This window comes from Mirounga leonina, unplaced genomic scaffold (genome assembly GCF_011800145.1).
Source record: "Mirounga leonina isolate KUSES-001 unplaced genomic scaffold, KU_Mleo_1.0 Mir_166, whole genome shotgun sequence".
NCBI classification, from domain to species: Eukaryota; Metazoa; Chordata; class Mammalia; order Carnivora; family Phocidae; genus Mirounga; species Mirounga leonina.
In genome coordinates, this window is record NW_023270418.1 from 26,606,666 (window position 1) to 26,677,352 (window position 70,687).

At 41.4% G+C, this 70,687-nt stretch overlaps 2 protein-coding genes across 4 annotated transcripts; both read left to right on the forward strand.

Moving 5' to 3' along the window:
• The first annotated feature begins 2,946 nt into the window (after positions 1-2,946).
• Positions 2,947-45,817, forward strand: ZFP91 (ZFP91 zinc finger protein, atypical E3 ubiquitin ligase). 3 transcript variants are annotated; one of them, XM_035012912.1, is made up of 12 exons: positions 2,947-3,425; positions 8,353-8,381; positions 34,343-34,555; positions 34,703-34,739; positions 35,811-35,915; positions 36,439-36,573; positions 37,340-37,390; positions 37,809-37,887; positions 39,005-39,119; positions 41,908-42,007; positions 42,353-42,725; positions 44,831-45,817. In XM_035012912.1, exons 1-12 carry the CDS (start codon positions 3,076-3,078, stop codon positions 44,933-44,935), a joined length of 1,692 nt encoding a protein of 563 aa, XP_034868803.1. In that variant the 5' UTR covers positions 2,947-3,075; the 3' UTR covers positions 44,936-45,817. The 3 variants fall into 3 exon arrangements, with proteins under 3 accessions (XP_034868803.1, XP_034868802.1, XP_034868801.1); XM_035012911.1 differs by lacking the exon at positions 44,831-45,817 and having other exon boundaries at positions 2,948-3,425; positions 35,814-35,915; positions 42,353-44,262; XM_035012910.1 differs by lacking the exon at positions 44,831-45,817 and having other exon boundaries at positions 2,949-3,425; positions 42,353-44,262.
• Positions 45,818-47,668: 1,851 nt separating this feature from the next.
• On the forward strand, positions 47,669-53,550 carry CNTF (ciliary neurotrophic factor). The gene is made up of 2 exons (XM_035012914.1): positions 47,669-48,037; positions 49,261-53,550. The coding sequence occupies exons 1-2, from the start codon at positions 47,924-47,926 to the stop codon at positions 49,744-49,746; spliced, it is 600 nt and encodes a 199-aa protein (XP_034868805.1). The 5' UTR covers positions 47,669-47,923; the 3' UTR covers positions 49,747-53,550.
• The last annotated feature ends 17,137 nt before the right edge of the window (positions 53,551-70,687 follow it).

Sequence of the window (70,687 nt, forward strand, 5' to 3'; positions counted from 1 at the left end):
TTCAAAATTAACTTTAAAAAATTGGGCACCTACTATGCGCCAGGATTCATCTTGAATTCATGGGATGGCAGATTTGCACTTGTGTTTTTCCCCAGTGTGGGTATCCCACTGTGACTGTGCATCAGAAAACCTACTGTATGTGTGTGAAGTGTGTGTGTGTGTGTGTGTGTGTGTGTGTGTGTGAAAGCTGATGACCATGGAAGTGGTTGCCTTCATAAAATTTCCATCAGAGTTCACCAGCACCCAATTCATTTTGCTGTCACTATTTACTTAATGATCCAGAAATTATGCTTACCTCCTTTCCTGAATAGACTGTAAATCCATTAAAAGCAGGGCTGAGTAGCAGTCACATTTGGATTTTCAGGGCTATTGGTTATTTCTGTGGTCCAAAACACAAACAACTATAGTGATTATGAAGAATGAAACTGGAAGACAAGACACAAGGTGTGTTAAGCTGCAGATGCCTCAGGGAAGCACAATTTCTGCCTAGTTATGTTGCCTAATAGCAGTTTCTCTGAAAAGGGACTCTGAGATTAACTTTCACCTTTTCTACCACTGTGATTTTATTCACCTTGAATTAAATAAGACATTTACAAAAGGCCTACTATGAGAAAGCAGTATGTAAAGAACTGTAATTATGGCTCTGTGAAATGTAATATTATCTCCATTTTTACCAGTGGTGAAATAGATTCAAGGAATAGTAACTTGCTAAAGATAACAGAATTATAGGTAGCTTTACTATTTACTATAATCCAGATTTAGTTTCAATCCCTGTGATCTTTCCTCTGCAATACGTGGTCTTTTTTTAGGGTGATGTAAAGGAATCATTCATTCTCCCATTCCATTGTGATGCTAAGCTTTTTTTTTTCTTTAATAAAAAGGAGATTCCCACTCTGCATTACTTTGAGCAGCCATTGGATGTCAGTGCTGTTCCAAAAGTCTGTTCCAAAAGTCCAAATGGGTTTGAAAAAATTCCCATCCACACTAATCCATAGTTTTTACAACTGAAATGCCACTAGTCCTATGAAAGTGCAGAACATTTGATAGCGAATATAAAACATTTGCCTAATCTATGGTGGTAACTGAGCCAAAACACCGAGAGGAAAAATGCACTTCAGCATTTGGCTTGCAAATATTAGACTCTCTCTGTAGGTTAAATGAATGATTAATGTGAAATTTATAACTGGATCCCTAGATCTTGTTTCCATCCGCTTTCTGGGGGGGGGGGAGGGGAGGGGAGGGTGGGGACACACGGGGTTAACCCCAGAAGCTTTATTTTCCAGGGGTAAGAACCGTTCTTTCAAATTTCTCCTTGATTATAGTACATGAAAGGAAGAAAGGAAGGAATGCTGGAGGCCCACTGCTGTCACTGAATGCAACTTGGAAAACAAATGGAAACTCCCATTTGACGCATTAGAGTAATTTAGTTGCACGCGCTAGTGGGCAGAAAAGTAGTTTTTGATAAAGCTGCTATTCTGACTGTGCTTCCTGTGCAGCAGAAACATTCAAAACCACAAAAGCCAAGTGGCTTCGAGGCAGGGAGCACGAAGGAGGCCTTCGGTTTCTGTGAGTAGGTCACAGAATCACACTAACAACCCTTCCCCCTTCCCTGCAGCCCAGGGACCACAGCCAAGTTAAGCAGCCGACGCCAGCTCCTTGGCACCGAAAATATCTAGTAGGATAGCAACTCTACAATTCTTTCCAGACTTTTATTAAGAACCAAATGAGTGGTGAGAATTGTGCTACGCCCCGAACACCCGACGGATCCAGATTCAGTCCCTGACCTCCGGGAGATCACAGGTTACTGAGTCACACACAGGATGACGAGGCGAATACTGCAGGCATGAATGCTAGGAGGTGCGAAGTAACCAAGCCAAACTAAGGGCTACTAACGTGGCCACCCAAAAAATGTTTCGCCAACACCAACTTAAAAAGTCAGGAAAACCACCCCAAGCTATCCCGACCAGCAACTAGCTCGCCATTTCCGCTGAGATCTGTGCGGGCGTCGCGGCCTAACCCGGAAATACTACCTCCCTGAAAGAGCAAACGCTGACCGCAGAAAGAGTAAACTACCTTTCCCGTCGTGCATCAGTCAAAAACCTCCCAGCATCCTCTCTGCCTCTGGTTTCTCATCTTTTTTTCCTAAAGCTTAGGCTATTTAGGACTTCATCTCCCAAGATGCCTTTTGACAAGTTAACCCTGCGCGTGCGCCAAGAGGAGGGCCCTCCTTGCCCTCACGACCCCGCCTCTGTTCTACCGCCGCCATTTTTTCAGAGACTTTCATCCGGCAGTCGACGGGGTTTTTTTTCTTAAAGGAGAAGCGACAACTCAAAAAATTTCCCCCTTCTTCCCGCAAGACCTGGCGGCGCTGGGGACAGAAAGGCCACAGACAGGAAAGTGGGATCGGGGTGGAGGCAGAAGAACGCCAAGGCTACTTCCGCGGCTTAAGGAAGAAGGATAGAAAGAGCCCTGTGGCATTAGCGGCTCCTTAGGGAGGCAGGTGCGCGCGCAGCCAGTCCAGGGTGCGCGCGAGGCGGGGAAAAAGGTGCGTTTTCCTCCCACCAATCTCCTCGCGGGACCTGCTCCTCCCACTGCTCCTAGCGCGCATTGAGCTCGTGGCGCGGGGGGTGGGGGGTGGAGGAAGGTCACTTTAGGATTGTCGCGAGACGCAGCCGTTTAACGGTGAGAACGGGTGCGCGGGGAAGGAAACCTCGCGCGCTCCCTTAGAGCCGTTTCCTGATTGGTTGAAGTAAGGGGTGGGGGAGGGAATCCAGGACGTCGCTGCGTGAGAGACCACGACGGGCAGGGCGAAGAAGCCGTCCCTCCCCTCTGATTGGTCCGCTGAACGTCTGTGGCGGGCGCGCGCGCGCCGCCAGCCGTCGCGGGCCTTGAGTGGCAGGGGGCGGGGGGGGTGCCCTCGGAGCCGGGCAGAGGGGAGGGGGGGAAAGAGGAGCGCAGAGTGAGATTGAGCCGGACGCTCCGGGAGGCGAAGGGGGCGGGGGGAGCAGCGCCGCGGCCGCCGCCGCCTCCGCCTCCGCCGCCTGGGACGAGGGGGTGGGGGACGGACGAGCCCCGATGCCGGGGGAGACGGAAGAGCCGAGACCCCCGGAGCAGCAGGACCAGGAAGGGGGCGAGGCGGCGGCGGCCAAGGCGGCTCCAGAGGAGCCCCAACAACAGCCCCCTGAGGCGGCGGCGGCGGCGGCGCCTGCGGGGACCACTAGCAGCCGCGTGCTGAGGGGAGGTCGGGACCGGGGCCGGGCCGCTGCGGCCGCCGCCGCCGCCGCTGTGTCTCGCCGGAGGAAGGCCGAGTATCCCCGCCGGCGGAGGAGCAGCCCCAGCGCCAGGCCTCCCGACGCCCCAGGGCAGCAGTCCCAGGCCGCGAAGCCCCCGTCTCCAGCTCAGGGCAAGAAGAGTCCGCGACTCCTGTGAGTAACGCAGTCTTTCAGGCGGTGGGAAAGACCCCCCTCTGTCCGCACGCAACCCTCTCGGCTCCCGTAGCGCCCACTCCACGTGACATCCTGCCTGCTCTGCCCCCTGCCGGCTCGCACGCCAGATGTCACGCCGCTCCCCTGCTCGCTGTCTTGTCGCTGCTCTTTGGCCCTCTCCCGTGTCCTCGGTCTGTGGGGCCGCTTCCCCTCTCCCTGCAGTCGTCCTTTGTGGGATGCACCTCTTTTGCTCCTTGGGACCTTACTCTTCCCTGCCGCCGCAGGCTTCGCCCGCACTCTGGCACCTGCACTCCCTTTGTCAGCCTGTCCCTTCCCCTCGTACGGCGGCTCTCCAGTATTACATCACATCCCCATTGGGAAATCCACAGCACAATCTTAGCCTTCAAAAGTGTGTGTCGCCCCCCCCCCCATTAATTAGCCCAAGGGCTAGTTGTACTAGTAGCTTCGTAAAGCTTTTTCCGCTCTGCTAAATGTTCACATCACGTTTCACCTGCTTTAGGAATCTGGTACTTAGTAGGGTAAAACGCAGCTCTGCCAGTTTTAAGTGTAGTCTTTCATACAACAAAATTAGCTGGGTATTTTTTTGGTGTTTCTTTGTTTTTTTAGTTTTTGCTTGTCTGCTTGTGCTTATGTTTTAATGTAGGAACTTCGTTCTTGAAACTTAGGCTGCTCTGAAAGGAATTACTTTATTACCTAGAGATAATGGAGGGACTAGGAACGTACATATTTTAAGTTGTTAGTATTAAAATGTTCCTATGTTGAAAATACCGAAGTGCGTGTGTTTGTAAATTGTAGAAGTTAATCATGTGAGTCATCGAATTCGTTACTGAAAACATCGTTTGTGTCTTTTGACTTTCGAGTGAAAAAAATTGATAAAAGGAGAAGTTGGATTGGGGGAATCGCAGTTTTAAGGGTCCCCTCGCGTAGAGATTATGGCAAGATTTGGCTCTTACCACGTTTAAAACTTGAAACACACCCGTTCACAGTTAGGAATAAGTCTGTGACTTGCTTGCCTTAGAAGCGTCTCAGAAAATTCAGAGGTATATTGCGGTATTAGATGTGCTTCAGATTTTTGAGTGTTACTGAAGTTAATATAATTTAGAGAATTTATTGTGTGACTGCAGGGCTGTGGACAACAAAGATCTGTACTTACAAATCACTTGGCTGCAATTAGGATTCTAATTGCTATAGATGAACTTCACAGTCACAGAAATTTTAAGATTCTCTATTTCATCTCACCAATTTGAAAAGAGCTGTCATTACCCTTACTTGGATTAAATTCCTTGAACAAATTTGTTAAACTGCATATGCCTTAGTTTTATCATCTGTAGGAAATAATGTTAATCCTTATGAGATGAATTAATGAGAAGTATAGCATGTGAAGAACTTAACAAAGCCTGGTACATAGTACATACAATATTTGCTAAAAATTACTGTTTTGAGTGGTAATGGAATGATAGAGGTATAAGTGGTGTGTAGTGATTTTCATGTAAACTCTGCAGAATTGGAATTTTTTAAAATTTATTTCTGTTGCCATACCTGGGAAGGTTAATAACTTAATATATTTTTTAAATGCCCTTCCATCCTCACCTACCCATTTGAGAGTTAAATATACCTAGATTTCCTTACCACGTTTCCCTCCCACTGTTCTACCAGTTCTACTTACAGAAATGATATCTTAAGATAATGACACCTAGTGCAGTAGTTTTTTCCACTTCATGTTTTGTTTTGTTTTTTTCATTAACTCTTGGCAAAAAAGTACTTACGAGTCTTTTTATTTCTACAGTATAAATGTTAAAACAGTTGAACTTGGATGAAGATGACTTAATTAAATCCCTTCAATTTTTTCTCCATGTTGTTCCCTGTGGGGAGAGAAATATAGTCTTAATTCTTAGTGTCCCTCCCTCTCACATCCAATGTCATGAAAGATAGTAGTGTTCCTTTGCCTTTTCTTAGCCTCAGAACTGTCTCTTTATTATGTATTTTAAGTTACACAGTTTTGATCAGATTGTTAAAATAAATTTTCAGGGATAATTTATTTGTTACACATTTTTAATTTACTGCATGCCCTGGAAATCATGATTGAGCGGTAACTGGGCCTGGTACTGTGCTGTCATCAGCACAGTAATAGGTTTTATAAAGGTAAATGAGACCTGGCCCTAGTCTTCAAGGACCTTGCAGTATGAGGGGAAGATGCATTGATTAGTGGAGGTTTGTCAAATGTACACATGGTTTACAGATTTTCAGAGTGATAAACTTTAAAACTAAGTAAGAAATTTAATACTTTAAGACATTTCATGAGATTTTGGGTATCAGTTTATTGAATCCTGGTCAAGTACCTTCTGACCTTCTCTATATTCCTAACAACATGTGACCCTTTTTAAAAAGGAAGTAAGAGATTTATCTCTTAATTACTTGTTCTATTCAGGTTCTTTTACCATATCCCACCATTTCCTCCTATAAATTCTCAGTAATAGCTGTTTCACCTACATTTGTTTCTCTTGAGTGAAGAGACAGCAAAATGTACAGTAGTTTAAAAGGTCAATAAATACAGAGATTTGGATTGATTGAAACCTCTTTCTGCTAGAAGGCAAAGTAGTGCAGTGGAAAAAGCATTGGACTGTATAGTCAAAGTTTCTGGTCTCAGCTTTCTACTACTCAGTAAGTGACCCCAGGCAAGTCACTTAAGCTCTTTAAATCTGTGTCTTTATCTATAACTGGTAATTTATGATTTGTTACAAGCATAAATGTGTATAAATGATAATTAGGTTACAGTTTTTATACACATTTATGTTTAACATTTTCATTTGCATTGAAACATTCAGAAGTTAATGAAAAGAGCAGGAAATCCTTGTGAAAAGAAATAATTTTTTAGTGCAATTTGCTCAAGAGAGAGGCATAAAGTTAAATGCTAAAATCATTTTAAAATAAAACTTAAAGCCAATTATAAGGGAAGAAACCAAATTTGAAGAAAGGTTATATCTCTCAGTACTACTTAAGAATTAGGCTCATCATTTGCTGCATTTTGGTCCATAAACTCCCAGAGTTCAGATTCTTGTATTTTAAATATAGATGTTTATATACATGTCTAATTTTAAATGTATATAGTACCAGTTTTTTTCTGATTCAGAAAGTTAAAACACCCATGCTTTCTATTAATATGGAAACTAATTGTTTAAGACTAGTTTAAATTGCAAAAAGGCTTCTTTTCATTCTACCATGATAATAAGTCCTCTGCATTTCATATCCAATGCATTTCATAAAAAACTTCAATAAATACTTTTTTAAACTTTAATTTAGCTATTGAGTAACCCTATTGGCTAAAACTGCATATTCGTAGAGATACTCCTATAGGTTCAGCTGGGTTCCAAATGAAGGAAACAAATATTGCACTATTTTCTGGGATATGGAACTCATTTTTGCTTAATTTTTTCTTAAGGTAAAATAGTAATAAAGCTTCAGGTGACACGTTCTTGCTATATCCTTTTGTAAGGAAAAGGTGAATGTCCTGGATAGTGAGAATGAAAAGGCAGTAATATTCTGAATTGAAACAGCTTTTGTGGCTCTTTGAAGAAAGTTACAGTTGTAGAAGTTTAAAATTCTGAGTTTTCCTCCCAGGGCAATCAGTATGGTAATAGAAACATCTTCCCATTCCAAAAGGTTTTTGGAGGGAAGTTTATTGTGTAATGTTTCAAAATTTAGGTATTACATCTGTATTTCTCTTTAGACTTGTCTTGTGTTAATTATTAATTGGGACATTGATGGTATAATTTAAAATAAAGTAATACCCAGCTTTTTAAAAAGTGGGATGAGAAAATGACAGCTATTCTTTCTAAAGAGAACAGAATTTGTATTACATTGTTTCTCTGTTTGGATATTCTTTGTGACATAACAGTCCTCACTTACATCAGGTTTACTTTCAAAAAAACAAAAAACAAAAACAAAAAAACTTTGGACTAGCTCAGAGATACCATGTAACATCTTTATAGTAAAGATCCAAGACCGGTGGACTTTTGAAGTTGGGTAATGGCTCCAGCTTAGAGGTTTGTTACACTGTGCTTAACAGTTAGGAATGAAAGAAATGTTACCAAATTAAAAACATGACAACATTTTTTAACAGTTTATAACACATTAGACTCTTCACTGTTGCTAATTTGTAAAGTACAAGTTATATTAATTTCTGAGGTCCAGTCTGTTGCCTTTATAGAAATAGATTTTGACTTGGGTATACCAAATAATAATTTTGGGTTTTCTGTTAGGTTCATTAAATTTTTATTATGAAAATTGTCAAGTATACACAGAGTACAAAAAATAGTACAGTGAAATGCCCAGTATTTACCACTAGATTTAGCAGTTATCAAGATTTTGTCATGCTTATTACCTTTATCTCCCTGTGCCTCTTTATTTTTTTAAATTTATTTTTATTTATTTATTTATTTTTTGCTGAAGTATTTTAGAGGAAATCTCAAACATTATTTCACCCCTAGTTACTGCATTTGGTAAAACAAGGACATTTTCTTATATAACCACTTAATATAACAAAATCAGTAATATTTTCTTTGTATTAATTTTTTTTTTACAGTTAAAAACTTTTTGAATGATACTTTAGTTGTATGCTGTCAGATATGATAGCTGCATGGTATCTATTTAAATTTACATTAATTAAAATTAAAAATTCACTTCCTAAATTACAAACAAGCTATTTCAAGCACTCAGTAGCAACACATGACTATCATATTGGACAGCAGATATAGAATATTTTCATCACTGCGGAAAGTTCTATTGACCACACTACTCTAGAGGCTTTCTGCATCACTCTGAAGATGAACCTGAAAGAGATAAATATCTGTGTTGTAGGAAAGTACGCAAGATTGTTTATTTAATATTTGGTTCTCATTTCTTTCAGATGTGTAGACAAAGTGACAACTGACAAAGGTAAGACTTGGTCATTCTTAATCTGTCATGTATGTTAACACTGATTACTTTATGATCTGATAGGAAATAGAATAAGCTTCAGCCTGATAATTCAAATCATTCCCATTTAAAAGTGACCTTCATTTAGTAAAAAAGAAAATAATTGGCGTAGTTAGAACCTGTTTGGCTAATAGGTTTGGGCTGGTGAAACATTTTGGCATTATCTGGAAACCTAATGATGGGAAATCAGATTATTTAACGTTAATTTATTACAATGTGTTTTTAGCTATTTGCGTTTTTAGTAAAGTAACAAGGAGAGGAATGATACACAATACAGAGTAAAGTGTAGACAAAATCTTGGTACTGGTAGAGGCTCAAATTATAAATGCAGTTTGGAGAATGCGGAAAGAAAAATGTTCTAAGATTTCAGCCTGGTGAATAATTAAATGGGATCATTTGGTTGTTTCTCTTTAAAGAGTGTTACCAAAACAAATATATGTATTAAAGGTGGTCTTCTGCTTATCAGGATTACGAAGGAAAGCTAATGTCCACCTTTTTCTTTTTAAACACTTCTTTAAAAAGATTTCATTCCGGCTTTGCAGATTGGGTTATTAAAATTGCCTCTAATATGCTGGCCCAGTTGCTCATTCATTATTCATATAAAATATATTTGTATAAAAAATGCTGTATTTTCTAGTTATTGGCTACCTTTCTTGATGCTAAATTCTAATATGCAGCACGCTTTTTAAAACTTGAATAGATATACTCCTAAGCATATTTAATTTATTATGTCTGACAGAAATCTACTTAATAACTGAGGGTTGGCCAATTTATTATATATGTGCATGTGTTTATATATAAAAAATTAAGATTTTTCCCATCACAAAGAATGCTTTGAGAATATGTAAAATACATATAATATGTATAAGGCAAGTTTAAAACCTGGATTTTACGCTACTTAGGAGAATGATACTGTGGTTAGGAACCAGTAACTTGAATTGGTGGCTGCATTGTAAATAATTAGTTATCAGTGATCAGTTTTCTTTTTTCTCTGAATTTTAGAATCTGAGGCTAGTATTTCATAGTTTACCAGGCAGAAGTATTTGTTCTAGGCAAATTTTTTGTGTAGAAAACTTTGCATGACTAACTTGTCTAGCAGATTTTCGGTTTTGTTGCTGCTGTTGCTTGAAAAATAGGGTATGTCTGCCAAGGATGGAAGGTCTTGTGCTCCTTATTCAGAGATCATTTTGAAATGTTATGATGTGATGAAAATGTAGAGACAGGTGGCAATCAAGTTACCAGAGCAGTTTTTATTAAAACAAAAGACAAAACCCCCAACCTGCCTTTATAAGCTAAAAAGTATTTCACGTGTCTAAAGAGTATGTATTACTTGGGTTGCCTTGAGGAGAACTTGGAGGATGTGGTGGAAATTTTGAATCCCTGTTGGAGATAAATTAATTGCTCTTTGTGTAGATGTCTTAAACCAGAAAAGTTGGCTTGTTAGGTAGTTGTGCAGCTGTGGCGAGATTACAACTGCATTCTGGGTAACCTCAGTTTCAAAATCAATCCCACTCTAATTCACTCGTTAAATGCTCGATCTAGAGTTAGAGCTCAGGGTTTGAATTCAAGTTCTGCCTTTTATTGCAAATTCAGTACCTGGAATCCAATGAACACGCAGTAAAAGGTAGCTGTTTGTAAAATTTTGAAAAAATACTCTCCAACGCCCATCTTCATCTCTTTTGGTTTATCTATTACGGTAGCTGTTCAACTTTGAGTAGTAAATAGGTACATAAGAACTGATTCTTACATATATTTTAACAGCTAGATCAGGAAATAAAGAAATGAAGGCTGTGATGGTCACTTTTCTCTGTGCTCTGTAATATTTAGAATTCACCTCAATTCTTTTCCTTTTTCTTGTCACTTCTCAGAAAGTTGTTCTGTTACTCAGGAGTTTTCATGTTCAGTCTGCTGAATTTTAACTGAAGTAACTTGTACTTGTTTCAGAGGTTGAGGTTTTTTCAAAACTTTGAACAGGTTTTGATATTTTCTAGAGGTACGACTAGCTCTCTGTTTCATGAATATTGACAAGATGTTTTCAGGATTGTTTTGTTTTCAGGATTGTTCTTATTTACTCCAAACGACTTGAAATATATTTTCCTTCAGTCAAAAATAAGAACCTTTGACATGTTTGAACAAATAATTTTGTACACACACAAAAAGCAACTTGCTGTTGTTTTAAAATTACTAAGTTGCAAAGCGCCATGTTCATTCGTCACACTGAAGTAATAGTGGTCCCTGTTCCTGCTATATTTATTTAATCCTGATGGGTATATAAAAACAAGTGGAAATTTGCAAAGATAGTGTTTATTAATTCACTAAACAAGTAATTGTTGAGCATCCCACTATGTGTCCAGCACCATTCTAGATACTAGATTGTGCTGATAATCAAATCAGTGCAATGAAACACTTGATTAAAATGTGATACAGTGTTTGATGAAGTTAAGATGTCAAGGGAAGACCTCTTTTGAGAAGGTGACATTTGAGCTGAGACCTGAATATGCAAATAGATAGCCAGATGAAGAGCATCCCACACAGAAGAAGCAAAAAGGGGAAAACTTGAAACATGAAAGCTTAGTTTACCACTGCCAGAGGATTATCATCATCACAGCAGAGCTTCCAAGAGTGTTAGCAGAAATTTTGAGGGATGGAGCCTGGCAGGGTCCTTTTTTTTTTTTTTGAGATTTTATTTATTCATTTGACAGAGACACAGCGAGAGAGCGAACACAAGCAGGGGGAGTGGGAAAGGGAGAAGCAGGCTTCCCGCAGAGCAGGGAACCCGATGTGGGGCTCAATCCCAGGACCCTGGGATCATGACCTGAGTCGAAGGCAGCCGCTTAACAACTGAGCCACCCAGGCATCCCTGGCAGGGTCCTTTTTAACTTGGCTTTATGTTTTCGTTCTGTTCTCTGTTTTCAACTAATACTATTACAGTAATGAAGTATAGCCAGTTTGTTTCAGTGTAGTTTATTAGTAATTCTAGTGTTACTTTATCCACTAATTTTCTTTCACTTTCAAAACTCCAACTAAAACTGTGCAAAATAAAGCCTTATTAAAAAAGGGAGACTATAATATCTTAATGTTTACTAAAGTGAGTGTCACGTGTTTCATGGAATAATTAGAGTCAAATGTAGGTGCTGGAGTCATCAGTGTGCTGGTTTATTTGTTGCAGGACCTCTTAAGAGATTTTGATTGTGAGTAATAAGCAATATAAATACTGGGACGCCTGGGTGGCTCAGTCAGTTAAGTGTCTTGTCTACCTTTGGCTCAGGTCATGATCCCAGAGTCCTGGGATCGAGTCCCACATAGGACTCCTTGCTCAGCGGGAAGCCTGCTTCTCCCTCTGCCTCTGCCTGCCACTCCCCCTGCTTGTGCATGCTTGCTCTCTATCTCTGACAAATAAAATCTTTAAAAAAAAAAAAAGGCAATATGAGTACCAAAATACGCAGTAACTACCTAACTTAATTGATTATAAGATAGCCCCCCCCCTTTTAATGGATGGTTCATAAAATTAGAATTTGTGGAAAACATATCTTAGAGCACTGGGTGCTTGAAAATTTGTATTAAACTCTGGGTCTCACCTTTCATTCAAAATCGTTTTACTATTTTTAGTTACTCTTGTTATGGATGGGGTATATTCTATAATTTGTTTAACCCTTACCTGATTAAAGGACACTTGATAATTCTCAGGTTTTTTCTCTAGGATTACAGGTGGTCTTTTTGAAAGTCTTTTCAGATATACAATACATATGCAAAAGTACACTTAGCATAAACGTACAGCTGTGAATATTCACAAGGCAAGCTCAGTTATGTAATCATCACCCAGCTCAAGAAATAGAACCAGATCAACTACCCCCAAGTATAACCACCATTCTGACTTTGAACGGCACAGATCTGTTTTGCCATTTTTTGGATTCTATATAAATTGAATAACAGAGTATGTACTCTTGGGTAAGACTTCTTTGCTCACCCTTATGTGAGGTTTCTCTAGGTTGTGTTTGTTAGAGATTGTTCATTTTCATTGTTGCATAGTATTCCATTGTGAAAGTATGATTTATTCATTTTACTGTTGATTGATATTTGGGTAGCTTTTAGTTACTGGCTTTTATGACTAGTGCTGTGATGCATATATTATTAATATGATTTTATTGAGATATAACTTACATGTCATAAAATACACCCATTTCAAGTCTAATTCTATCCATATAGGTTTTCCTTCTCTGGGCATTTTATAAATGGACTTGTCCATAGAATATGTGTTTTTTGTTTTTGTGTCTGGCTTCTTTCACTTTGCATAATTTTGAGATTAATTCATGTTGTGGCACATGTCAATATTTTCATTCCTTTGTGTGGTATTTCTTTGTATGGAAATACTCCATTTGATTTATCCATTTATCAGTTAATCCACTTTTTAGCTATCATGAATAATGATAGTGTGAATATTCATGGGCAAGCTTTTGTGTGGATGGACGTTTTTATTTCTTTTGGGTATATACGGGTAGGTATCTGCGAGTGAAATTTCTAGATCGTATATGGTAAATGTATGTTAAAGAGACTGGCGAAGAGTTTTCCATAGTGGCTGTGACATTTATGTTCCCTAGTGATAGATGAGGATTTCTGTTTCTCCACAACCTCACCAATGTTTGTTATTGTCATTCCACTATTCTGTCAAGCCAGCTACTTTAGGATGGTGGGGTACATGGTAAGACCAGTGAATTCCATGAACCTGGGTCCATTGCTGCATTTCATTTGCTGAGAAGTGAGTTCCTTGTTCAGAAGACCCGCTGTGTGGAAAACCATGACTGGGATAAGGCATTCTATAAGTCCACAAATGGACTTTTTACAGAAGCACTGTAGGCAGGGAAGGCAAATCCATATCCAAAGTGTTGATTCAACTAAGATCAAAACATTTTCACTTCCATAATGGAAGTGGTCCATTTTTTTTTTTTTAAGATTTTATTTATTTATTTGAGAGAGAATGAGAGACAGAGAGCATGAGAGGGGGGAGGGTCAGAGAGAGAAGCAGACTCCCTGCGGAGCAGGGAGCCTGACGTGGGACTCGATCCCGGGACTCCAGGATCATGACCTGAGCCGAAGGCAGTCGCTTAACCAACTGAGCCACCCAGGCACCCGGAAGTGGTCCATTTTAATGAACCTGCCATTAGGTAGCTGGCTGATGATCCTGGGGAATGGTACCATATCAGGGACTTACTGCTGGTCTCTGCAGCTAGCAGATGGCACTCAGCAGTGCCTACACCGGAGGTTGGCCTTGGTGAGACTTTGGTTTGGTTTCCAGCAATCTCAGCTGTGCAGCTGTAGGAGGTAGGGATTTCTTTCAGGGCAGGCATAGAAACTTTCAGGTCATTTATGTGATGCTTGAGCTAGGCATTTGAATCCCTAAGCACATGCCTATGTTTCTCAACTTCATCCAGTGCAGTTAGAAGCAGTTAGCCAGTTTCATGTTCATTAGCTTAAAATATTCTAAGGTATCAAATACATCTTAACTAGAACCGTGTTTCTTATTTAAGTATTTGATCAGGCGTATGCGTTGGTGATTTTTTACCTATTTCTGTTACCATATCATGCCACAGACTTTCAGTGTTCTCTTTACCACTGAAAATAGAGTTATTAGTACCTTTAAATCTAATCAAAGAAACAATTCCAGAAATCCCAGAACCAATTCAGAAAACTCATCCTTAAGATTCTCTTCTTCTAGGAAGTTTATAGCAATACAGGCCTGTATTATATAAATCTCAAATAAACAACCTAACCTTAAACCTAAAGGAGTTAGAAAAAGAACAAGCAAAACCCAAACCCAGTAGTAGGAAGGAAATAATAAAGAGTAGAGTAGAAATAGACAAAATAGAAACCGAAAAAAATTACAACACATCAATGAAACCAGGAGCTGGTTCTTTGAAAAATCAACAGAATTAGGGGCATCTGGGTGGCTTAGTTGGCTAAGCGTCTGACTCATGATTTCGGCTCAGGTCATGATCTCAGAGTTGTGAGATTGAGCCCTGCATTGGGCTTCCGGCTCTGCACTCAGCGGGATGTCTACTTGAGATTCTTTTTCTCCTTCTGCCCCTTCCCCTGCTCACGCATGCGTGCACACATGCTGTCTCTAAAATAAATAAATAAAAATAATAAAAAATAAAAATAAATCAACAAAATTGGTAAATCTTTAGCCAGACTCATTTAAAAAAAAAGAGCGTGAGGACTCAAAATCAGAAATGAAAGAGGAGAAATAAAAACCACCACAGAAATACAAAGGACTGGGGCACCTGGGTGGCTCTGTTGGTTAAGCGTCTGACTCGAGCTTAGCTCAGGTCTTGATCTCAGTGTTGTGGGTTCAGGCCCCATGTTGAGCTCCACACTGGGCATAGAACCTACTTTAAAAAAATACAGAAGATTTATAAGAGAATATTATGAAAAACTAAATGCCAAAAAATGGGATAACCTATAAGAAATGGATAAATTCCTGGAAACATAGAACCTCCCAAAACTGAATCAAGAAGAAATAGAACATTTGAACAGACTCATTACCAGCAATGAAATTGAATCAGTAATCAAAAAACTCCCAACAAACAAAAGTCCAGGACCAGAGGGCCTCGCAGGTGAATTCTACCAAACATTTAAAGAAGAGTTAATCCCTGTTCTTAAACTATTCCAAAAACTAGAAGAGGAGGGAAAGCTTCCAAACTCATTCTATGAGGCCAGCATTACCTTGATACCAATACCAGATAAAGACACTACAAAAAAAAAGAGAACTACAGGCCAGTATATCTGGTGAACATAGATGCAGAATTCCTCAACAAAATATTAGCAGACTGAATCCATCGATACATTTAAAAAAATCATTCACCACAATCAAGTGGGATTTTTTTTCCTGGGACACAAGGGTGGCTCAGTATTTGCAAAGCAATCAGCATGATACATTACATCAGTAAGAGAAAGGATAAAAACATGATTATTTCAATAGATGCAGGAAAAACATGTGACAAAGTACATTATCTGTTCATGAGAAAAACCCTCAACAAAGAAAGTTTAGAGGGAACAAACCTCAACAGAATAAAAAAAAAAAAGAATGAAATGAATGAAAAACCCACAGCTAACATCATACTCATTTGTGAAAAACTGAGCACTTTTTTCCTAAGATCAGGGACAAGACAAGCATGTCTACTCTTAGCACTTTTATTCAACATAGTACTGGAAATCCTAACCACAGCACTCAGACAAGAAAAAGAAAGAAAAGGCATCCAAATTGGTAAGGAAGAAGTGAAACTCGTACTATTTGCAGATACAGAAAGCCCTAAAGACTCCACCAAAAAGCTGCTAGAACTGATAAATGAATTCAGTAAGGTCCCATGATATAAAATCAATATAGAGAAATCCATTGCATTTCTATACATTAATAATAAAGTAGTAGAGAAATTAAGAAAAGTCTCATTTACAGTTGCACCAAAAATAATAAAATACCAGGAATAAACTTAATCAAGGAGGTAAAAGAAACTCCTCCTCCTTTATTTCATAAAAAATTGAGATGACACAAACAAATGGAAAGATACTTCATGCTCATGGATTGGGAGAACAAATATTGTTAAAATGTCTTATATGACCTAAAGCAATCTACAGATTTAATGCAGTCCCTATCAGAATACCAACAGCATTTTTTACAAAACTAGAACAAATAATCCTAAAATTTATAGGGAACCACAAAAGACCCTGAGTAACCAAAACAGTCTTGAAAAAGAACAAAACTGGAGGTATCACAATCCCTGATTTCAAGCTATACTACAAAGCTGTAATAAAACAGTATGGTACTGACACAAAAATAGACACATATAGAATAGAGAGCCCAGAAGTAAACCCATGATTTTCTGGCCAATTTGTCTTTGATAAAGGAGGCAAGAATATATTAAGTCCGCTTAATAAATGGTGTTGGGAAAATTGGATAGCTACATGCAAAAGAATGAAACTGGACCATTTTATTTTACCATATACAAAAAAAACTTGAATTAAAGACCTAAATTTGAGACCTGAAACCATAAAAATCCTAGAAGAGAGCATAGGCAGTAATTTTTCTGATATTGGCCATACCAACTTTTTTCTGTCTCCTGAGGCAGGGGACACAAAAGCAAAAATAAACTCTTGGGACTTATATCAAAATGCTTCTGTGCAGCAAAGAAAACAATCAGCAAAACAGTCTACTGAATGGGAAAAGATATTTGCAAATGACATACCCAGTAAAGTTTTAGTATACAAAATATATAAAAAACTACAACTCCACACCAAAGAAAAATCCAATTTAAAAAAATGGGCAGAAGACATGAACAGACATTTCTCCAAAGAAGACCTCCAGATGGCTAACAGACACATGAAAAGATGCTCAACATCACTCATCATCAGGAAAATGCAAGTCAAACCACAGTGGGGGGAAAAAAAAAAACGAGATACCACCTCACACCTGTCAGAATGGCTAAAATCAAAAACACAAGAAACAAGTGTTGGTGAGGATGTGGAGAAAAAATACTCCTGCACTGTTGGCAGGAATGCAAACTGGTGCAGCAACTGTGGAAGACAGTATGGAAGTTCCTCAGAAAATTAAAAACAGAACTGTATGATTCAGTAATTCCACTACTGGGTATTTACCCAAAGAATAAGAAAACACTAATTCGAAAAGGTACATGTATCCCTGTGTTTATTGCAGCAATATTTATAATAGCCAAATTATGGAAGCAACTCAAGTGTCCGTCGATAGAAGAGTGGGTAGAGAAGAAGTGGCTATATATACATGTATAATGGGATATTACTCAGCCATGAAAAAAGAGTGAAATTTTGCCATTTGCAACAACATGGATGGATCTAGAGGGTGTAATGCTAAGTGAAATAAATGAGAGAAAGCCATCTATCCTATGATTTCACTCATATATGGAATTTAAGAAATAAACGAACAAAGAAAAAAGAAAATACCCAGATTCTTAAATAGAAAAAACTGATGGTTACCAGAGGTGAGGTGGGTCCAGGGAGGATGGGTGAAATAGGTGAAGGGGATTAAGATACACTTTTTTTTTTTGACACAGAGAGACTCAGTGAGAGGGAACACAAGCGGGGGGGAGGGGGGAGAGGGAGAAGTAGGCTTCCTGCCGAGCAGGGAGCCCAATGTGGGGCTCGATCCCAGGACCCTAGGTCCATGACCTGAGCTGAAGGCAGAGACGCTTAACAACTGAGGCACCCAGGGATTAAGATGCACTTACTGTGATGAGCACTGAGTAATGTGTAGAATTGCTGTATTGTACACCTGAAACTAGTATCACACTGTATGTTAATTATACTGGATTTAAAATTTTAAAAATGTTTATGAAATTTAAAAAAGATTCTCTTCCTCTAGAACCACTTTCAGTACCAGAGTCTGTATTAGTTGGGGCCCTTGAGTGAAGCAGAACCAATAGGACATATACAGAGAGAAGTTTATTTTAAGGAATTAGCTTATGTGATTGTGGTGGCTATCAAAATCCACAGGGCAGATCAGCAGACTGGAAATTCAGATAAGAGGTGGTCTTGCAATCTTGAAACTGAACTCCGTGAAATCTGCCTTTGCGCTTAGGCCTTCGACTGATTGGATAAGGCCCACCCACATTATGGAGGGTAGTTTACTCAAAGTCTACTGATTTAAATGTTAATCTTATCTAAAAAGGGCCTTCACAGCAACATTTAGTCTGGTGTGTGACCAAACAGCTAGGCACCGTAGTGGGGTTGGAGAGGAGAGGGTTTCCCACACAGCAGCCAAGCAATTCTCAGACACCAGCAGGATATCTTAAGAATTCAACTCTATCTGTCACTGTCTATAAGGAAATAGGATCAGATTCCATAGGTTAAGGTCTCAGTCCTACAAGACTGCTCCCCCACGCCCCCATTCAGATGCCAGTAGCAGGTCCAGGTTGTTACCTGTTCTGAACAACTGGCTATAAATCAAAGGTTCCCATGACCCCCACCCCCCCTTGTGTTCAGTTAATTTGCTAGAGCTGCTCACAGAACTCAGAAACATTTTACTTACTGGATCACTTGTTTATTATAAAAGGATATAACTAAGGAAAAGCCAGGTGAAAGAGATGTATAGGGCAAGGTATGGGGGAAAGGGTGAGAAGTTTCTGTAACGGAACCAACATGAGTTAGCTCCTTGGTGAATCACAGATAGAAACTACACCAGTAAAAAGGAAAGGAAACTTTATTTGCAACAAATAAGGTGATCTGGGAGAATAACTTCCGAAGCTGTGACTCCTAGTAAGGGTGAATGGGTTTCTTTTATTTAGGGTTAGGATGAATATTTAGATAGAGAAGCCTTATCATATGTAGAGGCTGATGTAAGGCCATGTATGTGCCTTAAGGAAACATGCCTATACATATATATTTGTAAATGAGGCTTGTGCTCCTTCTTGGGCAGAGATTTTAGTGTTATAATGAGGTGACAGTAGTTGGTCATTCTGGGGGTTACTCCATGATCCATCTGGGCAGGTGCAAGTCAGGGGTTACATTCATACTGGTTTGGGTGGTGTGGGCTGGCTGGAGGTCTTGTCTGGACAGTCACTATTGCTTGAGGGGTGGTTTCGGTTTCCATTTGCCTGAGTTAAGAGATAAGCTAGAAAGAGGAGAAAAAATGTGAGACAAAGGTCAGTGAGTACAAGCAGGTGGGCAGTAAAGGTCAGGTCTTGGGGTCTAGCTGGTGTCATTTCCCTTCCCTCCCCCGTCAGAGCATGCCATTCTCCCCAAATCTCCATGTCTTTACCAACCTGGAAGCTCTTTGAACCCTGTCTTGGGTTTTTATAGAGGCTTCATTGCGGCCATGATTGATTAAATCATTGGCTTTTGGTGTTCCATTCATCCTCCAGGCTCTCGTCTCCCCAGAAGTAGGGGGCAGGAGAATAAAAGTTCAACCTTCTGGCAACCAACTACCTTCCTTAGCTGGGGTCCAAAAGTCATGTTATTAATATGATAAGAAACACCTTTGTCACTCTTAACAGGAAATTCCAAGGGTTTGGGGAGCTGCAAGTTAGGAACTTGTGATGAAGACCTAATAGATTTCTTAAAGATCACAACATCACACTAGCCAAGTTGACACATAAAATTAACACATAAATGACATTAAATTAAATTAAAATTCATGTCTTCAATTTATAGCAGGTTTTATGTTCTTGTTAACTGTTACTTTTGCTTTCTCTGTTTAATTTGATCTTTTATCCCATTTCTTAATCCTTTCTACTTTTGTTCTATTTTCTCAGCATAACACCTTTTCTTCAAGGTTTTAATTTTTGCTATCATATTTTTAATTTCCAAGAACTTTTTTTTTGAGTGTATTACTATTGGTTTTTTTTGAAGATGTATTTATTTTAGAGAGCAAGTGTGAGTTGGGGGAAAGGTAGAGAGGGGAAGAGAAAGAATCTTAAGCAGACTCCCTGCTGATCACGGAGCCCAATGCAGGGCTTGATCTCATGACCCTGAGATCACCACCCAAACCATAATCAAGAGTCGGCTGTTTAGGGGCACCCAGGTGGCTCAGTCGTTAAGCATCTGCCTTCGGCTCAGATCATGGTCCCAGGGTCCTGGGATCGAGCCCCGCATCGGGCTCCCTGCTCGGCGGGAAGCCTGCTGCTCCCTCTCCCACTCCCCCTGCTTGTGCTCCCTCTCTCGCTGTCTCTCTCTCTGTCAAATAAATAAAATCTTTAAAAAAAAAAAGTCAGCTGTTTAACTGACTGAGCCACCCAGGTGCCTATTATTCTTTAACAATATACTTGCCTCCCATCTTAGGATATATTTATATGTGTGTGTGTGTGTGTGTATATATATATATATATTTTTTTTTTTTTCTGTTCCCTGAATTGCCCATTTCTTTCAAGTTGTTTTTCCCATTTGTTTCTTTAGCCTCTCAGAAATTTTTATCAAGTTTTGGGTGTTCCCTAACTTCCTTCTGATTTTTTAGAGTAAAGTACTAAAATGCTGATTGGGAGGGCTGTGTACACAGATTAGACTTCTATCTGCTATAAAGGGATGATGTGGGCCTGGTCTTTCTGTAGGCCATTTCTGTTTCCTCAGAGAAATTCTGCTGTCTCTGGTTACATGAGGTAGGTGGGAGATCAGTGAGGAGGGTCCTCAGCATTTATTATTTTTGCTTCCATTTAATTACCCCTATTCTCTGATAATACTTCACCTCTGCTCTTACCTGAAATTGTTGCTGTCAGAGCCTGTCTAGTTCAGCCTTTCCTAAATAGTAAACCTCTGCTCAAAAGGAGGGATAGTTGCTGGCAGCATGGGATGAAAGAGTCTGGTTGTTCATACTGCTTTTAAAACCTTCCACCTGCTCTTTTCTCTCTTCAGTCTTACTCTTTGTAACCTCTTTCAGAGGTACCTGTGACTTTGATTCCTATTCCTTTCTGAAGTGGCTAAGAGTGTGTATGTGTATGTGTGCTTGCTTGCTACTCGTTTATTTTCCCACCTTCTAGTGTAAGTTTAAACTCCTTTTGGTGTATAAAATCTTTATCACTATCCTGGTTTTGATCTAAAATTTTGTTAAATGAAATTATAGGACTGTTGTCTACTTTAGAGTTCCTTTGACTTTGTGTTTCTTAGTCATTTTTACTTCTGTCATTTTAGTGACATTTTAGAAGGAAACAGAAAAAAAAGTGTATTTCAGTCTGCTGTGTTTAATAGTATTGAAGTCCCTCTGCACATTATTTAAAACTTAAAACCTTGATTAATTCTAATATTCCTCTTATTCCATCTAATCTATGTAACATCCCACCAAATCTATTTTTGTTGTTTTGATTTTTACATCCAAGAATGTGAAGAGTGAAAGAGTGAATCATTATGTTGGGGACGATCTCAGAGATCATCTCTAATCCTTCATTTTATAGATGAGAAAATTGAGACTCTCAGCTATGTCTTTTGCTTTAGGACACATCATCCTGAATTAGTGTCCTAATACAGTTTATTATTTCTTGTTCTTTGGTTGGCTGGATGGTTCTCCTGCTGCTCCTGGGCTCATTGGGCAGCTGCAGGCACATAACAGCTGAAAGGGCTTGATGGAGCAAGATGGCTACGCCGGCATGTGTGGCAGTTGGTGCTGGCTGTGAGCCAGCACCATGGTTTTCCTCCTCATGGCCTCTCATCCTCCACTAGGCTAGTCCAGCTTCTTAATAACATGGCAGTCTCTGGGCAGCTTTCCAAAAGGGCAAGCCTCACTTGCAAAAGTGCCTCTCAAACCTCTGTTTGTGTCACATTTGCATCTTATATTCCATCACCAGAACCCTGTATTCCATTGTTTTGGACCTTTCTGAATCACTAAAAATCTTGGGCTTTGCTGTAAAACCAGAGGATTAGAAAGTAGCTTGGTAGACATGGTGTTAGAAAAAGAGAGGTTCTAGGAGAAGGAGAATTACGTGATTCCAGCATTTCCTAGCATCAGGTTACTTGGTAACTCATGCATCCTTTTTTTTAAAGGTGTTGCCAGAACCACCATGTTTGACCACTGGATTAGTTTTCTGTTGCTGTGTATCAAATTACCACAAGCTGAAAACAACACCCGGTTATCATCTATTAGTTCCTCTGGGTCAGGAGTCTGGACACAGTTTAGCTATGTCTTCCACTTCGGGTCTCACAAGTCTCAAAATTAAAGAGGAGATGACCAGTAGATAGTTGGTTATAAAAGTTTGGGCTTTTAGACCATCCTTGAACTCGGAGTGGATGAGATCAGGCAGGTGTTTTGGTAAGAAGAGAAGCGGGCCTGTAAACACCAACATTTCAGGTTGAGTATGGAGAGCCCAAATGAGACCGAGAAGGATGAAAGGTCCAAGAACAAATGGTAGAAGTGAAGGAAAGGCAAAGCATTTTAGTTTTTCGGAGAGGGTAGCTGGGACAGTAGTGGCAAAGGCTACCGAAAGACTATGCGTGATTAAGAACAAAAAGGTATCATACCGTTAGCTTTAGTTCAAGGGATCTGTGGATTAACCATATTCCATTATAGTTTTCTTTGTAAGTCGTCTTTTCAAATCCTATTTTATTTTATACACTTAAAAATAATAATCCTGGGAAGGAGTATATAAGCTTTACCACATCCCCCAGAGGAGTCCATAACACACAAAGGTAAGAGCTCCTGCTCAACATTGTTGACCTTGGCAAAAGCAGTTTTAAAGGAACAGTAGTATCACAACCAAAGTGCAAGATCTAGAAATGATGAGGTATAATGCTGAGATAGCGAAGTGCATGTAGAGGACAGAAGTGAGTTCAGGGTTTCTTTACTGTAAGAGTATCACCGTTAAAGAGCATAGTTTTCAAAGTCAGACAACCTGGATTTGAACTCTGCTTTGCTCTGAACTTACCATGTGACCTTGGGAAGTTTTCTTAACTTTTCCAGGTCTCTCAGTTTGCCTGTCTGTAAAATTAGGAAAGTATGTAATAAGTACTTAATGGAAGTATTTTGAGAATTCAGTGTAAGGTGATTCATGTGAACTACTTAGAACACTGGCGGTCACATGATAATATTCCTTATTATTGGTCATTAATTAGGTTAGCTCACATGCTAGATTCATTTTTGTGATTTTGCATATGTGCTGTATTTTCATTGTATATTGATTTGTACTTTAATTATTAAAAGGCAACTCTTTCATAGTACATGGTGAGTGCCTCCTTATTAAAGCACCACCATTGTCTCTCACCCACTATACTGAGTACATATTGAAACCCCTAGGAAGGTGGCTATTACGATGGATACTATTTGACAGGCAAAAGTAGATTACAGAGAGAATAATATACAGTAAGAGGAGACTCTAGGGCTGAGCTGTGGCATTTAAATCTAAAGGACAGAGGAGGAGGAGAAGCTACCAAGGAAAACTGAAAAGGGGAAACCAGGGAAGTAGGAAAAAGACCAAGAAAGTGTGATACCGTGAAAGCCAACTGTCAAAAGATAAGTAAGATGGGAACTGAAAAATGTCAGATCTAACTACATTGGGAACCTGAACAACGGCTGTTCTGGTAGAATAGCAGGGGCAGAGGCCACATAGCCATGATGCCCCTTTCTTCCTTACCTCTACATCTCACTATGGTCAGGATCTTCTCGTTTTGTGTAAACCCCCACCACCACCGCCAAACCTGACCTCAAGTCTATCAACCTTTTATCTACTAGACTTTTTAAGGGGCGCCTGGGTGGCTCAGTCGTTAAGCGTCTGCCTTCAGCTCAGGTCATGATCCCGGGGTCCTGGGATCGAGCCCCACATCAGGCACCCTGCTCCGCGGGAAGCCTGCTTCTCCCTCTCCCACTCCCCCTGCTTGTGTTCCCTCTCTCACTGTGTCTCTCGGTCAAATAAATAAATAAAATATTTTTTTAAAAAAAGAATTTTTAAGTAAGGTCCTTAGTGAAATTAGATACACTACAGTTGCATCCCAGTTGATTTCCTTAATTGCAACAACTCAAACTACCGCTCCTTTATTATGAATTCACCATGTGCCAGATTGATCTCCATTCAAGTCCTGTAACTCTTACCCTATAACCTTCAGAGATTCTGTAGTATCTATCTACCTTCAAATTTCTTAGGCTTGGATCCAAAGCCTCTACAGTGTAGATGAATTATATTTCTTCAGCCTTATTACTCATAATTCTCCTTAGGTGGACTCCCAAATTTCTCCCTATAGTATTTCCAAGACTGCATTATCTCTGAGCTTTTCTGTTTTTGCAGCACTGTTGTGCTTTTTCCTTTTCCTAGATTTATCTTCATTGTCAGCATCACACCCATACTTCAGTACAACTGTCTTTACATGCCCAGATACCCTGCTACGCTACATTTTACCATCAAAATATGACAGAGTACTTAGGAGAGAATGGATTCAAAGACCTGAACAAAGCAAAACTGTATTATGGTTAATTTTTTTAAGTAGATTTTATAATAGAAAACTACTTCTGGAACAGAGGAACCAGTGAATAAGCAAATGTTGGGAATAGCTAAAAACATATTTCATGAAAGTTGAAAATGATCATTTTATGCGGACAATGCTAAATCTAGATCATGGCACTATAATTGAATATGATAATGGCAATTCCCAGTTGTAGGTAGGTAGCCCAGACCCCTTCCTCTGAACTTCACACTCACTGATGTTTTACTCAGCAGACATCTCAAATTGAACTTGTCCAGAGTGGAATACATATTTTTGCTACTGTTTCCTCAAAACAAGACACCTGATCTTTCTCTGTGAATACTTTCACCATCTATCCAGTTGTCCAGGTCATAAATCTAGAAACTAAATCCATGACCTCTTTCTATCCCCCTCTATCCTTTTTTTTTTTTTTTTTTAAGATTTTATTTATTTATTTGAGAGAGAGAATGAGAGAGAGAGAGAGAGCATGAGAGGGGGGAGGGTCAGAGGGAGAAGCAGACTCCCTGCCGAGCAGGGAGCCCGATGCGGGACTCGATCCCGGTACTCCAGGATCATGACCTGAGCCGAAGGCAGTCGCTTAACCAACTGAGCCACCCAGGCGCCCTATCCCCCTCTGTCCTTTTATGAAGTCATTCTTTTAGTCCTCTCTAGTCTGTCTCCTAAGTATTTTGTAAATCTCCAGTTCTTTTCATCTCCAGTGCTATTACTCCTTTTCAAGCTATTGTTTGTTGCCTGGTCTATTGCAGTAGACCTAGCTAGGTCTCTTTGAGTCCACTCTCCACCCCCCCACCCCCCAGAGGTGATTCTCTAGCCGGCAACCAGAGTGATCATTAAAACTGCAAATGTCATCACGCCACATTCCGACTTAAATTCTTCATCTGGCTTTCTGTGGCTATTAGGATAAAATCTAAAATCCTTCAAGGATCTTTGATCTTTTTTTTTTCCCCCAAGATTTATTTGAGAGAGAGAAAGAGCACTTGAGTGCAGTGGTGGCAGGGCGGTGGGAGAGCAGAGGGAGAGAGAATCTCAAGCAGACTCTGTGCTGAGCACAGAGCCCCATGCAGGGCTCGACTCGGGGCTCCATCTCATGACCCTGAGATCATGACCTGAGCCAGAATCAAAAGTTGGGCGCTTAGCTGACTATAAGCCACCCAGGCTCCCCAGGAACCTTCTTTATTAGACATTTTCCTGCCTCTTCAGCAACAGTATAAATGATGACAGTTGTCCTGTTCTCTCTGCTCCAGTCATACTGGTCTTCTTACTTTCAGTCCGCATCTCATGATATTTGCACATGCTCTTCTTCCTACTTCCCGTCTATCACCTAGCTAGCACTTACTCATCCTTCAGAGTCCAGCCATATCTATTCAAACTTAAATGTTAAATTTTGAGCTACAGGGACTGTTCAGTTAATGAACGCTAGTTTTCAAAGCGACAGTGTCAAGAATACATCGTTTCACTTTCTCAAACCTGCGTCGAAGCAAAGTCTCAATGTTTTTAAGAGACAGAACTAATTCATCTAATGCCTGTACTTCGAAAATTAATAACTTAGTTTGTGATTCTCATTTTTTGACCTGAAATTTTAAGATCCATAGAAGTTTTATAAATGCTCATTAGTATTTTTTTATCCTTTACTTTCTTTCTCTCAGTGTTCCAGTGGCTGATAGCTGCCCTGGTAAGAAAGAAAAGAAAAGCATAGATATAGTAAGTAGTGAAAAAAATGACTGGAATAAGGAAGAAAAATCCTAAGTATTAACACATATATACACACACAGTCTTGTTGATTTAAAAATGAGTAAACCAGACTGAAATGTACTAATCATTTGGGGCGCCTGGGTAGCTCAGTCGTTAAGCGTCTGCCTTCGGCTCAGGTCATGATACCAGGGTCCTGGGATCGAGACCCGCATCGGGCTCCCCGCTCTGTGGGGGGCCTGCTTCTCCCCTCCCACTCCCCCTGCTTGTGTTCCCTCTCTCGCTGTGTCTCTCTCTGTCAAAAAAAAAAAAAAAAGACTTGTTGAAATGTACTAATCATTTAATTTCTTAATTGAAATTTGAAAATCTCTCAGCTTTGTTCTGGTTTTTAATAATAAAATATGCCTTCTATTTCTCTGTTTTAAAACAAATATGTGCAGTTTTAGATTAAAAATTCACTTTCATGGAATAATTCTTGTGGTCTTTAAGTCAGCATATTGCATAAATGAGACCCTCTCTTGGCACCTTCAACCTTTGGCTGAGTGGAAATAAGCCAAATCTGAATTAAGCCCTTCACTGGCACTTTTCCCATTTCTCTTTTATATGGTTAGGAGTGGTATAATAGAATACAGACTTTGGACTTGAATATACCTGGGTTCAAATCCCAGCTCCACAGCTTAATTTGTGAGGCTGGGGAAGTTAGTTACTTGCTTTCCTCATCTGTACAAACAAGAATAGACAATGTTAGGAGGACTAAATTTGAAAAAAATATATCATCATACTGTCAGGCACTTAATACTTGTCAAGTATTTTTTAGTTTTCCAGGAAAAAAATGTAAATATTTAAATAGAAATGAGAAGATCTTTACTGTGGTTTCTTCCCAGCTTACCAACCAACCATTCCCTGTTTCACCCCAAAGTCAATGTTAGCTTTGTAATCTTGAACAAGGCATTTAATTTCTCTAAGCTTCAGTTAGAAAGCTAGGGCAACCTGAAGGAGAACCAGATCATACTAGAATAGCCCTTCTGCCTTGAAGTGTTTTATCATGATGAAGTGGCTCTCATCTTTTGGAATTTGATGAGTTAGGTTGTTTTGAAAGAATTATCTGTTGCTGTAGGATTGAGATAAATTACTGTTACATTTTCATCTTTTGCTGCCTAAAAGAATTAGGAGTAACTTCCCTGCCATTAGTGACAGTATCTTTTTGTCTTAATTATACTATCAACCATTCTTTCTTTGTCCCTTTTTCCTCTTTGAAGAACGTGATGTATGCTCTGTGCCTACATGTTATGTTGCTCAGACAGTAGTTTGCCTGATGTCTTCCTTCACTTAGGGTATTGTGGGGGTTTTTTCTTCTTTCTTACTGTATATCAAGGAGCCTCTTCAGAGTCAACTGCTATTATAAGAAACAGTTAGAAATTAATCTTTAAAGTGTCACACAAAAGAAACTTGGTTCTTTTCTATCTGGCCATGGTTGTTTATCCTAATGTATGGGTTATCCTTTGGTTGTCAGTTTCTACTGTGGGAACCTGACAATGCCTTTTGTTTTGGGATTTTTTGAGGTTAAATTCACCCAACAAAATTTAACCATATTATTTTCGTATTTTATTTTACTTTTTAGAGCGAGAGAGCAGGGTAGGGGTGGAGGGAATCTCAAGCAGGCTCCATGCCCAGTGTGGAACCTGTCTCCAGGCTCAATCTCACAATCCTGAGATCATGACCTGAGCTGAAATCAAGAGTTGGACACTTAACAAACTTTACCACCCAAGCGCCCCCAAATTAACCATTTTAAAGCCTACAATTTAGTGACATTTAGTACATTTATAATGTTATTGATACAACATCATTTCTATCTAGTTCCAAACATTTTAATTCCCACCAAACAAGACCGCATGCCCATTAAAAATAGTCATCCTCTGGGGCACCTGGGTGGCTCAGTTGGTTAAGCGACTGCCTTCGGCTCAGGTCATGATCCTGGAGTCCCAGGATCGAGTCCCACATCGGGCTCCCTGCTCGGCAGGGAGTCTGCTGCTCCCTCTGACCCTCGCCCCTCTCATGCTCTCTCTCTCATTCTCTCTCTCAAATAAATAAATTAAATTAAAAAAAAAAATAGTCATCCTCTATTAACCCCCCTCCCTAGCCTCTAACAAAGATTAATCTGCTTTTACCTCGTTTATCTTAAAACATTAATTTGAATCTACCTATTCTGAATATTTTGTGTAAGTGGAATCCTACGTATGACTTTCATGTCTCCTGTTGTATAGCCTAGTACTTTCAAGGTTCATCCATGTTGTAGCGTGTTAATACATATTAGTATTTCATTTCTTTTTATGAGTAATATGCTACTGTATGGATATACTTCATTTTGTTTATCCGTTCAGTGTTTGATGGACATTTGGATTGTTTTCACATTTTGGCTTTTGCGAATTGTACTGAAATGAACATTCATGTACAAGGATTTGTTTGGATACCTGTTTTCAATTTTGGGGGACCATACCTAAGAGTGGAATTGCTGGGTTAGATGGTAATTTTATATTTGTTTTTGAGGAACTGCCTGTTTTCCACAATGGCTGCAGCCATCCTTTCGCATTCCCACCAGCAGTGTACAAGAGTTGTAGTTTCTCCACATCTCTCCAACATTTGTTATTCCTGGGTTGGTTGTTTGTTTTTTTTTTAAAGATTTTATTTATTTATTTGACCGAGACACAGCGAGAGAGGGAACACAAGCAGGGGGAGTGGGAGAGGGAGAAGCAGGCTTCCCGCGGAGCAGGGAGCCCGATGCGGGGCTCGATCCCAGGACCTTGGGATCATGACCTGAGCCGAAGGCAGATGCTTAATGACTGAGCCACCCAGGCGCCCTATTTCTGGGTTGTTTTTAAGTTATTATTAGAGCTGTCCTAGTTAGTGTGAAATGGTAATCTCATTATGGTTTTTTGCATCTCATAAATGATTTATATTGAGCATCTTTTTGTGTTTTTTTTTTTGTTTTTTTTTTTTGCCATTCGTGTATCTTCTTTGGAGAAATGTCTTAAAGTTCTTTGCTCATTTTTTAGTTGGTGTTTGTCTTTTTGTTGAACTGGGAGTTCTTTATATATTCTGAATATTAGGCTCTTATTAGCTATATAATGCCTGTAAATAATTTTCTCTCGTTCTGTAGGTTTTTCTTCCAAGAGTTTTTTAGCGTTAGCTCTTATATTTAGGTCTTTGATCTATTTTGAATTAATTTTTACATATGGCATAAAGTAAGAGTTCAACTTCATTCTTTGCATGCGGATATATAGTTGTCCTAGCACTCTTTGTTGAGACTATTCTTTCCCCATTAATGATCTCAGCAAACTTGTTGAAAATCTGTTGACCATAGATGTATGGGTTTATATTGAGACTCTGAATTCAGTTCCTTTGGTCATTCTGTCTGTCCTTATGCCAGTACCACACTGTGGTACTGATTGATTACGGCAGTTTTGTTTTTTGTTTGTGTGAGTGTAGGGGGGTGTTTAAGATTTTATTTATTCAAGAAAGAGCACAAGTAGGGGGAGCAGCAGAGCAGAGGGAGAAGCAGGCTTCCGGGTGAGCAGGGAGCCTGATGTGTGGCTCTAACACAGGACCCTGAGATGATGACCTGAGCTGAAAGCAGTCGCTTAACAGACTGAGCCACCCAGGTGCCCTGTTTCCTGCAGCTTTGTTGTGAATTGTAAATTGTGAGACTGGGAAGAACTAAGTAAGTCTTTTCTCAAGATTGTTTTGGATAATCTAGGTCCCTTACATTTTCATATAAATTTTAGGATCACATTGTCAATTTCTGCAAAAAAGGAAGCTGGGATTTTGATAGGGATTATATTTAATCTGTAGATCAATTTGGGGACTATTGACATTTTACCTATATTTAAGTATTTTATTGTTTTTAATTGAATTGTAAATGGAATTTTTCCCTTTTTCGATTATTCATTGCTGGTACATTTAAAACAGAATATTTTTGTGTGTTGATCTTGTATTTTGCAACTTTGCTAAATTTGTTACCTTTAATAGTTTTGCGGAATCTTCAGAATTTTCTTTAGAAATAGGGTCATTTCATCTGCGAATAGAGGTAGTTTTACCTCTTTCTTTCCAATTTGGGTAGCTTCCACCACCCCCTTGGCTAATTGCTCTGGCTAGAACTTCCAGTACAGCTTTGAAAAGAAATGGAGAAAGGGGGCATCCTTGTCTTGTTCCTGATCTTAGGGAGAGAGCTTTTAGTCTTTTGTCATTGAGTATGTTAGCTCTGGGGTTTTGATAAGTGCCCTCTATCGGGTTGAGGAAGTTTCATTCTGTTCTAGTTTGCTGTGTGTTCTTACCATGAAAGTCTGCTAAATTTTGTTAAATGCTTTTTCTATATCATTTGGGATGATTGTGTGGGGTTTTTCCCTTCATTCTATTAGTGTGGTATATTATAACAATTGATTTTTGTATATTGAACCCCCCTCATAATCCTAGGATACATCCCATTTGATCTTAGTGTTAAAATGCTGCATAATCTTAATATGCTGCTGACTTTGGTTTTCAAGGGAAATTGTTCAGTAGTTTTCTTGTGGTGTCTTTGTCTTTGGCATCAGAGTAATGATGGCCTTACAGAATGAATCGAGAAGTGTTCCCTCTTTTATTTTTTTGGAAGAATTTGAGAAGGGTTAGTGTTAATTCTTTAAATGATAAGTAGAATTCACCAGTGAAACCATCTGCTCCTGTGCTTTTTTTTTCTATTGGGAGGTATTTGATTTTGGAAGTCGTCATTGTATTTATTTTTTTGTTTGTTTCAAATTATTTAAATTCTAGTTAGTTAACATAATAGTGTAATGTTGGTTCAGACATAGAATTCATTGATTCATCACTTACATACAACGCTCAGTGCTCATTACATCATGTGCCCTCCTTACTTAAAACCCATCACCCATTTGGCCCAACCCCATCCACCTCCTTCCATCCACCCTCAGTTTGTTCTCTGTAGTTGAGTCTCTTACGGTTTGCTTCCCTCTTTTTTTTTTTTTTTTTTACCCCTTTCCCATATGTTCATCTGTTTTGTTTCTTAAATTCCACATATGAGTGAAATCGTATGGTATTTGTCCTTCTCGACTAACTTATTTTGCTTAGCATAATATTCTCTAGCTCCATCCATTTCATTGCAAATGGCAAGATTTCATTCTTTTTGATAGCTGAGTAATACTCCATTGTGTGTGTGTGTGTATACACACACACACACACACACACACCCCACATCATCTTTATCCATTCATCAGTGAGTGGACATTTAGGCTCTTTCCATAGTTTGGCTATGGTTGATAATGTTCTTTGGGAGGTTTTTGATTACTGATTCTTTGTCTTCACTTGTGTGTTCAGGTTTCTGTTTCCTCTTGAGTTTTCAGATGTGTCTAGGTGTTTATTTCATGTAGGTTATCTAATTTGTTCACATACAATTGTTAATTGTGTTCTCAATCCTTTTTATTTATGTAAGATCAGTAATAATGTATTCACTTTAATTTCTAATTTTAGTAATTTGAGTCTTTTTTTTTTTTAGTTTAGCTGAAGGTTTTAATTCCTTCCTTCTGCTAGCTTTGGCTTCCTTTTTCCCTTTTTTTCTTTAAGGTGTAGATTATTGACATGTGGGGGTTTTTTTCTATTTTAAGGTAAGCATTTATAGCTATAAATTTATACCCAAGCACTGCTTTTGCTGCAACTTTGTAAGTTATGCTATCTGTGTTTTCCTTTTCACTCATCTTCAAGTGTTTTCTAATTTCCTTTGTGATTTCTGTAACCTATTTGTTTGAAGAGTGTATTTAATTTCCACATATTTGTGAATTTTCTAGTTTTCTTTCTGATACTGATATCTAGTTTCATTCCATTGTGATTAGAGAACATTCTTTATATGATCTGTCTTTTTAAATTTCTTGAGACTTGTTTTGTGGCCTAGCATATGGTCTTCCCTGGAGGAATCTTCTGTGTGCACTTGAGAAGACTGTGTATTCTGGTTTTGTGTGAAGTATTTTTTATATATCTGTTAGGTCTGATTTTTTCATAGGATTGCTCAAGTCCTCTATTTCCTAACTGGACTTCTGACTAGTTACTCTATCCATTACTGAAAGTAAGGTATTGAAGTCTCTCTCTTATTTTAGTACTGGCTGTTTCTCCTTTTAATTCTGTCATTTTTTTTGCTTCGTATATTAGGTGTGTATATGTTTATAATCTTTATATCTTCTCGATTGACCCTTTTATCAATATACAGTGTCCTTTTTTGTCTCATAGCAGTTTTTGAGAATGAATGAGTGGGAAGGAAAACTGAAAGGAAATGCATATCTGATTTAATAATTATGTCAGGTTATTAGGAGTTCCCACTGCTGTTCTGTGCATTTCAAACTAGTTTTATTTCATTACTTAAATGTATTTTCATAAAACTTTCAAAGAGTATAGTTAAAGTTGAAGTAGCCCCCCCATTCACCCCCTTGTTCCACAGTGGAGGAAACTATATTTTTCAGATCTTAAAAAAAATGTTATATATAGTTTTGTGTCTTACTTTTTGCTTAATTTCTGTTTAACAGTATTTTTGCCAACAATTCCATGGCATTCTTTACAGATACCTCTATATAACATTCCATCTCAGTAATATGCCATGGTTTATTTGAACATTTTCTTGTTGAGTGAGAGATAGGTCGTTTCCGTTCTTTAGCTGTTATAAACATGAACCCCCATGTGCCAGTTTATTTTCCTAGGGTAGATACTGAGGAATTACTGGGCATATTTTTGGACCTTCTCTGGAAGTGACCAGTATTTATCAATTTCTTGTATATCATTCCAGAAATATTATTATCCTATAAAAGATACATGTCTTACATGTATAGCATATTTATTTCTATGTCTACATATAAAACAAATGTATACCTATGTAATATTTGGATATTATATGGATATGGGTTTTTTTCCATAATAAAGTGGCATGGAGTTATTTGCATGCAGTTGCCTACTGACTAGATGTATCATAATTCACGTAACCAGGCCTCTCCTGATTTTTAGTTTTCTGCTCTTTCACTACTAAAAACAGTGCTATAATGACTACCTCTATACATAAGTCATTTCATAAGTGTGATTGTAATTGTAGGATAAATTCCTAGTAGTTGAAATTAATGTGAAAAGATAAACATTTATAATTCTGATAGATACTGCCAAATTGTCCTTCATAGAGGTTTTGCCAGTGCCCGTGCTATCATCTGTGTTACTGTCTCTTTCCCCCAGCGTTCCCAATACACACTTGTCAAACATTTGGATCATTGCCAGTATGATAGGGGAACAGTGGTGTCACACTAGTCCTTTTCATTTGAGTTTCTCCCATTATGAGAGGATTGACCTTTTGTTTGTGTGAAAGCCATGTGTTTTCACTGAACTGCTCTTTTTCTGTTGGGCTGTTAGACTTCGCTTATAGTGGAATTTGCCATGCTGAAAATTGTTTTTATGTTTATATAGTGACAGGTCTCAGTATTAAGACCTAAAATTTTGTGTTATTCTTAGAAAGGCCTTTTCCATCCTGAGATTATTAAAAGAATTGTCCATAATCAAAATACTTTTAATATACTAATGTATATATATATACATATATATGTAATAAGTTACTCTAGGGATGAAAGTTATATTAAGCTTTTTATTATTTATTTATTGCTCAGGAGTGAATGGCCCTACCTCACTTCATTTGCCCTTCAAAGCATGAAGAAAATACAGGATAACAGGGACAGATTGTGTACCTTTGCACAGCATCTCATAGGATGATTGAAGCAGAGCTTGTCATGATTGCCCTATAGACCAATTCAGATTCATGGTGTGGTTCTAAGAACTATTGAATAGAGTCAAGGGGAGGCATTTTTAGTATGGGATCCCTCTTTCACAATTTCAGCGTTGTTCGATTGTTAAAACATCTGGACCTGTGATTCTTTCTTGTACTTCTATAAGAAGTTCTGGCCATCTTTCTGGGACCACTCCCAGTTTCTTTTGTCTCGGATGTAAAGGTTAGAATCCCATGAATTGAATTTGGTATATTTTGTATACTTCTTAGCAGTGCATTTTTTAGTAAATAAGACGGTATAAAACTACTGCTTGACAACGTGGAAGTTTTTAGAGTGATGACAGTAAGGGTAAGTTTTCTCTCGTCTTATTTCTGTTACCTCAGTATAAAAATCTGAGGGGCTTTGAAAAGCCTGAACAAAAAATTAATTTACCTTCTTTTTTATTAACTTTTTCTTTACAGTAGTCGGTATACTGAGACGGTTATTGGTTAACCATAAACAATGGTATATGTTTTCATCTAGATCCTAAGGAAGAGAAAGAGGAAGAAGATGATTCTACCCTCCCTCAGGAAGTTTCCATTGCAGCAACTAGGCCTAGCCGGGGCTGGCGCAGCAGTACCAGGACGTCTGTTTCTAGGCATCATGACACAGAGAACACCCGAAGTTCTAGGTCGAAGACTGGTTCCTTGCAGCTCATCTGCAAGTCAGAACCAAATACAGATCAGCTTGATTATGGTACAGTACAAGTGGAGTATGGTTATTTAATAACCAGTTGCCTGCTGATTTTAAATGTAATGTTGAACAGCTTACCCTTCAGGGGTAGGTGTGGTGATACAGGCTTCCTTTATAAAGATAAGGTTTTGTTATGCTTTCTTTATCCAGATGGGGCAGAAGAACATCAGTCTCCAGGTGGCATTAGGTAAGAAACTTCGTATTTCGTATTTACACCTTTGGGGACATAGAGTACACACAAAAGTTGTTTTCTGCTTGAAAGAACGTTGAGCCTTTAAAAAAAAATTAACTTTGGTTTTAGTATTTAGTTTAGATGTCACTTTGTTCTTGATTAGAGCTTTAACCACGTAATCTTTAGTTACCTTAGTTCCGAAAGCAGGTCTTTTTTTTTTTTTAAGATTTTATTTATTTGACAGAGAGAGAGAGCGAGAGCAGGAACACAAGCAGGGGGAGTGGGAGAGGGAGAAGAAGGCCTCCCGCCAAGCAGGGAGCCCGATGCGGGGTTCGATCCTAGGACCCCGGGATCATGACCTGAGCCGAAGGCAGATGCTTAACGACTGAGCCACCCAGGCACCCCCAGAAAGCAGGTCTTGAGTACTTTCTGTATTGGCTTATTCCGTGCTAGCCACTGATGGGAAGTGTGGATGTTTTGACTAGGATTTTTGAAATTTGTATTCCATGGTAAATCATGTGAACTTCTTTCTTTTTCTTTTTTTTTTTTTTTGGCTTTGTTGATCTTTTTGGTAAACCAGATCATTGGATTACTAGACACAGGATTATAAAGTCTCTTGTTTTTGTTTGTGTTTTAAGAGAGGGAGAAGGGGGGCTTAGGGATAGAGGGAGGTGGAGAGAGAATCTTGACGTTGGGCTCCATCTCACGACTCTGAGATCATGACCTGAGCTGAAATCAAGAGACACTTAACCAACTGAACCACTCAGGCACCGCATAAAGTCCGTTGTTTTTTGTTTTGTTTTGTTTTTGTTTTTGTTTTTTAGCTGTTAGTGCCATTGGGCAGTCATCATCTTACCTTTATTTAACCAAGTAATAGCATTCCTAGGATTTATGTATTTTAAGTTACAGTTATCATTGTGAGGATAAAACAGCTAGATTGCAGTCCAATTAGACCATAAGGATGAAAATTCTAGATAACTTACTATGTGAATCTTTGGCAACCTCTAAATAAATTAGCAAATAAAATCCAGTCAGATAAAATCCTTACAACTAGAATTTCTAATCCAGAAATTTGCTTCTTTTTAGTAGTGATGAGGAGGAGGAAGAGGAAGAAGAGATGTTAATCAGTGAAGAGGAAATACCATTCAAAGATGACCCAAGAGACGAGACCTACAAACCCCACTTAGAGAGGCATGTCTCGGATTTTACTATAGACATGTCGATGAAAAATAAGTTAGGAAAGCACTGTTGCATGCTTTTATTTCACCTTGTTGCTGAACTGATGGGTATAGACTTAATTTTAAATGAGTAATTAATCATGCACTTGTTTTGCCAATTTAACATTATCCTATAACTCCTTCACACAGCCTTCTCTTCTAGTTATATAACTTTATTTTGATCATATCCAAATTATTGGATGTCTGCATGTTTTACCTTGATGGTACAAAGTATCATCAATTGCCTGAATATTTAGAATTTTTTACTTTTGTCTTTCTCTTTACAACTGTAGTGCATTCTGATTCCCAGGTATTGTTAGCCTAACGGCTTTTACTGTGCATGTGAGGAACAGTTGACTGGAAATCACATTTCATGAGCTAAGGATCATAATTTTACAATAAATCAATGATAACCGCAGGTTTTACCCTTTTGTCACAGTTCCCTTTGCAAAGATCCTTTGCTGGATACCAGTGTTGAAATGTGTTTGTGTTTTCAGGGAAACCCCAAAACCACGGAGAAAATCAGGGAAGGTGAAAGAAGAGAAGGAGAAGAAAGAAATTAAAGTGGAAGTAGAGGTAGAGGTGAAAGAAGAAGAGAATGAAATTAGGGAGGATGAGGAACCTCCTAGGAAGTGAGTAGGCAGTTACTACTAAAAATGGAACCCTAACAGATTTTGAAGCCATTGGTGGGGAAAAGAGTGGGAGTGTGAGGGGGGCTATTGACAGGTGCATATGGCTGCCTCAAGCAGCTGACAATTTCATTGCAGAGGCTCTCTGAAAAGTTTAAATTTAATCCAAAGCAATACTTAAAGATGTCTAAATGAGTGGGCAAGACAGCAGCTAATGGGATGCAGAGGGAGTAGAGATAGCAAGAAAAAGTACGGCAAATGTGAATCCTCAAAAGAAGGGCAAATGAGGGCAAGTGATTGAAGAGTCTTGACTTTCTGTCCAGCAACCATTACCTGTTGTAGAAATAAGATTTGTTTTAAGTGTTTAGTCTTTTTCGTTCTATTAAAAGGAGAGTATAGTTTATATTCTTAGGGTTTTTAGATAATAGATTATTTTATTCTACTTTTTAAATTGATTAAATTTAAGTGATAGACTTTTTACTGGAACGACTCTTCAAGTAGTAACCTTGAGGTTTATCCAAATTTCCCATAGTAATGTATGGTTTGTGATAGGTATGTATTTAACTTGTAGTGCAGATTTATTTAAGTGAAATTACTTCAGAATGACATCTTTGTTCGGCTTGTCAGATACGTTTTTGACTCTGTATTCTGCATTATCCTTTGTTTCCGCCACATGCTCTTTGGTCTTGAGTATATGTCTTCAGCCATCCTTCACTCTGTAAGCTTCAATCTGGAATATGTGGACAGTTACTCTGTTCTTTAATTATAGGAGAGGAAGAAGGCGAAAAGATGACAAAAGTCCACGATTACCCAAAAGGAGGTAATTTATACTCTTACTATGTTCCTTATTCCTGGTGGTAAGCACTTCACTCACGTAATTACTCATAATTACCCTGCAGGAATGGCTCTGTAAAAATATCTTAAATGCAACTTTATTAATGTCCTTGATGCAGAGTTCCTGTGTTTTTATTTCCATTGTAGGGTCTTTAAGTTTCTAAAAATCTTAACACTTCTTTTGGGAGGTCACTAGTTTATTTTGTGCTGTTTTTTAAAACTCTTACCAAACATTTGATAGTTTCTGGTTATTTCTAACAGAAATTCTATGCAAGCTATATACTAGTAAAGAGATTTTAATTCTTCATGCTATAAAATTGCTGTTCCCTATAGTGCACTCAGTTAAGCCACTGTGCAGCGTGCCTCTTCTCTTTGCTAACTTTTCTCCTACATATTGATAATAGAAAAAAGCCTCCAATCCAGTATGTCCGTTGTGAGATGGAAGGATGTGGAACTGTTCTTGCTCACCCTCGCTATTTGCAGGTTAGTAAATTGTTATGTAAGGCAGCCTTTCAGGTTATGTTCCATTACTGATTTTTCTATTTCATGAGATGCTATAATTCGTGAACTTGTGTAGGCTTTATCATTGACATACAGTGTCAAAAAAAATCTTTCTTTAAAAAGGCATAAAATTACTTAAGTCATTGTGTTAAAAATGTCTAACAACATGAGGTTATTTAAAGGATTTCCTTGGAATCTTCGAATAGTCCAGTGTTTCCCATTGTGGTATAAATACTTCTGATATAAGAGATGATTGTACCAACAAACCAAAGACACAGATGAACAGACTTTATTTTAATGTGTATTTTTTTTAAAAATTAGCAACTCTAACCTGCGATTTCTTGAATAATGTTTCAAGTAAATAAATTAATTTTTAGGGTTTTTGTCTTTAGTAGATTTTTTTTTTAATGAATTAAAGATACAGCTTATATTTAGGTCTGGCAGAAAACATGAAAGTGAAATGTTTATCACTAAAGCTTAAGAAATGCCTGTTTGATTTTTAGTTTAGCAGCAAGGATAACATGAGACTAAGGCCCTACTCTCTGATTCTGTCTCTGTGCTAATAGTGATTGCTTCTGTTCTTCCACTGTATGCCATGTGCTGCGCTAAGCACCATACAACACATGATCTCTGTATCCTCACAGTAATGCTGTGAGACACTTACAGTTGTCTTCATTTTACAAATGAGAACTGTAGCTCACAGTATTTAAGCACATTCCTGAGGTCACACTGCTCGGGAATGATAGACCCAGACTGGAATCCAGGTCTGTCTATTTCCATAGCCTGTGTTCTTAACTGTTTTATTATACCGCACCTCCCTTCCATATTCAGAGTATTTGGTTTCCCTTTAGCACTTTTTTAAGGGGGTGGGGGTGGGGGCAGAGGGAGAGAGAGAATCTCAAGCAGACTCTACCCAGCACAGAGCCTGATGTGGGGCTCCATCTCAGGACCCTGAGATCATGATCTGAGCCAAAATCAAGATTTGGATGCTTAACTGAGCCACCCAGGCGCCCCTCTTTAAAACTTTTGACTTAGCAAAGGAACAAGCTTTCAGGAAGTCTTCATTTTTATCCCTCTTTATTTTCTCTTACTGTTTTAGCACCACATTAAGTATCAGCATTTGCTGAAGAAGAAATACGTATGTCCTCATCCCTCCTGTGGGCGACTCTTCAGGCTCCAGAAGCAACTTCTACGACATGCCAAACATCATACAGGTACTTTTTGAAATAAAATGTTTTACCAAGTGTTAAATGCATTCTACTTTTAAATGTGTAGATTGGTAATGATATTTTTTTCTAATGTAAATCTTAAGAATCTACAGTCAAGTGTGAGAGAAAGGTATGAAAATAAAATGTAATAAAACAAATTTTAAAGGGATGAACAAATGAGGGCTTTTTACTTTTATCCTTTGACTTTATAAAGAACTTTTATGACCAGGATAATTTTTTATTGAGCACATATCCTGTGTCAACTGTTACTGCTTATCCATCCATTCAACGTCACCAAGTTTGCTTGTATTATCCTTGTTTTACAGCTAAGAAACGAGAGGCTTTGCACATTATGTAACTTGCCTTTGGTCACACTGCTAGTTTTTAGCAGAACCAGGATTTTCTTTTTAAAGATTTTATTTATTCATTTGAGACACACAAAGAGAGAGAGCATGAGCAGGGAGAGAGGGAGAGGGAGAGGAAGAAGCAGGCTCCCCGCTGAGCCCAGGAGCCCGATGCGTGGCTCGATCCCAGGACTCTGGGATCACAACCTGAGCCGAAGGCAGACGCTTAACCATCTGAGCCACCTAGGTGCCCCAGAACCAGGATTTTCTAATTCCATTTCCAGGAGATACTTGCAGTAGCTCTTACAGACTAGAAGTGAGGAGTATGAAGAGAGGGCCTCGATGGTGTAGAGGCTTGCCTGTTCATTTATGGTAACTAGTAAGTAGCTCCCGGCACTTCTGTGCTGCTGCAGTCCTGAAAGCTAGCTACTGACCTCACGTGTCATCTCCTGTAGGATTGTTGACTCAAAAAGAGAAACCTAATGTCTTCGTTATACATAATGTAGAATGATTTCAAATTCCATTCATTTGTAGCCACTGACAATCTCCATGCAGTTCAGCTCATGGGAACAAATGAAGCTGGGTATTAGAGCTAATTGAGTAGGCGCCAGACACTGGATTATTACACATCATCTTCCCAACAGTTGTAGAGGGTAAGACTAGGAATTCTGGTTGTCTCTTACCCAGGGTTACTTTTATTGTATGTGTGACTTAGACAAGTTACTTCTCACTTTCCCTCATCTGAAAAAAGGGGATAATAGTGTCACCGATATTGTGGAGTTAGTGTAAGGATAAAATGAGATCACATATAAAGTGCTCTTTGCTGCACGGGGCCTGGCACACACGGTGGACGTTTCAGAGCACCAGGACTTGAGCTCAGGCCTGAATCACTGCCGAGTCTCCAGTCTCCGCATTGTACGGCTTCGGGGAGAGGGCTGTCTCCACTCTGTTCCTTGCTGCGAGCTGCCTTTTCTCCACTCCTTCTCCCTGTTAATTATGTTTTATTCTCTACAAAGTAGTTTCTGACAACCAGCTTTAGCTAAATGTCATAGACCTACTATGAGAAGCTGACTGTGTTTTAGAAGTTCAGTCCATTCCAAATATTTACATCTGGTTAGTACAGTTTTATGATGTTATTGTAGTTCTCTTTTTCCAAATTAGTGCAGACAGATCCCTTTGAAGATGTGATTTATTTAAGCAAGTGGATGCCCCACCCAGGTTTGCCATGCGACTATGAAGCTAGAAAGGTGGACAAGATCTGGGAGACACTACGAATTGTCCTTGGGTTAAAAGTGCATTTTTAGACGTTGCCTACTCAGCATGTAGAGGATAGCCCAACAGGCACTGGCGTCACTTGAGCCGCTGTTAGAGATACAGCATCTCACACTCTGCCTCACACCTGCTCAGCTAGCATCTGCATTTACTAAGATCCCCCCAGTGATTCCTAAATGTATTCAAGCCTGGGACAAACTTGGCTCTTCTTCTACACTTGGCTTTAGAACTGTTTGGAATGAAATATAGAATTAAATTGCATACTGTTTGCCTTTTAACTTACCCTCATGTTTTCACTGTGACTTTTTGTAGCAATTTTAAGTGAAAGGCATAGAAAACAATAGTGGTCATTTATTCAGGAGATACAGAGCATCTCCTTATCTGCTTCTCTCCCAAACCAAGTGATAAAGAAATAATTAAGTGCAGTGCCCTTTTGGTCCATAGATTCTACACCATGTTACCAAATTCATCAAAAATCCTGTGAAACTTGGGGGGATTGTGAAATGACAGAAAGGGGGGTAGTTGAATGGTGCAGAAGATGTGGGTGGGGTAGGAGAATAAGGTAAAGAACACAGGTGTACGGTTTGCATGTGTTTGATAGCAGAAACTTGAACCTTTTGAGAGAAATTCAAATTGTTTGTTTTGGGTAACAGTTTTTAAACCTGAAACAGAAGATACGATTACCACTTTAATCGTGGATCACTTTTCTTCTAGGGAATACCAAATTCGGTGGTGGTGGTGGTGGTGGTGGTCTGAGTGCCAAATTCTTTATATATAAGCTTTCACCTTTCACAACCTGAAAAAACTGTTTTAAAGAATAAAATCCAGGGAAAATGTTCTTTACTTACTAAGCAATTTATCCAAGATCTGGATTACTGGGATTGAGATTGGGGTTCTAATTCTCATATTTCCATTAGTTGTTTTTGTTTTGCTTTGTTTAGTTTTTTTTTTTTAAACGAGTCCTTATGCTACTGAGTGTATGGACTTTAAAAAAAAATTGAAAATGGTATATTTCTTTTTAAAATTTTGTTTATCCAAGGTGTTTTGTACGTTGAAAACAGTATTGCTTTTATTGTAACTGACTTGACTGATTATCTGCTTACTTATTGTGAACTGGGAAAATTAAATACTTAGAGGGATTCTAAATGGAACACTAACCACATTATTTTTCTTCTTAGATCAAAGGGATTATATCTGTGAATATTGTGCTAGGGCCTTCAAGAGTTCTCACAATCTGGCAGTGCACCGGATGATTCACACTGGCGAGAAGCCATTACAGTGAGTGTTATTTACTGGTGGACATGTGGGGAAGCGCATATCTCCCCTACTTGCTGGTTAGTCCCTGTGCAGACTTTTCAGTCACCACTGCTATTGACTTTCACCAAATTAGAGTCAGTATTGATTTGGGGATGCTACTTAGTGAACTTTTTCTTATTCCCTCAGTTTTTTAAACAAACGAAACAGATGAATTTTCCATCTGGTTAGCTTTTCCTAATTTTTCCCAAGAAGTGTGTTACTGACTATTGCCTATATATGTGACCTCTAAATTCTTGCCCTGACCCTGAAGAAGAGCCCTCTTCATTTCTCTGTTTAATCAGCCATTTCCTCTTCCACTCTTCCTAGATGCGAGATCTGTGGATTTACGTGTCGGCAGAAGGCATCCCTTAATTGGCACATGAAGAAGCATGATGCAGATTCCTTCTACCAGTTCTCTTGCAATATCTGTGGCAAAAAATTTGAGAAGAAGGACAGCGTAGTGGCACACAAAGCAAAAAGCCACCCTGAGGTGCTGATTGCCGAAGCTCTGGCTGCCAATGCAGGCGCCCTCATCACCAGCACAGATATCTTGGGCACTAACCCAGAGTCCCTGACACAACCTGCAGATGGGCAGGGTCTTCCTCTTCTTCCTGAGCCATTGGGAAACTCCACCTCTGGAGAGTGCCTCCTGCTAGAAGCTGAAGGGATGTCAAAGTCATACTGTAGTGGGACAGAACGGGTGAGCCTGATGGCTGATGGGAAGATCTTTGTGGGAAGTGGCAGCAGTGGGGGCACTGAAGGGCTGGTCATGAACTCGGATATACTCGGTGCTACCACAGAGGTTCTGATTGAAGATTCAGACTCTACTGGACCTTAGTGGAAGGGAAGACTTTGGGCACTGGGACAGCTCAGACTTTGTATTTAAAAGATAAAAAGGACAAAAAAAATTTAAAGCATTTAAAATCTAGTAAAATAACTGAAGGGCCTGCTCTTTCCATTGTGGATCACAGCACACACACCTACACCCACCCTCTTCTCCCTCTGTTGTCCCCTTTATAAAATTGATGTTGCCTTTACCAAAAAGGTAGGCAAAAAAGAAGCTCTTAAAGTGAGAGTTATCCTCCTACTCAGTTCCAGCCAGGCAGACTTCCTGCTCACTGGCAGATCCCTTCTTAAACCTGTAACTTTGATGTGCTCTGGATCAGCTTTTAACTCTTGATAGTATATTACTGTCCTCTAAACCCCTTCTCCTTCACTGCTGCCCTATGGTTCTGGCTTCTACCCACTGCAGCACACTTATCCCCAAAGTATCATACAGTTCTAATCTCTGGAGGCTGGCAGCTTGACTTGGCACTTTAGGCCCCTTAGCAGGGTGAGCTGTTAAAACAGCACACCTCTCTCACTCAAGCCCATTTCCTCCATTCCCCGCTGGGTTTTGGAAAGGAAGGATTCACGGGGACCACCTCCCTCCTCTGTGACCCCAGCACTTCAGTCCCCTTCCAACACCTCCATCTGGTTCTCAGTGGTGCTCACTAGCTTGGAAGCAGGCTCCCAATTGGGGGGAGGGGGGCTGCCCTCTTCATGGTTTCTCTGATCATAAGGCAGGGCTCTGTATCAGTGAGAAAAGTCCCAGACTAATGGCAGAAATTTGCACTTTGAACATGTGTGTTTTTGTGTTGTGGAACCTGAGATTCCTTATTTATTAACAGAAAGTCTGATTTTTGGGGGGGGGGGTCTTCGTTGCTATATTTTGTGGGGCTGGGAGAGATTAGGTTATTCTGACATGGGGTCCTTTCCATAAGAGGTACTTTTGAAGGCAAGATATAGGGTTGAAGAAGCACAGCCAGCCTCTAAAATCATAGCTCTCCAGTGGCCTTTAAAGAAAGCTGGTCCTCAGCACTAACAAAATCACTACAGTAGCCTAGTGCTTTTTCGGAAGCCTTTTTAGGGAAGGATGTTAGGTTTTTGGTAACTAGTGCTCTTTCAGTTTTTAGAGCATTGCGATTTAGGAATTTTGAGGGGATGAGAGAAGGGTTGTTCAGGGTCTGAATTACAGATAAAAGATTTTCTGTTGTGAATTTACTTTCTTTTTTTATCCCCATCAATTCTTTCTGTACACCTTCCTATTGGCCCAATTCTGGCCCCTTGCTTTGTTTTTGGTTTTGCTTTGCTTTATCATTGTTTCATTCCAGCTCCCAATTAGTGAAGGACACTACCATTAGTGAAGAGATAGTCTATGTCTCGTTCGAAGTCAAAGAAAATTACTCTGTTTTGTTTCCCTTTTATAAAAATAACACCTCAGAAAAGGAAAGGCTTCCATAGACAAAGTTAATAATCTGTATAATAATGGCTTTGGCTTTCACCTAAAATTCTGGGAATTACTGCTTCCATTGAGATAGGGATTTTCTTGGGCTGGATTGCTTATTACTGGCCATGGGAGAGGCAGGTGGTGTGTTTGTACATTTATAGCTCCCAGAAGACTAAAAACCTATTTTGGCTCATTTTTAGAGAATTAGAAGTGCAGTTTCTCTCCTTCTGTGTACCTCACAAGCTGGAATTAAAGGCTCGCCCTATTCATTGTTTGTCAGAAATGTGTGATGGCTGCTGGAAAGAATGAAGTTTTGCTGAGAGCAAAATAAGGAACAGCTTGTTTTTCACAAACACTAAAACTACAAAGTTTTATCAATTTTCTCTTTATTTTTTTCCCAAAAAAGAGGGGTAACAAATGTCATCTCTGAAAGAGGCTTACTTTACACCCACTAATGTCAGTGGTTGGGATGCCAGGGAATAGGGAGTCAGACACCTACAGTGAATAGACTTAAATGCACTATTGTTTCTTTTCAGAGTGTTGCAGATTTGCCATCCCTCCACTGTGGGGGTAGAAAATGGAATAAGGATAGAAGGGATGTAGAATATGCTTTCCTGCCCACAGTAAGGATTTGGAATTGACTTGGTATGTTGAGTACATTTGAAAATACTATCAGGTTGATTGGGTGGGTTTACAACAAAGTTGTTCCACTCCCATTATAAGTCCATTTTGTACTTTTTTACTAGCTCGCATCTGTACCCTACACTATTACCTTTTGTCTTTGTCACATTTATCTTCTCCTTTGTCTCTGTAAGTTGTTTTTGCAGTGGTTAGTCATCAGATATTTTAACCACCTACACAAAAGCAAACTGCATAAAAAAAACTTGATGAGATTGAGGGAAAATACGTTCTTCCCTATATCACACTCCTCCCCACCAAAGCAACAAGTTAGTTCTAATAATTAGAAACTTTCCATTCTTCCTCCTTTTGTTTTTTGACCTCTTTATAGGTACCACTTGCCTACCGTTTGCTTCAATAAATTATTATAGCAGTTTGCAATCAATCTTAAAATATTCTCCATGGCCTTTATCTTTTTTCCTTTTGATAAAGGGATGCTAGCACAATAAGAGTGGTGTAAGTAAGCTGTCTTATACTAGGCCCTCTTCCCTTTCCCTGTCTGCTTCTCATGCTGTTTACTTCTTTGTCCTTCCAAGGAGCCCTTTTAGTCTTAAAATTCTGCATTTTGTACTCTTAATCAAATTGGGTTACCTTTTTAATAACTTCCCATTGCACATTCTCCAATTTGAATTGGCAGTTCAAAATTCTGAAAGTATAGTTGAGATACAAGTAGTATTTCTGGGAGATGCGCTTTCCCCTAGTCTCTGGTTGCCCAGGGTTATTCTGCATAATTGAGACTTACTGTGCTCCAGAGAGTTTGGATAAACACTGGCCAGGATTACTGGAAGTTAAAAAAGAATTCAGGTATGGAAAAGCATCTACATAGAGCACTTGAACCTCCTTTGTACCTGTTGGAAAAAATACAAAGAGTGTACTAAACCCAGCTAAGGTTATTACAGTCTGGTTGTTTGAAGTACCATTTTTCCCTCCTCCTTTTTCCCACTTTCCAGTGTACTCAAGAAAATTGAAAAATTGTAATGGATCAATTTAAAATATTTTTACTTCCTAAAAGCCTTTTTTGCCTGTTGTAATGTGCAGGACCCTTCTCCTTTGATGGGAGAGACAGGTAGTTACCTGAATCTAGGTTGAAAAGGTTATGTAAAAAGAAATTATAATAAAAGGGATACTCTGCTTTTCAAATCCTTGTTTTCTCTTAATCTAGGTAAGGCATATCCAAAATAAATATGTAAAGAAAAATAAAAGTTGTCTTCATGGAAGCAACTTGTCTTCCTTGATTGTACTGAGTTACAGTTATCCTAAGGGTTAAAACAATTGATTGCTGCTGAGAATCCAGTGCCCCCAGGACAGGGTTTATGTGGCAGGTGCTATTGCTTCTCTCCAGCAGAGTCAGATAGTTTACTTCTCTTTCGTTCTTGATCTCTAATGCTGAGTTGCCATAGGATTCTTTGATCATCTGGCCAACTTGGAAACCCCTCCAGTGTTTTGACAGAGTTCTAGAAAAGATGGCCTTATTAATCTAGTAGGGAGAACGTTAAGGATGCTATGAGGTTTATGTTAGTCTGATAATGACAAAACCTTGATAGCATTTAATATCAGTGCTTTTTCACAAAACTCAGTGTCCACAGCGAGTACTAACTTAAAAAAAAGATAAAAATAGAATCCTCCTACCTTAAAAGGCCTACTGTGAGTGCCAGTCTCAGTTTTCCTCCCCTCCACCCCTTGTTTATTGTTTCCCTGTGGAAGTTTGCACCTGAAAAGGCATGTGTTTCTATTTAGAGACAATGTCTATGGTATGAAATAGTGAAAGCTAATTGATTTGGGGATGACATTTGCCGCTCTTGCTCAGGGAGCATTATCTAACCTACAGAGTTACGTTAGATGCAGCAGAAGAGAACTCTGCATGTGCTTTTAAACTCTTTTGTCCTCATTTCAAAGCCCAGCTCATTCTCATATTTTGTTAGGAAGCAGTGTGGTATGACTGGGATAAGGAAGAAGAAGGAAAGCATGTTGTCACTTGAGACTGCCTTAGAAATGTTTCCCAGTCAGCGTTGGGTGTTTCCTGTTCTTTGGAAGAGAACAGGCCCAAACAGTACCTTCTTCATCCTGTAGCTGCAAGGAAGGCACCATGATCGAGGTTAGAGATGACTGACTTTGCTGATTTTTAGTTGAGTGTAAATGAAACTAACTTTAAATACATAATGAAAAGATGCTATATTTTTAAAGGACCTATTTTGCATAAATTTTGTTTCTTGAACAAAATGTGAAAAACCTACAGAATGAAATTGCAAAGTCAATGGGAGAATCAGAGACCTAATTTAAGTTTTTTGCCTGCTTGCTGGGTTTTGTGCACATTATTTAGTTTCTTTAAGCCTCAGTTTCTTAATGTAAAATGAGGAAAATAATACTTATAGAACTATTCTAAAGATAAGTAAAGGCTTTAAAGCCTTTCACACAGTGTCTGGCCCAGAGTAGCTGCTTAATCAATGGCAGCTGTTAATAACTTAATATTATTGAATACTTTACCAGGCCAAAAAAGGAAAAAGAGAGAGAGAGAGAGAGAGAGAAGAGGACATGGGCAGTGCAAGGGAGGGTGATAACAAAATGAACTGATTATGTGTATATAAAGTAGATCACATTAGGCAGGGATGTCATGAGGATTAGTGTGATAGTGACCTTGTTGCTAAGTGCAAAAGCAAAACAATGACATAAAAGCAAGTAGGCTCAGCACTGAGTGGAGGAGAGAGATGGAGGCAGACACTGCAGGGAAAAAAGCTGATTAAAAAGGGGCCTTTGATTCCACAGGCACAAAAATCCACAGCCAGGAATTTGCTGCCACCTCTGAGTCAGGCAGGGGGGTGGGGGTGGGGTGCACAATCCCATTAGTACAGAATGCCCAGTGGATTTAGTCTGAGAGTCACATTTCTTACTTGGACCAGTGTAGACCGTAGCAAACCCAGCTCACTTGTTTCCTGGGACAGTTGAGTTAGGGGATGGCTTTTGCAGAGCACTCACCGCTGACCCCTCACCGCCGGGACCTCTGTAGCCGCTCTATCTGGCTAGCAAGGAAGATTCGTTCAGACCTGACTGCTCTTTTGGAATCTTATGTAAGTTGCCTGATTTGCTGTTGTCTGTTTTCACTTCATCTCTTCTGATGCAGCCCCTTACTGTCATGTTCCAGCCCCCAATACCAATCATTGAAGGCCCTAATCATATAGTCATTCATAGATTGGGCACCTATTATTTGACATGGTTCCTTCCCTTAAGGAAACTCCTATGACCTTATTTTCTTCTCTAGGCTGTTTAGGAGACATGATCTATGAATAAGAAAAATAGACATAGGCTTCTGAGTGGGATTGGCTGTGTGTCATGGAGGCTATTCCTAATTTGATTGCCTACAGTCTGAATTCTACCAGAATAGATTAACCATGTGCCCTCTAAGTGTGGGTTCTTCATTCACATTGTTCTGAATTTTTGAGCAGCATAAACCCAAAGAATTTCTTCTGTACAGTATTAGCCACCCACTTTTTCATTACATATATCAAGTTTCTGTGTGTCTAAATAGAATGGTCACCTACACTATCAAAAGGATTCCCTAGAAGATTCATTGGGGACTTAGGGAAGTGTCAAAGGAACTAACCATGGAGTTCCAGATTGGGTTTCTGATAGAGGGAGATCACCATCAGTTTCCACCTAAGGCTCACTATTACAGAAACACTGAAGGAGAGTTGTAAATTTAAGTTCTCTGAGAATTGGTTTATCTTTGTACAGTCTCACCAGTTAAAAATCAGACTCTTTAGTGCCTTTTTTTATTTTTTAATTTTTATTTAACTAATTCCCACTGAATTCTCTAAAGGATTGTCCTCACCGTTGAGAGTGGATAATGAAGGAGAGGGGGTTAGAAAAATTCTGCAATGGGTTAATTCTAGGGCTTCCTAAGGTCTGGTCAGTGTCTTCAAGTATGTTTAAAATACTTAAAACTCCAGTATGATTCAGGTACTCCAGTTTCCAGGAGGGAGTTTGAAGTGGGAAGGAAAAATTGTAGACTAGTGTTTTTCAACGTTTAGAATCTAATGAAAGCTGCAGATTCTCCCACAAAAAGTGAATAGGTAGTCAAAGCAGTATGTATCATTTCAGAGTGAATAAGGTCTTCCTAAAGTCCAGTCATTGGATCCCAAATGATCCAAAAATTTTGGAAAATTTTTATTTTCTTTACAATTTGGATCCTTGACAAGGAAGGTGAATTAAGACTTCACATGAGATTTAGGGATTAAATGAGAATTTTGGGATAATTACAGAAGATGTGATGTTTTTATGTATCCTTGGCCAGATGAAGCATCAGGGCCTGAACGAGAACATAAACCTGGACTCTGTGGATGGTGTGCCAATGGCAAGCACTGATTGGTGGAGTGAGCTGACTGAGGCAGAGCGACTCCAAGAGAACCTCCAAGCTTATCGTGCCTTCCATGTTATGTTGGCCAGGCTTTTAGAAGACCAGCAGGTGCATTTAACTCCAGCTGAAGGGGATTTCCATCAAGCAATACATACCGTTCTACTCCAAGTTGCTGCCTTTGCTTACCAGCTGGAGGAATTAATGATGCTTCTGGAACACAAGATCCCCTCCAATGAGGCTGATGGGATGCCCATCATTGGTGGAGATGGTGGTCTCTTTGAGAAGAAGCTGTGGGGCCTAAAGGTGTTGCGAGAGCTTTCACAGTGGACAGTGAGGTCCATCCATGACCTTCGAGTCATTTCTCATCAGACTGGGATTCCAACACATGGGAACCATTATATTGCTAATGACAAGAAAATATAGCAGTTATCCCTCCTCTCTCTCCCTCCTTCCTTTTCTAATGGAATATACACAGCCCTGAGGCCTCACTTTCCCATTCTTAAGTTTTGAAAGGTTGAAAGTTTTCTAACCTTTGAGACCATAGGCATTTTCATCAAGTAGGGTTGGAGACATGGACAACTGGGCATACAGGTTGTGTGTGTGTGTGTGTGTGTGTTGGGGCCATAAGGGAATGGGGGCAAGGGCAGCATCCTTCCATCTTAGTGCTCTAACCTTTTCTACCCACTAAGTTAAGTTTACAAGGATTTAATAGTCTGACAGAATAAATATATGTTTAACTTTAGTCCTAGATGACTTTTCTGGGAAGATTGAAACTTAATTAAAAATCCTGGACTCCAGCCAATTCAAACTCTTGGATAATAAAAATACTAACATTTATTGAGTATCTACTATATTGTAGCGGTATGCCAGGGGCTCTGTGTATATTATATCTTCACAACAACCCTGTTGAGGGAGGTAGTGTTATTCCCATCTGGCAGATGAGAAAACAGAAATTATAACTTGGTAAAGGTTACCCAACTAGCAAATGGCACACTTAAGTTTGAACCCAGATATTTCTCATCCCAAAGCCTATGTGTCCTTCACTTCAGAGGCCTGATTATGACCCTTTATCCCTGCACCTCTTTGCCACAGCGGGTTGGAAAATACATTCAAGTATTCTATCCCCGGCCCTGGAAAACAATCCCCATTATATGTCCTGATAGGTCAGTAACATAATTGTAGTGTTAAAGGCGGTATTTGTTGCCCACGCTTGGCAGACGAGAGCAGTGGAGATGTTAAGATTCTGTTTGGGGAAAAGAGTAGGCCCACCAGACTTCTGAAATTAGGAAACTGAGGATGTGCAGTAACACAGCCTGCTTTATCAAGTGTCCACAAATGTTCTGGGTTGGGCACAGCGCACAGCAGCCTACGTCGCGTTTACTGTGAGCATCAGTGTAGCGATACAGGCAGTGTAAGCAAGCGTTCATGGACAGCGGTTGGAAAAGCACTCAGGTTAAAATGTCACAAACTCCTTTACCACACATTCTCTGGACTTAGTCATGAGGAGAGGGGGAGGCCCACTCTGTTCCCCGTGGGAATGCCAGCGATTCTGAAACAATACATAGCACAGCCTCCATGCTTCACAACAGAGGGGCAGGGCGCTGTGTTTAATGTTCTTGAGAGAAACAGTGTGAAAGACACAACCGGTAAATGTGGGCATTGATGGAAAGGTCGTTTGTGGTTGGGCCTGTGAAACTAGTGGTGCAATGTAAATTCAAAAGTTCTCAGGTATAACGTTACTTCACACTACCAATTAAACCCACCATCTTGGATGTGGGACCCAAATCAATTTAGTTTACTTACTTGAAGCTCCTGTGCTCTTAAGTGAACCGTGAGTCAGAGACAGCTAGCACCCATAGGTTGCATGAGATGGGACGGGGTGACCTAGCTTGTGTCTTTCTCCCACAAGGGTTTGTGTCCAAAACTCCACGAGGTCAGTGTTATGAGGACCCTGGGTTGGGCACCGTGGCAATACAGGGGACATAAGGCCCGGCTCTGTAGTCTGCATTTGTGGAAATGAGCTTGTATGCGTAGAAAACATCAATAATGGTTGGAATTGGGAGGGAGGCACAGGTTTAAGTGTTAGGGTGTTAAAGAAAAGGAGCTCAGCAAGGGCCCGAAATCCCTTTCTGGAGGAGGGGGGAGTTCAGTTGTGTCTCAGAGGTTGTCTGAGTACCAAATGAGAAATGAGAGAGACAAGGAAAGAGTTGCCTGGTTAGAAGAAAGTAAGGTGATAATAAACATTCGGGTCCCACTGCCACTAGAGGTTTATCATTTGGTTTTATTTCATTTGTAACTTTGGTGTATGGGTAGATACTTCCTCAGTAAATGCATAGATGCTGATTTCATTCAAGCTTCAACTGGTTCTTCTGCTTCAAGAGCAATATTTCTCATTGATAAAGTACCTGCTTATTAATGTGAAGCTCTTAGATTTATCTGTGGAATATTTTAGACTCTTTAATGGATGAAGATGTGACTACAAATTCTTAGTGGGGAATGACTGATTACAGACTTGCTGAATCTGAAAGGAGTGACCCCTCTCTGAGGGTTTGTCCTTATATTCAGCAGATGTGGCAGAGCAGACGTCGGCAGAAGTTTCAAAAGTCAATGGAACATGGCTTAAGCTCTGAGTTACATGTGAAGGAGTATTTATATATATGAGAGGCATATTTGAAGTGGCAGAGGGTCCAGAAAAGGTACAAGTACTAACTATTGAATGGGAGGAAATAGGAAGCTACAGAAGTCTCGATTAGGTCACAAGCAGCAAGTCTCCAGAGTGTACTCCCAGCGTTGTAGTAAGAGTTCCGTACCAGTTTCTTCTTCAAAAAAACTTGCAATATGCCTCAAAAGAAGTATGGAGAAAATGCTTAGAAAGTGTAGATAAATAAGGGAGAAGTGAGCACTTAACTTTAAAAACAAAGTCATAAACGTGAATGGATCTGAATGTGTAGACTGCATCATGCTTATCTGAAACGGACAAGACCGTGAAGAAGGGACCCAAAAATAGGTCCATGTTCTAGGTGTGTGTCTTAAATACAGATAGGAATAATGGCAACACTGTGGAAGAAGTATGGTTTCTTTAAGGATCCAGAACCCAAAAGAGATTTTTGGTCTTTAGATTTTAGTTTCCTTGTTCCTTAGATCTATATATGGATCGGATCTCTGGGGAATCATATTTTTATATATGTGTAAACTATATTATATAATACATAAATATAAAATTTATATATAATGTATAACATGTAACTATATAGTGATATATATGTTATATGTGTGTGTGTGTGTATATATATATATAATTAAAAGGCATGAATGTAGTTCCTAACCCCTAACTTGTATTTTGTAAAGAGTATTCCCACAGCCTGTAGAAGTCCTCTGTGGGAGGGAGATTCTGTTTTCCTGAATCTGTTAAGGAATTGCATATATGAGCGAAGATAAACTCTTTTTACATTGATTTAAGAAGGTGATTTGGAAAAAATTTGCAAATTGGCACAAACTCATAGGCCAAGCATCGAATAAAATTAGCTTTGAAATAATCAGGTCTGAGGGAATTGAGAGTTTTAATAAAGTCATAGCCTTGGTATTGCTGTAATTCCAGCCTGCTGTGGATTAAAGCCCAATGGATGACTCATTCTTGTGACCACTGGTCAAACAGGCAGAGGACAAGTAAATATTTTAGGGAGACCTATCTCAGAAGTGGTTTAGAATGACTTCGTGAATCCTTAGCTCCTCAAGTAGCTGAGCACCTTCTCTATATTAATACTAAGGAGTAAAATAGAAATGCAGGAAGCAAAGGGGCTTCTACCACGGTGAGAAAGTGATTGGTGAAGAGGAAAGGGGAAAAAAGGAGTTTGGATATCACGTCAGTTAACTTACGGTGTGTGTGCATGTGGGTTAGTCTCTAGACAGTGTTTAGGCCAGGGCATTTAAAAAGAATGGTTTGGCCTCCTGCCTCGTTCCACCCAAGAATGAAACCTCTGAGTGTTGGTACGTTGAAAAAGTGAAAATGATAAAAATCATCTTTCCACTCAAAAGCTTCTATAGAACTCTAAAGTCTACAGATAAAGACAGTAAAAATATAATTTGATCTTTTGGTGAAATGTGTGTGGGGTGTGCAGTAACATCCATGTGCATGTGATTCTTACATTACTTGGATCCATCTATTTTTGGCAGATAGAAAATAAAGATCCAAGAACGGCTAACAATAAAGATCTCGCCTCAGCAGGACCATGAGTTGCTTTTATTTCTGTATCTTTGGATGAGCAAGAAGAAGTTCAAGTGATTTCAACATTGGATAAAATGTAATCCTCCCAGCCAGGGCCATGCTCAGTCAAGCATGCCAGGTAAATCACCATGATGCCAGGCCACTGGGAAAAACTCCCAAGGCCAGTCAGCCTAGAAAAGGTAGTTTGCCCCATACCTATCAGCTAGCCTGCAGATGAGGCAGATTTCCTTTCATATGGTTAAATTTCAAGTATTTGAACCCCAGGCAAACTTGAAGGACAGAGAAGAACCCCAATTAGCCCATTTCTAGTCTAGTTTGAAGGTAGAAACTAAGTTGGGAAAGATAAGAAAAATTACCAAGAGATGCTGTATTTTTATCCACATGTTCAAGGTAGTATGAACACTGCATTTACTTATGTCAGGTATTACCGTTTATCCTCTGAGAGACCATCTCACAAATGAGGGAAGTGAGAATGAGCATTAGCTTGCCCAAGTCCCTCCCCTAGTACCTGACAGGTTTGGAGTTTTAGTTCTGGCTCCCAGACTCACTACACCCCACTGCCATGGGCCACCTAGCAATTGAGGTCATTTTATGTTGAAATGCGTTCTCGATCTCTAATTCACTTTCCTTGGATAAAGCCAATGTAAACTTGTGCCAAATCCCGCTCTGTGACAAACCTGGTAAGTTTCCAAACTTTGAGACAAGTCGCCTTTTCTGAGCTTCCTCATTTATGAAATGGAAATGACAACTTCACAGGTTGGTTGATGGTTCAGACAAGTATCTGAAAGTACTTGTGAATGACATACAAACATAGAGAATACAAGGATAAAATGGCTCAAATAGCTTGGATTCATGGAAAGCCTTCAGCTGAGGAGAGAGCTCTGTTAAGGATCTCAGAGAAATACCAGTTGCTCCTCATGATCCCATCTGGTCACAGCGTAGACGTCACCCTGTTGTGCCTGTGAGCCTTTGGCCACTAGAGGCCAACCCAGTCCTACAGGGAGCTGCCAGGAATCCCGCACCTCCCTGAGAGCTGAGACCGGCTGTTGTCTACACCCAAAAGGTGCCGTTCACAGTAATCGGGGTCAGACAAGGCTCCCCCTAGCAGACACTGCCCAGGGTGTGTTAAAGCACGCATTTAGACTTAGAGTCCCCTGCCAAAAACCCGCACCCTCCAGGGCTAGAGAGGTTCGGTAATCCGCCCCAGGTGTCCCAGCTAGAATGTAGAAGAATTAGAACTACAGCTTAGTCTTCCTGCTTCTCCATTAGACCAACCTCATCCTAGGAGGCATCTGGTGTTTCTCCATCATTTTCACTCCCTTGCATCCAGCACTTTCTGGCAACCCTTCCTCTAACAAGGCTTGGAAACTCTGGGAACAGCAACTCATAACCCAGCCTTCTCTGGCCACCCCAGCCGCCACCTCTACTATCATCTGGTGGTCTTGATATGTCATTGCTCCCCTGATATGGGAAAAGTGGGACCCAGTCTGAGGTAATGGTTAAATATGCTATTCCTTCCAGGATAAGTGACATTCGAACAAGGGATCCAGGGAAGCTTTTTAAAAATACATTTCTGAGGCAGGTGTCTATCTTTTAAGTCAGACCAGCCCTATGCCATACCACTAGATAAATGTTTAGGACTGCTTTCTCTTCTCTCAATTATCCCTGGCTCTTATCCCCAAATCCTGGGGTGGAGGGAGATTTGGAGGTTACACAGAGAACTTAGCAGGCCACTAAACAAATTGACCAACCTGGTTCTAAGCTCCAAAGCTCAGGCTTTCCTGCCCTGCTCCATCCAAATTCAACAGCAGTACATATTGATACCTCCTTTGGACCAGTAATAAGGATACAGAAAAGAACATTAATGATAGTAGCAAACACTTACAGTGTTCATTTTACTCTGTGCCGGTCATCATTCTGCTTTACATGCATTAACTCCTTTATTCCTCACAAAAACTCTATGAGGTGGGTACTATGGGGTTGAGGGCAGGCCACCCCAAAATGTGCTGCTTTGGCATATTGATAAGTTACTTAAACAGCCAGTGCAAAAAGGATGCTCTGCCCCCCCCCCTCCCCCGCCACTTTGTCCCCTGAAAGCAAAAAATGCATCTCCATGGGAAAATACCCTCCCTGTAGCAGGGGCGGGACCTCCTCATCACCAGAGAGAGAACTGAGGGCTGAGAAGGCTATTTAAACAAACCTTGTTACTTCACTCATTTACTACCCCAAGCCCAGACCCCTGGGTCTTGTCAATTCTTCACAGATGTGTTTGTCTAAAAGGTGCAAAATGTGCCTGCTCTGGTCACTTCTTTGAGTCTCATGTTTTCATATGAGTATGTACGAAATTAAATTTGCTTTTCTTTTCTTAATCCATCTTCTGTCAATTTAATTAGACCAGCCAATGAACCTAGAGGGGAAGAAAGAAGTTTTCTGCCCCTACAGTATGAATTCTTATTGTACAACTGAAGAAAGAGGCACAGACAGCAGGTGGTTCCCTGCCCTGCAAGCACTTGAGGTGGGGACAGCTCAGAGAAAGACAGCAGGTATGCAGCCAATGGGGACAGAAGTCAGGGTGCAGCTGGTCGCACCAGGATGTGAAAGAAGAGCTGCGGGAGCCCCAAGGAGGGGAGGAAGGAATGGAGAGAACTTCTCCAAACAGGCACTTTGGGAGCTAGGCTTTGAAAAATGACAAGGGTTTTGGCCTCGGGGGAAAAATGAGAAGTGGGCAAGAACATTTTGGAGAGAAGGACCAGCAAACAGTCAATGCTTGGCTGCCAGCAGGCATGAGGCATGTTTGTGAATGTTCACCAGGACTGAGCACGGGGTTCTCCAAGAGCCACAGGAGGAGATGAGACAGGAGGAGTGAGGTGCAGGCACCTTCAGGAGAGACTCTTTGTTTTAGAAAAACAATTCAGACAGTTCTGTGAGAGCTGTCCTGGACGTGGAAGTGGCCTGGGGTAGAGAGAGCCATTAAGATGCTGCTGCTATTCTCAAGGTAGTAAATGTTTCAGCTATTCGTGGAAAAGTTCGCAGCACTAGGATACAGAGGTGAACACAACATAATCCTTGATCTTTTAAAATTTGAATTCTGGTGGGGGAAGACAGGCAACACATAATAATAATACAATTTAGAGAGGGATAAGAACTATGTAGGAAATCAAAAAGGTGCAATTATAAAATTACCAAGAGACGGGGTCAGGATGGGCTTTCTCAAGTGGTTATTTCCCCCGGAAATCTGAATGATGAGGAGTCAGCCCCCAAACGCCCTGAGAGCAAGTACCAGGGGCACAGGGAACTATTGAGTCCAAAGCCTGAGGCAGGACTGAGTTTCCTGTTCTCTTGGAGCTGAAAGGAGGCCAACAGCAGCTGAAACCAGGAGGGGCAGGGGAACGATGCGAGTGCCAAGGCCCTCGGCCAAAGACCAGGAGAAACACACCTGTGGTTAAACAGGTGCTTTATTCCTTGTTACAGCAAGGAAGAACGAACACCATGGGAAACTATGGGGTGTCTTGGTAAGAGAGTGTTGGAACTTACTGTAGAATGAGGCTTCCGCTGGGTGCCTCTGGGGAGGGCCTGGGAAGGCAGAGGTTCGCTCCCGTTTGGACGCTGTCAGAAAGGAAGGGCAATTCTGATTGCGGATTTTGTGGGCGCCACAGAGACTGTGCTTTTGTCTGTGATTAGACAAAATTAGGAAGTGGCCCTGTTTTGTTTCACTTATCATGGTCTCAGGATAGCTTTCTGTGAAGTAATGGTTCTATGAGGTTTAGATTGGACCAGCTTGTGACGCTACCGCAATCGAGCTGCGCACCTCGGATCAACGCTGCACATCAGGGCCTGCATGCTTTCTCGCTCACGAGAAGGAAGAGTCTGTGTGGAAAGGGATCTGGGTGTTGTTTTAACTGCTGAACACAGACAACAAGTGTACAACCAACTCTGACAGCAGCCAGTGTGGGGTTGGTGTTTCCTCCTAGATAAAAATGAACCCAATCATAGGATTGCCCCTGCTTTCCCACAGCACCCAATTCAGAGCAAAACTATACTTCGTTGTATCCTTCCCCAAACTAACCCAAGTCCAAAGCCTATAATGAATCCCTGCTTACACTTCCTTACTGAGGTGCCCCAAAGTTCCCCATGATACGCTGCCATCTCCCTCGCTGCAAGAAGCCAATAAACCCATCTTCGACTGCAGGTGTGTTGTCCTAGGAGTCTGGCTAAAGGGTACCAACAGTGCAAAGAGAAATCATTGGAAATGTTTAAGCAGGAAAGTGACATGATAACACTTACATTTTTAAAATGAGTACTCGAGCTCTTATGAGCACGTGGGTTTATGGGGGCAAGAGTGGATGCAAAAAAAAAAAAAAAAATCCAGATGATGGAGAACCTGAATTAAAAGTGACAGGGGATGGAGAGAAGGGGACAGCTCTGATAATCATGGCAGAGGAGTTAGCATGGGAAGCTGGGGAGAAGGACACTGAACTTTAGGAAGAGGGAAGAAGCAAAGAGTACCCTCTCCCAAGTAGGAGGAGAGTGAACAAATTAGGCAGGAAACATGGAAGGGGCAGCAGATATTGTGGGTAGCATAGGAGAGCACAAGTCTGCTTTTTATTTATTTTTTAAAGACTTTATCTATTTGACAGAGAGAGAGACAGTGAGAGAGGGGACACAAGCAGGGGGAGCAGCAGAGGGAGAAGGAGAGGCAGGTTTCCCGCTGAGCAAGGAGCCCAATGCAGGGCTCAATCCCAGGACCCCGGGTTCATGACCTGAGCCGAAGGCAGACACTTAACGACTGAGCCACCCAGGCGCCCCACAAGTCTGGTATTTAAATATGTTGAGTTTGAATGTGGAACATAGCAGTCACGGAAGGAGTGGCGAGGTGACTACTGAGGAATGAAGCTGGATAGGAAGGTTAGGGCTCCACCACAGGGGCCTGGAACACCATGCTAAGGAATTTAGATTCATTCCACAGGCAATGAGAAACCATTCAAGGTTTTATATCAGTGACCCTCTAAAAGTTAGCATGAACAAGACCAAGACCAGAAGGAAGGAAAGATAAGGAAAAATCACCAGGGGTCAGGTCAGTTCTTCTGCCTTAGTTTTATAGGGAACTGCAAGGGTCCCCTGTCCAAATCCAAGTGCAGAGCCCCCTGTGATTCTGACGGTCACCAGAGCTTTAGTTGTCCTAAGGCATAGCAAGAAATCGCCCTACTCTCCACCTTCCAAATTGGGCAAATTTTCGTCTCCCAAGAAGGTTTTCATTATAGCCAAGTTGGAACTAAGATTGAACTTAGTGACAAAAATGTATACAAAGGGCCAAAATTTGGTTCTAAGCTCTTCAGAAGTCAAAATAAGGACAGAGACCTCTTTATTTTACGTGGCCTGCAGTGTCCATAAGATAGCAAGAACCCCGTTGTCCAAGGCTGCTCCAGGAGACAACATTGTGTAGTGTACAAGGAACAACTCCCTGACGGTAGCCCAGCGGTCTCTATTCTGTCAGTGCCTGGGACAGGATGTTGGGTGGGTGCACCATGCTGCTACCTTCCCTTTGCCCATTCCTTTTATTTACTTACTTACTTACTTACTTACTTACTTAACTTGTTTACTTATTTAGCCTACTTGTCTAGAATATTTTGAGACGGTGAAAACTTGTTTTATTCACGTTTCTATTTATTCAAGAACCTTATGATGGGCAAAATGGGGCTTAAAACTGGTTTATTAATGAAATAATACATTTAATAATCTCAGAGGAACAGGTAACCTAAAAGGATTTGATAGCTAGCTCTTATTACTTGGGGTCCCACAAGACAACTTCTGGTTTTCTCTCATTCAGCAAACTTGTACTCATGAGGTGTTCTGCCTGATGCTGAGCTCTGGAAGTAACTACAGTGAGCACACTATCCCTCCCCCGCATCCAAAGAGCTCATAGTCAATTTGGGTCAAGAACTCATGCCAAGTGACCAACTCACAGTGACATGCCTGCTAAAGAGGTTGAGAGGAGTAAGAGAGGATTCTTCCTGGGAGATTGAAGGAGTGTGTGAGGTAGGAGAAGAGGCAAATAGAAATGTATTGTCAGGGGAGAATTGAGACTATCAGGAAGGAAAGAATCTGTTGGAAGAATCCTCCCAGGCCAGCAGAACTGAACCTATTTGAAAATGTGCCTACCTGAGACTGAGTCCTGTCCCATCCAGGAAGCCTTGCCAGATCCTTCCCACTTAGAATTTGTGTCCCTCATTCACTTTCTCATAATGTTCTGTTGGAAGCTCTATGACATTTCCACAATGAGTAATTTCTATTTTGTGGGTGTCTGACCCACTCAACTGTGAGTCTTGATGATACATCTTTGTGCATCCAGTGCACTATCACTCACCTCTGCACATCACCATCAGAATTATCTGCACATTGTGGGGCGCCTGGGTGGCTCAGTTGGTTAAACATCTGCCTTCAGCTCAGGTCATGATCCCGGGGTCCTGGGATCAAGCTCTGCATTGGGCTCCCTGCTCAGCGGGGAGTCTGCTTCTCACTCTGCCCTGTCTCCCCACCACCCCCACTCATGCTCTCAAATAAATAAAATCTTTTAAAAAAAAAGAGGGGTGCGTGGGTGGCTTAGTCATTAAGCGTCTGCCTTTGGCTCAGGTTGTGATCCCAGGGTCCTGGGATCGAGCACCACATCGGGCTCCCTGCTCCGTGGGAAGCCTGCTTCTCCCTCTCCCCACTCCCCCTGCTGGTGTTCCCTCTCTCACTGTCTCTGTCAAATAAATAAAACCTTTAAAAAAAAAAATTATCTGCACATTGTGACAGCTCAATGTTTCAAGAACATTACAAAAATGGCTCTCCAAGAGACTGCTGTCTTGGGTTAGGGAATGGCAATTCACTCTGGCATACCCAAGCTAAACAGCACCTCCACCGGGAAGGCTCTCTGATAGGGGTGGTTGGGAGTGAGGTAGATTTTGGGGGCACATGTAAGTTTTCCAAAGCCAAGCTTCATGGTACATCCCTCCAAAACAGTGGCCCTGTTGATTCCTTCCTACCAAAGACCATCAGGAATACACCTGTATTTGAACAAAGTTGGGCTTATTGGCTCCTTACAAAAAGGGAGAGCGACCTGTGAACCACAGTGGAGAGGGTGGGGCTTCTCAGCAAGATGGTGTCAGGGCAAGGGACTGACAGGACTTGAGTGTTAGGTGATTTGGAAGAGGGTCTGAGGAAACACACTTTAGTTCTACAATGGTGCCTTCCCAAAGTGCAACCTATTCTATGTTTGGATGTCTGACTTTTTATCTAGGTGGCAGAAGGAAGAGAATGGGCTAAAACCTTAATTAGTAATGATGCAGGAGTCTGGTTATTTTTAAGTTTGGACAGAATTCTTGTCATTATCTATGCATTCGGACTGGGCTGGATTCTGCAGTGGCTTGGGTGGCCCCTAGGCCCTCTGTTCCTGTCAGGATGCCTCCTTACGGTCTCCTGTACCCCCTCCCCGCCCCCCTTTCTTGCAGCAACTGCAGGCAGAGCTTATGCCCAGAGCAAGAGCCACCAAAGCCACAATGGTGCCCACCCAGGTGCCAGCAATGGCCCACATTCTGGGCCATGGATGCTGGCCTGTTACCAGTCCTGCAGCCTCACGGATCAATGCCCACTGGACTCACCCAGGACAGAAAGCCTGTGGGTACTGCTGCTGTTAAGCAAGGGGGGCCTGGAAGAAATGGGGGCATCCGGTCAGCTGTCTGCTGCCGGTCCAAGAGGGGCCCAGCCCTGAGGCAGGAGAGATTTGGCAGTCATCGCTGAGGCCACCCTGGAGTTAGCTGTACTGAGGGGCACTTCGTGGGGCAGTCCGTGGGGCTGCAGATAGAACATCTCCCTCAGGGGCCCAGGGCTCTCTGGTCCTTCACAAGGCCCAAGGGGTGTTCCACCTGGCAGCTGAAGACACCCCCAAAGGGGACGGCCCGGGCTGCACCCAGCTCTGAGTCACTGCTGACACCTTGAGGTGCGCCCGCGGGTGGAAGTAGCAGGGGCAGGCCCGGGCCCCGCGGAGCCGGCTTGGGTTGCGGACTGTAGGGGCCTCCGAGGAGGACGCCCAAAGCGGCGGGCGGGGAGGCCTGCGAGGCGCACCCGCACACCGTGCTGCTCCCGGCGGGGTGCACCGCCCGGCCGCGGGGAGGGAGGAAGAGCCGGCCCTCGGGGCGGGGCGGGGCGGGCCCGTCTTCAGGTCGTCCGCGGGAGCTGGCAGGGCAAGAGGCGCTGCGGCCGAGCGGGTTCGGGGTGCGTGCTACACGCACGCGGCCTCGCCCTCCTGGTAGACGCCCCCCAACGTCAGTTGGCACAGCGGCCGCCCGCGCGCGAGCCCCGTTTCCGGTGGCTCGGGGGTTGAAGGCGGGCGCCGCGCGCCTCGGGCAGCCCGGGAGCGCGGGGACCGCGGAGCGGCGGCGGCTGGCGCGGCGCGCGGAGGCCGCGCACCTGTAGCGCGGCGGGCGCCGAGCTGCCGCTGGCCTCCGCCGCCTCTGCGGGGTCACGCCCGCCGGGACTGCGTGGGAAGACGCGGCGGAGGCGGCGCACGTGACGTCGCTCTTCCGGCGGGAGGCGGGTGGCGGCTCTCGCCTCACCTGGTCCTCGCGGGTGAGTGCGCGCGCGGAACCTCGGCACGCCGTCTCTGCCGGGGGCCCGGCCGCGCGGCCCCGCTGGTCTCCTGAGCTCGCAGGGTCCGCCGGTGCTGCCGAAAGGCGGCCTGCAAGTCTGGGGGTGCAGGGCTCGGGGCCTTCCCCGAGTAGGTGCTGTGGCGTGACCGGCTGGGGCTCCAGGCTGTGCATCTCCACGGCCCGGCAGCGGACGGAGAGCGCGCCGCGGAGGCCCGGGGGGAGGGAGAGCGGGGCGTCGCTGGAGGCCGCCCAGGTGTGGGTGCAGCCGAGCCAGTGGGCAGTGAGCTGGGCGCGCTGTCCGTGAGCTCTGTGAAGAAAATACATCTCATCTGTGGAGCACCTAGTATTTTAGCCTCTCACGGGCTCCTGGTCACAGGATGCACGTAGGGCCCTGCTAGTGCTGTTGCACTGAAGGCGGAAGTGGCCCAGGGGCACAGCCTGGAAAACTGGGTCTTTCTCCCCTTGACCGGGCAGCTTGTGCGTGAGGCACTGTGGCTGGGAGGTCACATTTACTGCAGGCTGATTTCCGTGTGGGCCTTCGGCAGATATTCCAGAAAGGAGCCCCTTTCTGGCTGGGGCAGGCTCGAAGTAGCTCTAGGGTAGCCGTGTCAGTGCTCCAGAGCCCGGGTGTATGGGCAGGGCTGAGCTTCTGAAGGGGGCTTGGCTACCCATAAATACAGGGTCCAAGAACTGTCATGCTCCTTTCCCAGCTTGGAGCTCTCCAGGGGTGCTCTGCTCCTGAGATCAGCAGCTCTGAGAGGAGCTCAGCCTGCCTCTGGGCGGGGTGCTGTATGACCCTATTTTAACCTCTCACCAGTTGCCTTTTACTTTTTGGGAATCTGAGGCCCAGAAAAGTCAGTCAAAGACCCCTGGTACTTTACCAGGGTCACAGTTAGGTACATAGTGGAGGGAACATTTGAATCTAGGTCCGTCGAATGCCAAAACACACCATCCACGGATCTGTGCCTGTCCTTCCTAAGCAGTGTCAGGGTCTGGATTTGGGATCACTTAACGCAGTGGGATCACTCCTGGGTAGATCTGGTTTCTGCAACGTACTTAGAGCAAGTTCTTTCTCCCCAACATGTGTGGCAGAGGGGGCACCATCCAGAGGAATGGGTGCTGGCCTTTATGTCCCGCTATGAGTTGGAATCTGGGCCTTAGCAATTTCATCAGCTGAGCCCTCCCCCATTGTGGCTTTCTTCCCAGAGTCCCACTTCTCTCATCTGTTATACATTGAGAACAATACAAACCTCTTCAGACTTGAGCTATTAGTGTAAAATGCCCAGCAGAGTGCCTGGCACAAAATAAGGTGTCCATTTAATAAAGTGGGTTAAGTGACTTATTCAAGGTTTGGATTTGCACCCAGGTTGGTCTGAATCCAAAGCTACCTGTGGTTCCTTCCAGTCTCTATTTTTGCATTCTTTTTTATTAAAAAGTGTAATTGATTTCTCATAAGGTACTTTGGGGTGGATTATTTGCTAGCGAGAAGACTATTCTCTGGGGAGACACTAAAGCCTTTTCCTCCTGCTTGTGTATCTTCCTTTGACAAGAACAAGTAATCATGCTGCTTTCGCACATCCTGCTCAGTCCCTTGGGCTTGTGACTTAAGAACAAACACCTCATGTCATTGGAAATCTAAAGGAGTCTGGAAGTTCATCGTGTTTGGTGATAGCTCTTTCCCGGGACCTACGGCAGGTTTGGTCATCTTATAGCAGTGGACAGGGGAGAAGATAAACGCGCTTTGGCTGAGTGGTGGCTGAGCATTTGCTGATGTGGATCAGATGCAAGCAGGAGGAGGGCAAGGAAAATTCTGAAGATGTTTTGTTACCAGCCCAGGGCAGCATTTGCTGAGGTCTGGGGACAAGGGGGTCAAATGGTGCCCAGCACTCACATCCCCTAATTGTTCAGAGGCAGCATAAGGAACATATAGGCAGGACAGCCTTGAGTTAGATGCCAAGGCTCTGTGGCCTCGGATAAGAAGTGGACTTCTCCAAAACTGGAACAAATAGGACTTTCTTCGCTATTAACTTGAAAAAAATCACAACAAATGCTTGTTGTGGAAAATTAAAAGAGTAAAGACATTAGATAAAGTGATAAAGACCTCCTTCAGCCTGTTCCACTCCCCAGAGATTACCACGTGAACAGATGGGTGTATCTCTTTTCACACATGTGAAAGGCACATATACACACGGTTTTCTTTTACCAAAATGGTACAAGGCCATACACACTTTCATTTTACCCACAGAGAAATTGATTCCCAGAGAAAGTGATGTGCACAAGGTCACACAAAAGAGATTGTAGCGGGGCTGGATCTGAGTCCCTGCCTCCTGATTCCACATCCCAGGCTCATTTCGCCCCACCCTGCCTCACAGCATCTGGGCCATCCTTATTCCGGCGGAGCTTTCCAGGGGACACACATACAATTACCCTTTCGGATAAGCAGAGGAAGTAGTCCAAATATTTAATGCTGTGCACGTTGCAGTCCCAGCCAATCAGAATCCACACTGGCTGGAAATGGGCTTTCTGAGGTTACTAGCTAAATATTGGCCCTGCCTGGGGAGGTCTCATTTCATACCTTACCTGTCTCTCAATGCAAAGGGAATACAGGAAGGGAGGGAGGGAGAGAGGAAGGGAGGAAGGAAGGAAAGAAGATGCAAAATGGTCTTAAATAAAATCACAGAGGAAGAAAGAAAATGCTTTCAACAGAATCACAGTGTTATTAACAGTAGCATTATCTATTATTTTTTAAAATAAGGACAAAGGCAAGGGAAGCAAAAGTAAAAATGAACTATTGGACTTCATCAAGATAAAAAGATTTCCCACAGCAAAGGAAATAGTCAACAAAACCAAAAGACAACCTAGAGAATGGGAGAAGATATTCACAAATGACATAACTGATAATGGGCTATAATCCAAAATCTGTAAAGAACTTTTCAAACTCAACACCCCAAAAACCAAAAAATCCAGTCAAAAAATGGGCAGAAGACATGAACAGACACTTCTCCAAAGAAGACATACTAATGGCCAACAAACACATGAAAAAATGTTCCACATGACTCGGTATCAGGGAAATACACATCAAAAGCACAATGAGATACCACCCCACACCAGTCAGAATGGCTAAACTTAACAGTGCAGGAAACAACTTATGTTGGTGAGGATGCTGAGAAAGGGGAACCCTCTTATACAGTTGGTGGGAATGCAAACTGGTGCAGCCACTTTGGAAAACAGTATGGAGGTTCCTCAAGAAGTTAAAAATAGAGCTACCCAATGACCCAGCAATTGCACTTCTAGGTATTTACCCAAAAGATACAAACATAGTGATCCAAAGGCGCTGCACCCCAATGTTTATAGCAATGTCCACAATAGCCAAAACATGGAAAGTCCAGATGTCTCTCAACAAATGAATGGATAAAGAAGATGTGGTATATATATATACAATGGAATATTACTCAGCCATCAAAACATGAAATCTTACCATTTGCAGAGCTGGGGATATAACCAGAGAATATTATGCTAAGTGAAATGAGTCAATCAGAGAAAGACAATTATGATATGATTTCACTCATTTGTGGAATTTGAGAAACAAAACAGGATCCTAGGGGAAGGGAGGGAAAAATAAAATAAGACTAAATCAGAGAGGGACACAAACCATAAGAGACTCTTAACTATAGGAAACAAATTGAGGGTTGCTGGAGGGGTGCAGGGTGGGGGATGGGGTAAATGGGTGATGGGCATTAAGGAGGGCACGTGATATAATGAGTACTGGCTGTTATATGCACCTGATGAATCACTGAACTGTACCCCTGAAACTAATATACTACACTATATGTTAATTTATTGAATTGAAACAAAATAAAATTAAAAAAATAAGGACAAGGAAATCGTGCTGCTTAAGAGAGGGGAAGATACAACAATGAAAAACGAAATAAATAGGAAGAATTTGGCTGAACTGGATTTGGGGTACAGCTTTGCACTCAGTGGCTCTGTAACCTTGGACTTAATCTCCTTGAACTTCCTTTCTGTAGATGTCTGTGAACATGAAGAGGGAGGAGAGGAACAAAGAGGAATTGAACCAAGATTACACCAGTTAAGACTTGAGAAATCTGGGAGACTTTTAGTCTGATGGCCTAAATTCCACATGGGGGTCTTAAGGCCTTTCTCACCCTGAGTTCAAGCTGATGGGGATTCTGGATTAAACCTCTAAATAAGTTTCATTCTTTAAAGTCGTATGGTTTATTTGGTAGAGGCTGGGATAACTGTTGAGAGGATATGGAGGTATAGTTAGTTATAGGGGCAAGTATAAGGGGAAAACGTGAAGGATGGGGTGGCTTTCAACCTCCTCTGTTTATGGAGCAGCCTTTTAACTGAGTTTTTACCCCCAGCAGCATACTTTCTGCCTGCTTTAAAAGCCATGAGTGACCATAAAATAAAAGGCTCATGGAATAGGGAATTTGATTTTACTCTAGAAGCTGTGTTCCTCCCTGCATCAGCTTCACTGACCAGCAGAGGGCAGTGCAGACAGCGACATCATTGATCTGTGGTTTGTGCCCTGAAGGGACTTAAAAAAAATTTTTTTATCCCGATTGTGGTTAAAAAAACAAAACAAACAAAACAAAAAACAAAACAAAACAAAACCCACACATAACATAAAATTTACCATTGTAACCATTTCTAATTGTATAGTTCATTAGTGTTAAGTCTATTCACATTGTTGTGCAAATAACCTCCAGAACTTTTTTAACTTACAGAACCGAAGCTGCATACCCCTTTAAGCCACTACTCCCCATTCTCTCCTCTCCACAGCTCCTGGCAAACCACCATTCTCCTTTCTGTCTCTGGGAATTTGACTGCTCTAGGTACCTTGGATAAGTGGAATCGTCCAGTGCTTGTCTTGTTGGCCGGCTCATTTCACTTAGGATGATATCTTCAAGGTTCGTCAACAGTGTGGTGAGTGTTGGGCTTTCCTTCCTTTTTGAAATGATTATTTTTGCCTTTTGCACAATATGCAAATGTCACAAATCTCCTCTTGCTTGATTTGAACTCTTCCTGGTATGTCATGTATCTGGAAATGGGGCATCAGTGTCCCCCTTCAAGTCCTGCCTGTGCCAGCCATGTATGCATGTTCACTGGACAGCTTGGTGCTCCGTGTGTGGGGTTGATTGGAGGAGGGGAAGCCTGGTGCTCCGTGTGTGGGGTTGAGTGGAGGATGAGGAAGGAGCAGGACACCAGTACATTCACTCAGTGAGCTGTCCCTGCAAAGGGCATCTTGGCGGTGTGTATAAGACAGATATTTCTTCACACTTCCCTTTATTCGGGGTTTCCACGCCTGGGGATCCATTCGAAAGAAATGATTCAAATAGAAAGACAAATTCACATTCAGTACATTTAGAGCATCATCAGTGGTGGTGCACAGCTCACAGCTCACAGCTCACAGCTCCCTGCAAGAGGGAGTCTGCTGTGAGGCCTCCAGTTGCTGCCCATTTGGGGTCTGCTCCACTTTTGGGCCAAGTGTACACTCTTCTAGGGCATGGGAGGAGATGTCTCTTAGGAAGCGGGCTTTAAGCTAAACCCTGAAGGACAAATAGGACTTACTCAGACAAAGAATGGATAGAAGAGTATTTAGCAGAAAAGTTATTTATAGGTCAGGCTAATCACAGAATTTCACCTTTCCACCTTGGTTGCCAAGGTTCCCACAAATGGCCCCAAACATGCCCTCACCTTGAATCTGCAAATGCTGCTTCTGGTTAATGATGCTTAGCCAGTGAGGGACCTCTTGTAAATCCCCTGGGTGTTTAAAGATTTATTTATTTAAGAGAGAGAGAGAGGGAGCGGTGGTGGGGGCAGAGAGAGAATCTCAAACAGACTCCCTGAGCACAGAGTCTGACATGGGGCTTAATCTCACGACCCCGAAATCATGACCCGAGCTGAAATCAAGAATCGGACACTCAACGGACTGAGCCACCCAGGTGCCCCAATCCCCTGGATGGTGTAAATAAAATAAAATAAAATAAAATAAAATAAAATAAAATAAAATAGACTTGCTAAGTGTTGGTGTAGTGATCAAGGTCATATATCATCTCCCAGATGGGTTAGAAAAAGAAACAGAAATAGAATGGACTTGGGAACACTGGGGGAATCTATGCAAACACAAAACGTGTTCTTTTTAGCTCTGGCATAAATATCATAGAGAAATGAGCTAAGGTTCCAATAAAAGAACAGTCACTCCCTGCTCTTGTGGGCACAGGATGACTGTGTTAACCTTAGGCCACCTGTCCGCCAGCACCTGAAGCTCAAATGAGTCCCTCTGGTTTACATGGAAGATTGTACCATAAACTTGTAGCAGCCCAAATAATAGGGAGAGTCAGACATGGGGAACATCCCATGCCTGTGAATAAATCTTGAAATAAATTCATACACAGGCTGCTAGGGTTGGAGTCTGTGTACAGCATGTTCGCCACTGGAGACCCTTTCCACTTGGGCAAGGCTAGCAAACTGCCTTGGGAGTTCAGCTTCTGGTGTGTCCCCTTGGAGGAGTAGGATGGGAAGGCTGGAGGGGAGCTATGGTGGATAATCTTAACATAGGGACTTGGCTTGTTTACCATAGGACTTGTCTTTCTCAGGCCTAAATTGCCTGGAATAGGAGCTGCAGGCTTGGAAAACCTGCAAACAGGTGATGCACCTAAACCTTCCTGCCCTTCAAAGACACCCCACAGAGGCAGGAGGAGTGAGGGTAGCTCAGTAGTGCCACATTCTAGAGCATTCACCTTTGACTGTATCACAGTAAAGGAAACCGCCAGGACATTGGAAGTGGGATGGGATAAATAAAAGAAGAGTCACATGCCTGGCCCCATTCCATGCTCAGAGACATACATGCTTCAGGGCTGAGATAAAAGGCTAATTCCATATGGTTCCCTATCACAGGCAGGCTGGGAGCATGTCGCTCCACCCTGAGTCACCCCTCCTAGTCAGTGGCATTGTAGTCCGTCAGCCTTAGCCTGAAATCCGGCCACTGGACAAGCACTGGGCAGCTTGAGTTGTTAGTAAAAGGGTTATAAGCATCTCCTTCCCAACTGATCAAATGTGCTATGGGCAGGGAGTGGGGGAGTGTGTGCTCATGCCCCTGAGCTTCTGGAATGGGGGTTCTTTGATAACACATTTTGAAGTAGGCTGGGAACTTTGGTGTAAGACATCTGTTTTCAGACACAGTGGGGGTGCTAGGAGGAGCCTCTCTCCCTCTCTTTCTCCCTTGTTTGAAACCAATTTTTATAATGTGAACTCTCTACTGTTTACACTTCCTTAAACTCATATTCTGCCAACCATTCTAGAGACCAACCGCAAACAGGGCTAAAAACCAAGAGAACACAAGAGAACAGTTATGCCAAGTGAGAGCAGGTGTAAAACCAGAAATTGCTGTAAAATAGAGAAGAATAAATTAAAACGATGATATTAAAACAAAAGTTGTAAGCATCCTAAAATAAGAAGAGAAAAAAATTTTCATGAGTGCAAAATTTTTTTAAAAAGATTTATTTATTTGTTTCAGAGAGAAAGAGAGAGCAAGCAAAAGAGCGAGAACGCAAGCAGGAGGGGCACAGGGAGAGAGAGAGTCCCAAGCAGATTCTGTGCTGAGCGTGGAACCCGATGCAGGGTTGGATCTCATGACCCTGAGATCACGATCTGAGCAGAAACCAAGAGTCAATCGCTTAACCGACTGCACCACTTAGGTGCCCCATGAGGGCAAAATTTAAATAAAATTCCTCAATAATAAGATTGAAAAAAAGGGAAATCAGGAAAATAATATTTATTCATGACAATAACTATAATTAGCCAAAAATGTCTCAGTCGTTATACGTGAGGTACTGTCTGAGCACTTCACAGGTCTCACACACTTCTCACAAGGACTCTGAGAGAATACAGATCAAACAACTCTTTCGGGGCCAGCTAAGCTAGTGAGTGCCGAAAATGGGATTCCAACCCAGGATGTGTGATTCCAAAGCCTACACTCAAAATTGGATAAAAAGCTTCAGCTGTTTTTATTCACATTACTTCTGACATCAAATGAGAGTGTTTTCCTTTTCCTCCAACACCAACTATGTGGTATCTTTTCCAACGTCACTTCTCCAACCCTCTGAGGCCAACTGGATGTCCAACAGTTCAGTTCCATTCTGACACTGGCAATGAGCACAGACCGACAGATTAAAGGCTCAGTTCCACAGGACGGTCACATGTCGGTCATAAGTCCGGGGCACCTGTAGTTCTGACAGATTTGCTATAAATCAGAGGATCCCATGACCCCCCCTCAGCCTCCATAATTTGCCAGAATGGCTCACAGAGCTCAGGAAAGCACTTTATGTTTACTGATTTCTTATAAAGAGTACAAATGAACAGCCAGATGAAAACGCACATAGGGAGTGGCCAGAAGTATCCTGAGCGCACAATCTCCTGTCCCTGTGGCATTGGGGTGAGCCACCCTTTGGGCATGTGGATATGTCAAAGAGGAAATTCTCCAAGT

Bases quoted from the DNA above. Each gene is read 5' to 3' on its own strand.
- ZFP91 (XM_035012910.1), top strand. From the start codon at position 3,076: ATGCCGGGGGAGACGGAAGAGCCGAGACCCCCGGAGCAGCAGGACCAG. The intron at 34,556-34,702 runs GTACAGTACAAG...TTCTTTATCCAG, and splicing joins TACAGATCAGCTTGATTATG to ATGGGGCAGAAGAACATCAG. The intron at 35,916-36,438 runs GCATGTCTCGGA...TTGTGTTTTCAG, and splicing joins TACAAACCCCACTTAGAGAG to GGAAACCCCAAAACCACGGA.
- CNTF (XM_035012914.1), top strand. From the start codon at position 47,924: ATGGCTTTTGCAGAGCACTCACCGCTGACCCCTCACCGCCGGGACCTC. The intron at 48,038-49,260 runs GTAAGTTGCCTG...ATCCTTGGCCAG, and splicing joins CTGCTCTTTTGGAATCTTAT to ATGAAGCATCAGGGCCTGAA.